General features: G+C 40.5%; 1 protein-coding gene across 8 annotated transcripts; it reads left to right on the top strand.

The window, feature by feature from the left end:
* Nucleotides 1-10,552: 10,552 nt before the first annotated feature.
* On the top strand, nucleotides 10,553-56,734 carry LOC143037759 (RNA-binding protein 1-like). 8 transcript variants are annotated; one of them, XR_012967509.1, is made up of 8 exons: nucleotides 10,553-10,642; nucleotides 13,375-13,428; nucleotides 28,262-28,498; nucleotides 28,607-28,711; nucleotides 29,565-29,633; nucleotides 38,955-39,063; nucleotides 42,890-42,975; nucleotides 54,816-56,734. XR_012967509.1 is itself a non-coding variant. In XM_076206319.1 (6 exons), the coding sequence occupies exons 1-5, from the start codon at nucleotides 13,382-13,384 to the stop codon at nucleotides 42,951-42,953; spliced, it is 522 nt and encodes a 173-aa protein (XP_076062434.1). In that variant the 5' UTR covers nucleotides 13,375-13,381; the 3' UTR covers nucleotides 42,954-42,975; nucleotides 54,816-56,734. The 8 variants fall into 8 exon arrangements, 1 of the variants encoding a protein (XP_076062434.1); XR_012967508.1 differs by lacking the exon at nucleotides 10,553-10,642 and adding an exon at nucleotides 10,877-10,895; XR_012967511.1 differs by lacking the exon at nucleotides 13,375-13,428 and having other exon boundaries at nucleotides 10,558-10,642.
* Nucleotides 56,735-67,500: the final 10,766 nt, after the last annotated feature.

The following is a 67,500-nucleotide window of genomic DNA, read 5'->3' as shown; positions in this document are numbered from 1 at the left end:
ATTTAACTTCATAATTGGGATGGTGGCAGCGAAGCACGATAAACATATTGTATTACTAATCAAAACATTCTGAATTAACGTAGGATTTCCCAATCAGCATTGTATAGATATATCTAAATAATTGTTATTCTCGTCCGTCGTGTTTGAGATTGGACACGATTTTATGAAAGCATACTACATCTCGCTCTTTCGTTCATTAATAATATAATCAAACGCAGTTGCCTAATATGATCAATACCCATATGGCACTACACCAGACATAATAATCTAGGGACAATCGGTTACCAAAATTTAAATGGAAAAGAATTAATTTGTATTTTGGAATCACCAGATAATGCACTGGTACTAGGGGAAGGTAAACCAACCATTGTGAAAGGGGGTAGAATAGACTATGCAATACTTTTCAATATGCAGGACACACAAGCAACAGCTGATAATGTACACAATCCAAGGAAAACAAAATGTGACGCAGTATTCATGAAGATTATTTCACACTATTGTATCCAACTAAACGAAGAAGCCTTAGATAAGCAAGCTATACACAAGGATACAGTTGATGCTGAACAATATATAAACATAAGGAAGATTAGAACACAAATGAGAAAAATTAGAAGACAGTGAGAGACTGAAAAAGCTCATGGCACATTATGTAACAGTATTAGAAAATACAAATGTATGGGAAAGCTTTCGTCAAAAGAGATTCCCTGATCATGTGTATGAGAATAAGGTACAAATACTATTTGGAACACAGTCAAGGACGTGATGGTATCGTCGGCAAATTATGCTATGGGGGAACCTCATACGTTACAGCATTATGTAATGAAAATGTACACAGCAGAATACAGAAATATGAACATACACAACTACACGGAACTATGTTACGTGATAAACAATGACGTAGTAAAGACAATTGTAAACGAATAATATGTCGACAATGTTATATGAAACTGTAAAAGAACAATGATATATGACATCAAATGTGAATAAAACTGTAAGCCTTTGAGGCAGCCATGAAAGGACATGCTAGCATGCTAGCATGACCCTTTTGATGTAAAAGTAAATAAACATTTGATAATAATGATAATAACTAACCTCTTTTTCTTTTCTTTGTAGCCCCCGAACTACACAACCTTGCCTCTCGCTCCCCCAAAAAATTATATATATATATATATATATATATATATATATATATATATTGTACACACACACACACTTATTATACTGCGACTCTCCCTCCGTTATGCTATCCCCCCACCCCTTGTTACTGTCCTGTACCATTTCTCTGAATATTCATGCCCTTTTTTCGCCTAACCTTGTGGTGGGGGGAAAAGAATACTGCCACTAAGTACTCCCACTTGAGTCGCACAAGGCGACAAAGAAAAAAAAATAGACGGAGTGATTGGAAAGTGTGGAGTTCCAGGAAAAAATCGTAGTGGAGACTTGATTGTGGAGATGTGTCTAGAGAGTTGATAGCAAATACAGTGTTTCAGAAGAAAGTCAAGCATAAGTAAACATGGGAGAGGGTTGTGGATGGAAGGGTGGTAGATAGAGCGTTAATGGAATATATAGTGGTAACCAGGAATATAGTAGGAATAGTTAAGGATGTACATGTTCTGAAGGGAGAGAGTGGGGGGAATATCAGATAATTTTTTGGTGGAAGATAAGTTGAGAGTGGAATATAGATGGAGAGAGAGGAAAAGAGCAGAATGTAGGGAGGTGCTTAGAGTGAACTGCTTAAATTAGAACGAAAAGGAGAAGGAGTATAAGAAGAAGCTGAGAGAGGAGTAGAAGGTAGTGAAGGATAGAGTAGAATAGGAGTGGAGGAGGAATGGGGATGGTTCAAGGAGGGAGTCATAAGGTGTGCAATGATGGAGTGTGGAACAAGTAGGATGGGAGGAAATAGAAGGAAGGGTAGTGAGTGGTACGATGAGGAAGCAAAGAAGGGTGTAGAAGAGAAGAAGCAAGCTTTCATTGATTGATTGCAAATTAGGACGAGGGAATCATATGAGAGGTACAAAGTAGTAAGAGAAGTAAAGCATAAGAGAAAGGAGGCAAAGAGGAGAGCAGATGTGAAATAGGGTAAGGGTATGACAGAAATTTTTTAAAGTAATAAAAAACTTGAAAGAAATTAAGAGAGGAAGAGGAGGCGAATCAAATAGAGAAGAAAAGGGAAAAGGTGCAGATGGAGAGATGATAATGGAAGAGAAGGCAATGAGAGGAAGATGGGCAGAGTATTTTAGGGAGTTGCTAAATGTGAAGGAGGATAGGGAGGGAAAGGTAGTTGCAGTGGGAAGTGCTAAGAAAATGACCGTGGTGAGTGAGGAAAATGGAAGAGAAATAATGAAAAATGAAGTGAAGGGAGCCGTAAAGCTGATTAGAGCAGGTAAGACACCTGGATTGGATGGGTGCCATGCAGAATGTCTGAAGAAAGGAGGTACAGTGATGGTGGACTGAGTGGTAAGGTTGTTTAATGTTTGTTTAAAAGAGGGTAGAGTGCTGGAGGAGTGCCTGTATAGTTCCACTTTACAAGGGAAAAGGGGACAAGTGTGAGTGTAGTAGTTTCAGAGGGATCAGCTTGTTAAGTGTAGTTGGGAAGACTTATGGGGGGGGGTCTTGATTAAGAGGATTAGGAGAGGAACAGAGGGAGTAATTGGTGAGGAACAGTGTGGGTTTAGGATAGGTAGGGGTTGCGTCGATCAGATTTTTATGATAAGACAGATATGTGAGAAAGCTGTGTGAAAAGGTAAGGGTGTATTTTGGGCTTTTATGGATCTGGAAAAGACTTATGACAGGGTAGACAGGAAGGCACTGTGGGAGGTATTGCAAATATATGGGGTAGGACGAAAGCTGTTAAGAGCAGTCAAGAGTTTTTGCAAGAGTAGTAGAGCTTGTGTTAGGATTAGAAATGGAGAGTGTGAATGGTTTGAGGTAAAGGTGGGACTTTGTCAGGGATGTGTTATGTCGCTCTGGCTGTTCAATTTATACATGGATGGGGTGGTGCGAGATGTAAATGCAAGGGTAGTGGGTCAGGGATTGAAGATGGTTAAAGAAAATGGAGAAAAGTGGGAGATAAGCCAGTTGTTTGCTGACGACACTGCGTTTGTAGCAGGATCAGAGAGGGATTGGGGAAGTTAGTAACAGAGTTTGGGAAAGTGTGCGAAAGAAGGAAGTTGAATATATATGTGGGTAAAAGTAAGATGATGATATGTACAAGGGGATAGAGTGGCAGCAGATTGGAAGTGAATGTTAAGGGAAAGAGACTGGAGGAAGTGAATAGCTTTGGATACTTGGATGCGAACGTGGCAAGAAAGGGAGGAGTGGGGGTGGAGGTAGAATGTAGATTGAGAGAAGCGAGTAAATGCCTTGGTTGATTAAAAAGTGTAATGAGAAATGGACAGTTGGGAATGGATGTCAAGAGGAGATTGTATGAAGGAATGATTGTGCCAACAGCACTGTACGGGGCAGAAATATGGAACATAAGAGAGGAAAAGAGGAGTTTGAATATGTTTGAGATGAGGTGCCTGAGAAGTATGATAGGGGTTACAAGGCTGGATAGTCAGAAATGAGGAGATGAGGAGAAGAACAGGGGTGGAAAGGGAGCTGGGAGATAGGGTTGATGAAAGAGTATTGGGATGGTTTGGACACATGGAAAGAATGAGTGAAGAAAGATCAGTAAAAGAACTGTGGAAGGCAGATATGGAAGGAGTGAACATGAGGGGTCGACCTAGGATGGGGTGGATGGATGGGGTAAAAGTGGCATTGGGAAAGAGGTGAATGTCTGTTGAGTGAATGGAGCATGGTTGTGTATGGGTGATGCTGTGATGCATGAGGGGGAGTGGGTGGGGGATGGGAGAAATGAGGGAGTATGTATGAGAAATAAATTGACACAGCCCGAGTGGACTTCTCCTCATCTTCTCCTTTTCTACACGAGGGGACGGAGAGGGGGGTCGCCGAATTAATGAAGCGGCCTTGCTGTGGAATGTGCTGTGTCTTGCGACACTGTGTTGTATCGGTCTTGTCCAACATATGGTTTGGGTTCAGATAAGAGTGATGGTAACGTGGTTGGTAGTTTGAGCGGTGTTTCGGAGGCTAAGATAAACGCGGCGGAGCAGCGTAGCTCTGTCTCTCTATGGTCTTCCTTCGTCTTTATTTTGTGACAGGTGTTTATATACATGGCTCGTGGCTAGGTTGCCGACGAGATATTATTTATTTACAAAATGCTGTTTTAGCAAATATTAGAGATCAGGATAGGGTTTGAATACTTTACAATTTGCATATACGTATATACAATGTATTACAGTTGTCCGAGGTTTGGACAGGATGGACATATCCCGTAGGAATATATAATTTGGATCAAATGGTAATTGCTTGGCTTGGTGGCAATCCTTTGGGTTGGTGAGGCGTTGATATCGGCCTCCAGCTGCGGTGAGGTCCTGTCCTAGACAATAGCGACTTGACCCGGGACGACCAGGTGCGTGGAAACGTCAGGTCGAGTACCAGTCTACTCCGCTGTGCACCAGATGCATCTTATGCGTGCTGGTAGAGTAAGCAGAGGTGGTAGATGAAGATCTAGGAGATTTTGGTGGTAGATTACGTCTTCTAGGAGGTCTAGACGTTAACAACTGCTTCTGACCCAGAGAAGTGGGCGAGATGCAGGGATGACCCCATCATCCAGGAAATGCCAAGATAAGAGGAAGGGAAGAGGGTTGATCGAAGTGGTGTATGTAGGGGATAGAGTGGGTGGGAGTGTTTTTTTTTTTTTTTTTTTTTGCTACCTCCCGTGTAAGGGAAAAACCTCTGGTATATGTTGTGATGCACGAGGGCGAGTGGATTGGGGGTGGGGTAGGTGAGGAATTTCTTCCTGTTTTCTCCATTTCTGCACGAGAGGAAGGAGAGGAGGGGTCGCCCATTTAATGAAGCGGCCTTGCTGTAAATGTGCTGTCTCTTGCGACACTGCTTCTGACCCAGTGCAATGGGCGAGATGCAGGGATGACCCGTCATCCAGGAGGAGCCAAGATAAGAGCGAGGGGAGGGGGTGGATGGGAGTGGAATATGTGGGGATGGAATGGGTGGGAGTGGTTTCTATGCCTTTTTTTTCGCTATCTCCCTTGTAAGGAGAAAAACCTTTGGTATATATATATATATATGTATGTGTGTGTGTATATATATATTTTTTTCTTGGGATACCTGTTATGGAGGGCGTTGGGGCATTAGACTGATTCAAGCCACACACATAATACACAGCATGGCTAGCAAACGTGTCCGTATCTATGTATAAAACTACCGACTACCACTTCATACTATCACTCATGACTTTGTTATCTCGTTTTTTGATATAATATCTAGATCTCATAAATCCCCTAAATTATTCCTCTAATGGAATCCTTTGTGACAACCGCCTGCGGCTGCAATGGCAAAAGCGGCGGTGGCTGCGGCTGCAATGGCAAAAGCGGAGGTGGATGCGGCTGCAATGACAACAGCGGAGGTGGATGGGCTGCAATGGCAACAGCGGAGGTGGATGCGGCTGCAATGACGACAGCGGAGGTGGCTACGGCGGAGAGGGCTGCAGTGGCGGCAGCGGAGATGACTACAGAGGCGGCAGCGGCGATGACAGCAGTGGCGGCTGGTGATAGCAGTCCGGGGCTGGGCATGCCTGGGCGTGAAGTTTAATCTGTGAACCTGCCATCTTCCTGGCTGTCCTCACTCCGGGTCACCACTTGTCGTTTTTGGTTCGGTATGGACAAGCCAGGGAAAATGAGACTCACAATAACACTAAAACTAAGGTTTAATGGTTAATAGGCTCGGAGGTCACGGACGAGGTCTCGTTGGGAGAAGGTCTGGAGTGAAGGCCTCATCAAGCGTAGTGGCTGTGGGCAGAGGGCCACAGGAGGGAATGGGGCGACTTGCTGGATGAAACTGGTCCCGAGGCGGCTTGTTGGAGAGAATTGGTCCCGAGGCGGTTTGCTGAAGAGAATTGGTCCCGAGGCGGCTTGCTGGAGAGAACTGCTGCTTGGAGTTGTGCCCGGAAGAGAAATGCTGCTTGGAGTTGAAGCCGGGAGAGAAATCGGTAGAGAACTTGTCGACTTGCCAGGTAAGACCACCCGCTCTTGCGGGATCGGTTTTTGTGGGAGGGGAAGAATGTCTGTAAGAAAATGAAAAGATAGTAGTGTATAAAAGAGGGCTTTTGCCACCGGGCGATTGAGCGAGCGATTAGGGACGGTTGGTGGTCGTGGCTCAGGAGAAACGGGCAGGGAACTCGGACGGTGGCGCCAACGGCAGGGATTAGAATCACCAAAAGCTGAGAAAATGGTAGGAGACGTAGTAATAAGGGTGGAAAAACGGAAAAAATCTTTAGTGGGAGGTAAACTGAAATGAGAAGATGTAGTATAAGAGAAAGTTAGAAAGGAAGCGAATTTTAGTCGAAGAAAAAGTACGTGCAGATGTTTGTGCGTGGGGTGTGGTTATGTTCGTGAGAGGTGTGTGTATGTATCTTACGGGAAGTGAGTAGAGTTCACTACCCTCGTGTAGAGAGCGCGTTCCTGATTATCCCCAGGTTAAGACATGATCGTTCCTGTTTAGCCCCAGGTTGGGCTTGAGCGATGAGCGAGCTATGTCCGAAGCGTAGTCAGGAGAGTGGATCCATTGGCGGTGCGAGGGTGGGTGGGTGGGCAGGCGGGCGGTTGTTGTTTTATCTTTCTCCTTCCCAGCACAACTCTGAAAGCAGAGAATTACGTGACTTGGGAATTGTGTATAAATGTCAAAGTATAAACCCGCTCGCAGGGTCAGCGAAAAGGGGCTTGGGTGCGGCCGGACGACAAGAGAGGCTCCCCAATTCCTCTCCCGCGACCAGCTGGCGAAGAGTTAAGGGCTCTGAATCAGAGTTGAGTTGTGGGCCTCTACTAAGCCAGCGAGCAGGTGTGCGTGTATCTCTTTTCATCCAAGCACAACTCTGAAAACAGAGGATTACGTGACTTGGAAAATGTGTGTATTTGTATTTGGTGTAAACTCGCCTGCCGTCGCCAACAAAGAGGTCAGCCTTGGGCCAGACCGGCAGCAGCAAAGGAGACAAGTCTCCTCGCCACCACCGGCCGGCGAAGATTGCTGGACGCTTGTCGAGAGAGCTGGAGTGGAGACCGACGTCGAATTGCGACTGGGCGATTAGGGATATTTAGTTCGCGGCGCCGTGGCTTTGGAGGTATGGGCAGGAGACTTGGGGTTGGAGACTGCGATTGCGTGAGGTACACGGAATATCTATTCTTATCCTCATCCAACAAAGTTAGAAAATGAGTAGGAGGCTTAATCTTAGGGAAAGATAGAGAAATTGGAAATAATTTTAGTGGTAGGTAAACTGAAATGAGAAGATGTAGTAGGAGAGAAAGTTAGAAATGAAAATATTTTCAGTAGAAGAGAAATTTTATGTAGTTGTTTGTGAATGCAGTTGTGTTAGTTTTGTTTGCGGTATGGTTTTGTGTGTATTCTACACATAGAGGGTTGATGCCTCCAACGTGTATGCTTATAGCCTGTCAATTAATGGGCTACATGCAATATTATTATTATTATCATTATTGGTGAAGGGGTGCATTATTGATAAGTACGGTTATACACGTCTTACCGTGTACACCGCACGTGGGACGGGCGCAGCTGACAGATAGTCTGTACGGTGTGGTCTAGGTGTAATGTGTTGTATCAGGTGTTTGTGTCTGTCGTGCAGTTTTTCTAGGTGTCTTGTGTGAAGTTTGTGTTTGTGTTGGTTGAGTGGACGGATGTTGGAAATTCGGTGTAGAGACTCAGCGGTTCTGAAGTCGCTCCATCGCGAACCCGTGAACTGGACAGCGGCATTCTGAACCTTCTGATGGTCGTAGTTGTTAGTGGGAAATGTCAGCTGGCTTAGTCCCGGGGATTGGCGAATCGGTCTGACAAGGGCTAGGTACATTCGACGTTTGCTGGTCAGTGTTGCAGTTTTGAAGCGTCTTAGCCTTCCCAGCACAGCCCTCGCCTTCGCTCCCTGTTTGCGGAAGTGTGGGGTCCAGGTAAGGCCACTATCCAATGTGCTACCCAGCACACAGGTATGGTCTTTCACTGGGACGTTTGTGTTGTTTACTTTAAGAGGAGTGTTGGTGATTGTTCTGTTGGTTCGCTTGCAGCAGAAGTATACAGCTTTGCATTTCGACGCGTTGGTCTTAATGCGCCACTGTTGCTCCCACGCGTGTGCCCCGTCTAGGATGTTTTACATCACGTGTAACGCTCCCTGCAGCGCTTTGTGTCTACTAATGTGGTTGGTGTCGTCCGCATACGAAAGAGTAAGAGCTCGGTCGCGTGGGTAAGCCGGCTCTGGTATATCATTCGTTTATAGATTGTACAGAGTGGGGAGGGGGCAAGGACTGACCCTTGCGGTATTCCAGCCTTCGGCACAAAAGGTCGGGACAGACAGCTCCGCCACTTTATTCTTATTGTCCTGTCGTCCAGGTAGCTGCAGAGCAACCTTGTGAACTGCAGGGCAAAGTCGCATTCGTGGTACAATTTGTACTCAAGGCATTATGCCAGACAGTATTGAATGCCTTCTCCACATCCTTACAAACCAAAATGGCCTTACCAGGGCGACCGTCTGGCGATCTTTGAACCCGTTGAGTGATCATGGAAATGACGTCGTCTGAATCGTGCCTCGGCCGAAAACCAAACTGGCAATCCCTTAGCACATTCTCCGTCTCTAGGTACACGGTCAGGCGGCGGCAGAGGACGTCCGACCTCTGGGCTAGGCGTCGAACTTTTAAAGGAGGCTGATAAGAACTCTGGGAGCTTTCCGAGTTTCTGCTTGGCTCCCGGCTGACTGGCCAGGACGTCTTTGCGAACTATGCTTGTCAACTACAGCGAGTATAAAAACCATTCTCAAGTTGTGTGACGGCCAGTCTGGTTTTGACCAGCGGCGCGTCACTACACCTGAACTGGAAGTTGGGATTGTTTCTCATTCTCTTAAATTTAAGGTTCTTAGTCTATGCTTACATACGAATGCGTTCTAATGACGTCACAGAAGGGTGGAGTTACAGTTCACCCACAATGCCTAGCGATCTGGAAAATAGAATTAAACGAAAGTAATATTAAATTAAATTTTCTGACCTTACAAGAGCAGGACATTCTCATATCACATATGACCACGTCATGGCGGGAAACAACTCTTCTACCTGTCAATGCGAAGCTTTCCTCACGGTACAAATAGAATAACCAATTTACACAACACTGTACAACAGCCACGTAATCTTCGGCAAACGAAAGCGCCTTGGGCGACAAACACCTATATCTACTCCCCACCTCTTCCAATGCCACAGTGATCACCATGCAGGCTGTATAACCGTCCTAACGCGAACACTCTTGTACATTATTCTTTCCAATGACCCATAGTGACAGACAATATTCCCCAGAGACAAGGCATGATGATTGTATGTAACACTTACATTAGTACCACTATCTCGCCATCCCCATTTTGGGGGATTTTGAATGATTATTACATTATGTCTCCCTTTTAAGAATATATGTAATAGATGGCATGTCCTCTAATACAATACTGTAATTAATGTACTATTGCCTGCAGGCCACGGGCGTAATAAATTTATTAAAACCAAAACAGCCTTCCAAGAACAAAGGGGGTTCTTAACCATATTATGAACACCCTTGAGTAACTAGACCAATACCTGAAATATGATGTGCAAGGACAGCGCTTGATCGCCCACAGGGATAGAAGTGCAAATAAATAATTCACAAACCATAATTCACAAACTAATTATTTGATTATAGCCCAGCCAGCTGTTGCAGATATGTTTACAACTTAGGCCATAAAAGAAATTTGCTAACTACTTTCGCTATTTCTGGTATATTATTGCACATGCATTTTATATACTACAAATGAGACCAAACGCAGTTTTGTATAACCATTGTTCAGGTAGAATCATGTAACGGTGTCAACACAGATTCACCAACTAGTTTACTGAAGTGGTTTATTGTGTAACAAGATATTCACTCAACAGTGTGCAATAGCTGCTTTGTCTACATTGTATTTAATTACTGTACCGTTATCTATTCTAAGGCATTTGTTTGGTTGTGTTCTTGTATGATGCCGTGGGTATTACGGTCTGATATTTTATATTAGCAAATGACAAAGATTTGCAGGCGGAGTGCGTTATTCTTCCTGTCGCCCGCCAGATTTCAAGCTGGGAAGGTATGATGTATTACAAAATTTAAATTCCAAAGTATGCATAGATGTTGCCGGTGGCAATGTTCAGATTTATGGGCAATGTTATATTTTTTAATCTTATGCTGAATAGAAACATGAAAAAGGAAAATTGAGTCCAATGCTTACCACTTTCGATTTTTCAAGTTACTATGCGGGGATTCACCTAGTCGTCGTCGTAACACCCTGTTCAAGTCATAAACGAATCCATTCATTGTTTTTTAGAATTCAAACAATATGCATAGGGTCTATTTATATAAAACAATCTATTGAATACTTTAGGGAAAATGCAAATACTCCGTATAAACGTAGAACATCCTATGGTTTTACATTCAGTTGAATTTCCCGGTTGTTTTAGAAACAGCGAATGTAAACAACGCATCGTGAGCCGAAGGTGGACGGGCACGCTAAGCAACGGATGTAAGCATACTTACAATATTTGAACGATGAAGCATCTCAATTGAACATATTTGCATGTTAAAGTAGCAGGAAAGTACACTCATCATCAAAAGGGTGCCAAATCGTTATTTTGCCCTCGTACAGCTTAAAATAGCTTTCGGCGTGGTGACGTGTGTAAGCCGTGTGTGATGCTGAGGCTAGCTACAGCTTCTGCTACGAGCAACCGTCGATATTTGCACAAGGCCCGTTGACTTGGCCAGTTGCATGTGATGATGTGAGGTTATATGGATTCACATTGGTATTCTACACCTGTCGTTTTAAAAAATTGGGAAATAAATTAATTTCACAACGTTGTTTTACGATTTCTCATACCATGCCTACGTTTGGCAGGGATGCAAAGGTTTCTTCGCAGTGATACATTGATTATTGTCTTATTTCATACACAAGATTATAGGATTCATCATGAAGATTAGCATGGAATTGTGATGGAGTATTTATTAGATACGGGATTATTAGGTGTGTTACAAATATTTACGAGGTGACTTTATGTAGACGCCGATTGCCACCAAAATTCCAAATCAGTGCTAATTACTCGAAGGCTTTCAAAATATAATTATTAATGATTTGTACTCCACACATTCATTTATTTAGGAAGCATTGTGCATGGGAGAAATTATATCAGTTAAATTGTGATTGTGGTTTCAGTAATATTTAGATTGAACAAGACTGCATATTATTGTGGAATGTTAGGTACTGGTAGTAGACAAATTCAGAAGAAAAACACTTGACTTGGGGTAGAATTCCAGAAGCACAATATTTAAAATGAAATTTACAATGTCCAGTAGCTCCTCACTTAACCTAACCTAACCATTCTATAGACAAAAAAATCTTTCAAATGCAAAAAAGAAAATGAAAAATGTGTGTGTTACCATAAAACTAGGTAGATTAAAATAATACAACCATCATTATTTATATATGTATTCACGTAGTCTTAGAGCTCAAGTCTTGCAAATCCCAACCAATGTGAATATATGCTACTACCTGTCTTACCTTAACATTGAATAAGTTAATAATTTACCCAACCCAGTTTAAAGTGGATTGTTGTAACAATGTGACACTACTGTCTTGTTTCTACCAGGCCAGAAACAGCCAAACTACTTTTTGCCATCTTTTGGTAAATATATACAGGATATATATATAGATATATATATTTTTATTTATATAAATTTTTATATGTAGCTATTGTTGATTGGAGACCTTGAATCCAGGAAATGATGCAGAACTAATGTGCTGATCATAATTATGTGGAAGGCTATCACAGGCTTGTTTATTGGTATGCAAGCTAGGCAGGTATATGGCCAGAGAAATGATACAACATAAGCTAAGGGCATTTCTGTATCTATCATAAAGTGATTTTGTCAGGCAATCTTGGTAACCTTGCCTCAATTTTAACCTGAAAACTGATTATTCCTTTTGAACCATTGGTGGTGTGGAATGGTTGTTTTCAGCCAGAACTAAGTGGTGATGCTGTCATTTGGTAATTTCTGGTGAAGAATCCACAAGAAATGCAAATATATACCTTTTTTTCCATCACCATGGGCATAGATTAGTGGTCATGGATCAGTGTAGCTGTTGGTAAAAATGTTGAAGTTTGGAACATACCAGTATGATGAGAATAGGATGCAGTGTTATGGTTGCCACACAATTTTTTTTTTTACTTGAACGAGTAATGGTGAAGTTGTTAGATATTGCATAATTAGCCATGAAGGCATGAATATCTGACTTGCATTAAAAAAAAAAAAAAAAAGAGTTCCACACCAGCAATATTGTTTTGTCTGCTTGTGACATGATGGAAGCCATGCCACATGTTTGTAGATGAAGTAAAGCTCATGAGAAGGATAAAAAATAAGGACTTGGCTGTTGTAAAAAGATCAAAATGCTGTATTTGCATTGAGGCAAAGATGGGAAATTAGATTTAATAAAAATGCAAATTATTGGAAATAGGTAAAAAGAAAATGTCTTGGAACTATTCCCTGGGGAGCAAATATATTACAAAGTCAGAGGAGAAAGAATTGGGAGTGTTGACAAAGGCAATATATCACCTGATAGGAATATCAATAAGATTGTAGGAGAATTGGGTGGATTACTGTAGATAATTAAAATGGCTTTTCAGTATATGGATGAAGAGATGAACAAAACTTGTAGAAACTCTGATCTGTCCAAGGCTAGAATATGTCAGTAGTAATGGCCCCTACACATAATGAAAGATTCAAAATCAAGAGGGTACAAAGGGTAGCAACCAAGCTAGTTCCTAGGCTGGCAGATAAGCATATAAGGAGACACAAAAAGTATTGGTTCTGCCACTATTGAAAGATAGGAAAGAAAAAGGTAATTTGATTACAGTATTTGAGTTGCTAAAGGGAATAGACTACATTGACAGAAAATATTTCATGATTAGGGATGGGAGGGTTTTAAGATGTCATGAGAACAAATTGAGAAAGACTTGTCCAAAGGATTTGAAGAAATACAACTTTCCATACAAATGCTTTAATACTTGGGATAACTCAAAAGGAGATATACCCCAGGCTGGAATAATACATAAATTCAAATCTGTGATAACTGAAAAAAAAAAAAAAAAAGGCTATGGCCCAAGTTGGAACCATAAATGAATTTGAACCCATGTATGATAATTGGAGAGTAGGAGATGACCTTGCAGACATTGCTCCTTTCAGTCAACCCAGTTTCTCTTGCAGAATACCCATGGCGTCCAGGAAACCAATAACATCACCCAGACAAGACCAAATAACGTAAATATTGTATCCTGTATACAACATTTAAGTAAATACTAGAATGAAGAGAAATACCAGCTGAGTACACTGGGGTGGGTGGAAGTGGAACACCACTATTTAGGGTCATTGTCGAAGCCTAGAATTCATAATTCCAACTAGGAAAAAACCTGGAACAGTAAATATATATGTATATAGATTTTCTTCCTTGGGTGTTGCTCAGGGTAGGAAATGGTTGAAGTAAGAATTCATTTAAGTTTGTTTACATTACAGTGTTGATTTTTACACTATAAATGGCACATGTTGAAGATTTTCCTCAAAGGTTAGTAATATTGATAGGGACATTGATCAGGATGATACTAAATCCAAAAGAAAAGAAAGGGATAGCTTCTAATGTAATATTTTGACACTGGTGGTAAGTCGGTTTGCAGTTGATTTGAAATGATTGAGAAAATTACTTTCTTCCCACAAGTCAAAATTTCATAACCTAGTGAGAAAGTTTAAAACTGAGCCACAGGTCTGGCTTAGGAAGCAGAAGTTGATTGACTTCAGTGGGAAAATGAGACTGACAAGCAAGATAATCTTGGTATGAGTAAAAGCAGCAACGACTGCAACAGCACTGTAGGAGAGAGGCCAAATGCAGAGTATGGGATCCAATGTATTTAACGTTTCACCCAGCAGGGCTTCTTCAGAAATAACATAGTGGACAAACATCAGACTCCTTATATAACCCAAGCTTGGGGGGAGAAATGAACATGAAACTGGTGTAAACACAATGTGCTTAAAACAAAGTAACAAACAACGCAACTTGTGTTTACACCAGTTTCGTTTCTCCCCACAAGCTTGGGTTATATAATCAGTCAGATGTTTGTCCACTATGTTATTTCTGAAGCCCTGGTGGGCAAAACGTTAAATATATTGGATCCCATACTCTACGTTTAGCCTCTCTCCATACTCTCGATATTCAGAGCTGGGCTCATTACCGCCAGACAGGGAATGCATTACCAAAAAATCAGGGGTGCATTCCCATCTATGCGTTACTGATTTTAATTTCCATAGTTTATACAGTGTATACATATATGCAGTAACATGGACTCCCCTAAGGAAATTAAAATCGATAACGCATTGACGGAAATGCACCCCAGATTTTTCAGTAACACACTACCTGTCTGGTAGCAATGTGCCCAGTTCTATTAATATCAAATGAAAGCAAATTGGACAAAATCAAATCAAGACAAGATCAGTGAGCAGTTGAAGATATGAAAAGGCTGGTTATCGGGTTAACAGAAGGATACAGTAAACTTGAAAAGAGTTCATGGAATGGCAGAGAAGAGAAATGGTCTAGGAGGAAGATTAGTTAAGGTTACTAAAGTAGATAGCAACCCATAGGAAATGAAGTAATTAGCAAGTCTTGTAAATGAGCAGGAGATAAGTTTAGAAATATTTGGATTGGGAAAGAAATAACTGAAGGTGAATGTGCAAAGGGAGAGGAGTACTTAAAGGAATATAAGGATGAAAATTAAATCAGGATGATAGAAAATGTTTTTTTGGAGATTTCTCAAAAAGTGTGAGGAAATGTTTTTGAAAAGGACAGGAGGGCAGTGTTGCAAAGAAAAATTACAAGAAAACTAAAAGTAGCCTATGCTAATGAAGATGATTTTCTATTGGTCACATTGGAAATAAGTTACGACTTGATGGTGAACAAACCTGATATTTGAGAGACCAAACTCCCAAAACTTTTTATCTACAGCTTGGGAATGATATCTTACCTGGATAAGAGAAAAGATGAAGTGGGTAGTGGAGTGATGGTTGTTGTGAGGAGTGACAATGGTACATACATACATACATACATATACCAAAGGCTTTTTCCACCTTACACAGGGGATAGCCAAAAAGAAAAAGGCATAGAAATCACTCCCACCCATTTCATTTCCCACATATTCCACTCCCCTCCACCCTTCTCCCTCCCTCCTATCATGGCACCTCCTGGATGACGAGTCATCCCTGCATCCTGTCCACTGCCCTGGGTCAGAAGCAGTGTCACAAGACGGCACATCCACAATGACAATGGTGGAAGATGCAAATCTTAGTGAAGGGCAGTTCCTCCAAGGCATAAGCTTAAAATAAAGGTGAATATCAAGAAATGTTGGGCACAACTCTTCTAGAAAAGAATTAACAAAGTAACAATGTCCTGCTTAGAGATTTTAATAGCTGTGTGGTGAACTAGGAATGAGGAATAAAAGGTAAGGCAGATTTCTTGGGAGATATCCTGTTCATTAATATGTCTTGTCATACCACTGACAGAGCAAAGTAAGGGTTGATTCAGTCAGTTATCTCAGGTTGTTCTAGGGGCACCTTGGTCCTAGTGGGCACTGTGTCAGAAGATGGTCCCTGGTTTGTATCTCACCATGTGGTAGGGGTCCTTTGTATATCCCCATCTCATCTCATGAGCTCAGGTACACATGACCTTGCATTGCGCTGTATTGAGTGAGCACCATTGCTTTCTACTCTGTGATATGTTGTTAGGAATGGATTCCCTTCCTGGTGGTACTGCTAGGTACTGGTCTGATGCTAATGTTTCAGACCATTGTTGGTGTTCTTTTGAGATTTTCCACAAATTCCTCAATTGTGACAATTTATTTCTAGATTTTAGATGCCTTATGACCTTGTGATGGTTATGGAGGTGATGTCTTGGCTGTGTTTGTTGTTGTTTTCTCTTTTTTTTATATATAGCAGCAATAGTCCTAATTGCAATAGTAGCCAGACAGTAGAATGCAGGAAATGATGTCACTGGTTGTACAGTACCTGTATTGAGTCAGCTGGCATAGTTTAGTTTTGGATCAGTTTTACTCTTATGACAAGAACTTGTCCATACTGGGGAGCTGCTGCATATTTAATACAAATTTCCAAAAACAATATCTATTGTTTGTTTTGCATGTGCTTTAAAATAGGCCATTTAGTATGATTGTAAGAAAATCTAACTCCATCATTTAGCTTTCCTGTTCCATCAGTCTTCCTAATTAATCTAACTTAGGTAAATTTTGTTGTGCACACCTGGATGATATAGCAATAGAAAATTAATTATTAATTTTGTAAATTATAATAGATCAATGTAATATGTAATTTCTAGGCAGAAATCAATATAAAAAAAGTTGCTAAAATCTATTTACTAACGAACGAAGTCCTGGCAGTTGAATGATATGCCATGTTTGTTTTGATAGATGCCAAGGTCGAAGAAATGAAACAATAAATTACTCTATTCTAACCTAACCTGACTAACTTACGTAATCTAACCAATATTTAGTAATTTGGTACCTCAAATTCTAAGGATCATCCTGGGGGGCACATACAATACTACAAAATTTTTACTTTTCATGTAACTGCTTTCAGCTTTTTTCATAATTGATTCTTCATTGTTTTTTCCTTCTGTTATCTTTGTCACATTTAAGTCTTTCCTAGTCAAAAGTAATACTCCCCCACTCTGTTTTTCCTTTCTATTTTTCGTCCAATAATTGTATAGATCTTGTCCCACAGTATTTGGTGGTAGAGGACTTTTTAATTTTGGGTAAAAGTAAGGTGATGAGATGTACAAGGGGTGACAGTGGCAGTAGTCTGGAAGTGAGCATTAAGGGAGAGCGACTGGAGGAAGTGGATAGTTTTAGGTACTTGGGTGCAAATGTGGCAGGAAAAGGTGGAGGTAGAATGTAGATTGAGAGAAGCGAGTAAATGCCTTGGTGGATTAAAAAGTGTAATGAGGAATAGACATTTGGGAATGGATGCTAAGAGGAGACTATATGAAGGAGTGATTGTGCCAACAGCACTGTATGGAGCAGAAACATGGAACATAAGAGAGGAAGAGAGAAGGAGTTTGAATGTGTTTGAGATGAGGTGTCTGAGAAGTATGATGGGGGTTACTAGGCTAGATAGTGTGAGAAATGAGGAGGTGAGGAGGAGAACAGGGGTGGAAAAGGGGGTTGGGAGATAGGGTTGATGAAAAAGTATTAGGATGGTTTGGACACATGGAAAGAATGAGTGAAGAAAGACTAGTAAAAGAGGTATGGAAGGCAGATGTGGAGGGAGTGAACATGAGGGGACGTCCTAGGATGAGGTGGATGGATGGGGTGAAGGGGGCTTTGGGGAAAAGGGGAATGTCTGTTGAGGAATGATGGGAAAGGACAGAAGACGGGTGAATGGAGAATGGTTGTATATGGATGATGTTGTGATGCATGAGGTGGGATGGGGGGTGAGGTAGTATGTGTGAGTAAATTTTGACGCAGCCCGAAGGGATTTCTTCCCTTCTTATCCTTTATGCAATGGGGGGACGGAGAGGGGGGGGTCGCTGATTCAATGAAGCGGCCTTGCTGTGGATGTGCTGTCTTGCGACACTGCTTCTGACCCAGGGCAGTGGACAAGGTGCAGGGATGACCTGTCATCCGGGAGGTGTTGAGATGTGAGGGAGGGTGGAGGGGTGTGGAGTGTATTCAGGGATGGAATGGGTGGAAATTATTTTTATGCCTTTTCCTTTTTTGGCTACCTCCCTTGTAAGGGGGAAAGAGCCTTGGTATATGTATGTAATTCCCATTATGTCTATTTTTTCTAATGCTAGATAATCATTTATTTCATTCAGTCCTGAAAACATTCCGTCTATGTTGGTATAGGCTATCTTTATTTTTTCCTTTCTTGTCCTTTTCTGTCTACTTTGTATCCTTTTTCTTGATATACCATTTTCTCGGCCTCAGGTCCACCACTCTCCAAAAAAAAAAAAAAGATAGTTCTTTTCAGTCTCAGTACTCTTTTTATTTGCTTCATTTCTAAGTTCCTTTTCTCTCTTCATCACTCATTTCTTTTTTCTATCCATACATTTTTGTAATGTTCACCATTTGCTAGTTTTGTTACTCTAGATCAGGATCGCCCCCTTAATTGGAAAATAATAATAAAAAATTTTGCAACAATGATAAACAAATAATTTAAAATGTTTTACTCACGTTGTGTTTTAATGAGATCCTTGGGCCCAGCTGGTGCTTCACTGCTAGATCTTTTATATTAGGCCTAAAATTTGTCAGTTAGAAGCAATACCTGTGATGTTTTTTGCCCCCCTGAGCTCAAAAATCGCCCCCATTGAGAATGACTGCTCTAGATAGTACTTTCTGTGCTATCATTTAAGACCTGAGTTTTACTTTTAGTGGCTTTTTTTTTTCCTATTCTATACGTTTTCTGAATTTCTTGATATTTTGCCCTTCCTCTTGAATCTTTCAGAATTTCTTTAGCGAACTCTTTCTCCTCTTTTTCTCTCTGATATCTAGGAACATCGTTTTTCTCTTTAATACCATAGATTACAATGCATTTTTTTTTTATCCATATCCCTGACCAAATTTCCTTTCTCCTTAATTACTTAAATGCTGTTTCCTTAGCATTTTCCTTTACTTGTTGCTCCACTATTTCTTTAAAAGATATATTTTTTTTATTTACCTGTCCTACTTTCCATTGTTTCTTTATTTCTTGGAAATAATTTTCTTTGATCTTCTCTTCCCTTTTTCTTGGTCACTGCCTGTATTTGATCCTTCATTTCTTTTTTAATGCCTTGTTTTTATTTATATCTTCATTTTTCAATCTTTCATTTTCTCCCTTGATCCTATTCAGTTCCTTTTGAGTTTGATTATTTCATCTAATAAGTCATTGATCTCTCTATTTCTCATATTTTTAAACCTGGGTTATCTATCTATTTCTATCCTTCTATACATAATTCCACCCTCTCTGTCAAAACTGGAAAATATATATATATATATATATATTTTTTTCAAACCTTTGGTACGTCTTCAGGGATTCATTCAGGCATGTCCTTTTGGGGATCACCCCCAATGGTGATTCCACCCAACATACATCCAGGCATCTCATCGTTGGTTCCTTATTCTTTAAATTGCAGTTATTTTCTTCTATTTTTAGAGTAACTGATACCCCCCCAAAAAAAAGTAATAATAAAAAATAAATAAATAAATAAATAAAGACATAAAGACCGTTGCATTTTTTGTCACTTGGAGTACACTTCTCCCTTCTCGCTATTTAGTAAACACAACTAGTGCCAGTTTCAAATTTGTCTGTCAATGAAGTGCTGCTTAGCACTTCAGAGCTTCTTTTCTTATGTCCCACTTCAACTGCTGCTGGTGTGTGTGAGTGTATTTACATAGTTGTATTTTGTGGGAGAAGAGCTATGCTCGTAGTGACCTGCAATTGTATCTTTCCGCATCCAGTTCTTTCTTAAAATCATATAAAGTTTTAACACTCACTGTTTTCTCTTTCAATTTATTCCATGAATCTATTACTCTGTGTGGAAAGGTGTTCTTTTTCAAATCTCTTTTGTAACTGTCCTAAAGTTTCTTCTCATGTCCTCTTGTGTTTCTTCTATCCCATTTAAGTAGATCATCCCTATCAAGGATTTCCATCCCTTTCATAATTCTGTAGATGGTTATCAAATCGCCTTTTCCTCTTCTTAGGTTCAGTTTGTCCAATCTTTGTATGTCAACTTGCTAAGTGTTAGTGTCATTATTGTCAATGCTCTTTGAATTCTTTCTAGTTTCTTTATGTTTTTTATTGTACTGGGTGTCCATAGTGATGCTGCATATTCTAATTTTGGTGTTGTCAGTGTAACTAGTATTCTCTTTACCATTTTCTCGTCCATGTAGTCAAAGGCCACTTTCATTGATTTGATTGAATTGTAGGTTTCTCTAACTATTTTGTATACATGTTTATCTGGTGACATGTTGTTTGAGATAATTACTCCTAGGTCTTTTTCTGAGTTTACTTTTGTGTATTACCTAGTTGTATTTACCTAGTTGTAATTTACGGGAAGGGGAGCTATGCTCGTGGGGTCCCGTCTTCATATCTCATTTTATCTAAACTATTTTTAAATTCATGTATTGTTTTTGCACACACCACTTTCTCATCTAACTTGTTCCAACTGTCTATTACTCTGTGAGGAAAGCTGTTCTTTTTCAAATCTCTTCTATAGCTGTCTTTTTTTATTTTCTTTCCGTGTCCTCTAGTATTTCTGTCATCCCATTTTATCAGATTCTCTCTATCAGTAATTTCTATGCCTTTCATGATTCTGTAAATAGCTATCAAATCTCCTCTCTCTCTTCTTTGCTCTAGTGTCTGTAGTTCAAGTTCTAGTCTCTCTTCATATGATAGTTTTGAGAGTGTTGGTGCAAATTTTGTAATTGCTCTTTGTATTCTTTCAAGTTTTTTTATACATTTTTTTGTACTTGGTGACCATATCGTTGCTGCATATTCCAATCTTGGTCTTATCAGGGTGATTAGGATTTTCTTCACCATTTCTTCATCCAGGTATGTAAATGCAACTTTGATTGTTCTTATTAAATTATAAGTTTCTCCAAAAATCTTATTTATATGTTTCTCAGGTGACATATTATTCATAACAATGACTCCCAGGTCCTTCTCATTTTCTACTTTTTTTATTCCTTCTTCTCCCAATTTATATGCTCTTGTTATTCTGTTTTTGCTTTTTCCAAATTCCATTATACTACACTTTTGTATTGAACTCCATCTCCCACTTCCTACTCCATTCCTGTACTTTATTTAGATCTCTCTGTAGTGATTCACAATCTTCTTCAGTTTTCACTCTTTTCAGTAGTTTTGCATCATCTGCAAAGAAGCTCATATAGCTTTCAATTCCTTCATCCATATCATTAATATATATAGCAAACATTATTGGGGCCAGAACTGTTCCCTGCGGAACACCGCTTATTACTTCATCCCATTTTGAGTGCTGGTTTCTTATCACTACTCTCATTTTTCTTTCTTGCAAAAAGTCTTCCATCCAATTTAGTAGTTTGCCCTGTATTCCTCCTTGAGTTTCTAATTTCTTAAGCAACTTCTTATGTGGTACTTTGTCGAAAGCTTTCTTTAGGTCTAAAAATGCACAGTCCGCCCATCCATCTCTTTCTTGTATTATATCTATTAGCCTTGAATAGAAACATATTAAATTGGTGACGCATGATCGTCCTTGTCTGAATCCAAATTGCCTTGGATTTAACACTTTGTTTTTTTCTAAATATTTTACCCATCTACTTTTGATAATTCTTTCACAAATTTTTGCTATTGTACTTGTTAGAGAGACTGGTCTATAGTTGGTAGGTTCTTCTTTATTTCCTCCTTTATATATAGGTACTATATTTGCTTTTTTCCAATCTTCTGGAACTTTTCCTTCTTTCAAGGAACTATTTAGTATGCTATGTATTTTGTCTGCCAGTTCATTCCTGCATTCTTTCAGTATCCAGTTTGCTATTTCATCTGGTCCATGCGATTTTCTGACATCAAGATTACTCAAGTGTGTTAATATTTCATTCTTTGTTACTTCTATTTCTTCCATAGGGGGGACTTTCTCTTTCCATTCGTTCTCTTCAGGTTGTATGTTCTCCCTTGTAAACACTGATTTAAAATGTTTGTTCATAATTTCCGCCATTTCCATTTCCTCTGTGTATTCAACTCCCTCTTGTCTTAATTTCTCCAAGTCTTGTTTGTTTTTCAGTTTATTGTTTACAAATCTGTAGAATAGTTTTGGTTGATCTTTACACTTTTCTATGATATCTTTTTCATATTTTCTCTTTTCCTCTCTGCACGTTTGTACATATTCATTTCTATAACAGGTATATATTTTCCATTTTTCAGGTCTTTTGTCTTTTTTCCATCTGGTCCAGGCTTTGTCTCTTTTGTCTTTTAACTCCCTACAACTTTTGTTGTACCAGCATTTTACATATTCTTTTTCTTGTTTTTGTCTTGGGACATACTTTTCCACTCCTTTTTTGTAAATTTTTGTCAAAATATTCCATTTCTCTTCTACTGTTGTTTCTTCTTTGTATATTTCTTCCCAGTTTTCCTTTTGAAAGAATTCTCTTATTTTATCAAAGTTTGTTTTTTCATACATCATTCTTCCTTTTCTATATTGTTCATTTCTTTTGATATATTTTTCTTCATTAAGTTCCAGTTCAATCAATATGTGGTCACTTTTACTTATTGGTGTTTTATATTCAATCTTGTCCACTATTCTAGGTTCGGATGTAATTATTAGGTCTAGTCTCGATGGCTCTTCTTCATTTCTATACCTAGTGTTCTCCTGTATCCATTGTGTCATTGTATGGTCAGTAACCATCTCAAGTAGACCGTTTCCCCATGAGCCGTCTCCACCCTTTACTGTCATTTCTTCCCAGCAGATTTCTTTGCAATTAAAGTCGCCCATCATAACTATTTTTCCTCCCTCTTCCATTATCTTGTTTAATGTTATCTTTGTGTCCTCTAACATACTTTTATGTTCACTCTCTTCCCATGAGGCTGTTTTCGGGGGCACATGATTTATCACAAACTTTCTGCTCTTCTTATCTCTGTCTTCTACTTCCATCATTATCATCTCTACTGTATTCTTTCCATATGTGACACCCTTCACGTTTATATCCTTCTTAGTCAGGAACATAACTCCACCCCCTTCCTTTTTCACTCTGTTTCTAATCCAATAATTATATGCATCATGTCCTACACTGTTGGGTGGTAGTGGACCTTTTAATTTTGTTTCTACAATTCCCATTATGTCTGGTTCTTTTTCTTTCAAATAATCATTCAGCTCATTCAATCCTGTTATTAATCCATCTATATTTGTGTAAGACACTCTTAGTTTTCTGCCACTTCCATTGTGTTCTCTGTTTCCCTTTTGTTTTTCTCTTGTAAGTCTACTTTCTTTAGTTTCAAATTCACTACTCTCCAATAGAATCTCTCTTTTTCTGACTCCGTTCTTATCTCGTTTTTTTCCTTAGCTTCAAGTCTTTTCTGTTTTTCGTCCTCTTTCCTCTTTATTCATTTCCCTTTTTATCCATACCTTTTTATATTGTTCACTTGTTGTTAGTTTCCCTGTTTTGGATAAGATATTCTCAGCCGTAGTTTGTGACCTGAATTTAATCTTAAGGGGACCCCCCCACCCAAAATTTTTTTTTCTGAAGGATCTTGCTGATTTTTTCTGTGCGATATCTAGGTCTGAGGAAACCTTCACAGCATGAGTTTTATTCAGATCTGACGAGTAGTTTTTTATTTTTTAATAAAAAACCTAAAAAATGCCATATTTTTGGGCTTCTTCAAATCCTATCTCCTCTTACAATTTTTATTCGATGTCTTTCATTTTACGGCAAAAGAATCTTCTACATATATAAAAAAACAAAATAGAAAGCTTTTTTTAATATCTTTGTTTAACGCCAAGAAAAAAAAAATAAAAATGTTATCGAAAAAAAAGCAAAATTTTGACTTTGACACATTATTAAAAAAAATTATTTAACATATGCAAAAAAACTCTATTTTATTTTTTGTCATTTATCTGGCTATTAATAGAGACCTCATATGCAAAAATCGGTTGAAAATTGAGGGAGGAGATAGATTTTGAGTATCAAAAACTTACATTTTTCAGAAATGAGTGTTAAAGTTTTTGTTTTCCCTTAGTTTGACTAAATTTTACATTGGACCTCCTAAGACCCATTGAAAACAGGTTCCATTGTATTTTCATGATGATTTTGCATCTTTCAAGTAACTCAGGCACTTTGTACCTTCCTACAGTGTAGGATATTATTCACTCAAAGTGAGGGTCTCATAAGCCGCCACCTCACTCTTTGTCGCAAAGTTTGAGTTCTTGGTCTAGAATGACCCAGCAAGGTAGTCTGATTGCTGGGATTCAGCTCTCTCTCTTTTCTTGGGTTTCCTTTCTGGTGTTGGAACAGGCTCTTGCTGCATCAGGGACATCACTGAGGTTTGAGGCTCTAAACCCAAGGTGTTGCAACAAGGAGGCATCCTTGTAGCCACTTGTTAGCAAACAGTTGTTTGCATAGAGACAACTTGTCTGATATAGGTGTAGAGGACAGAGGATCAGGTGCTGAGGATGTGGATGTAGATGGAAGGGAGAGAGCTGCTGGAGGGAGTACTAGTGGTGGTGGCGGAGGTGGTAATAACAAAGTTGATGCTGGGGTTCTTTCTTTCTCCCCTTGAGTTGCTAATGTAGACGTTCTTATCTTCTGCAAGTGTGCCTTTTGTTTGGATAGCTTAGGCATGGCTAATATCTTCAAATATCTCTTCACTGAAAAATAGATGCGAATTTCACACGACAAATTAGTGAATGCGGCAAGCTAACGTGTACATGTCCTTTACTTTGTAAGGCTCAGGCCACTGCCAGTCGTGCAGGCTGAACTTCCTCACACCACATACTCACGTGCATGCAGGACATAAGAGAAAACTTTATGAGTGTATCAAACGCAAAAAAGTAGGGTAAAATATGGTCAAAACGTATGTAAACAATAGTCGTGCGCAGCATGTGGCTGCCGGGGGGAGGGAGGGTAGGCCCTTTAAACCCTTTAAAAATGGCGGTACGATAAAAACATTTTACCAGCATCTAGAGCAAGATCCCTACTATGTATTTATGCAATAAAAAAAAAATTGAATTTTTCTTAAATCTGGTCTTGTCTGTACTATATTTTCCGAACCTGAATTTCTCTTCGATTTGTTTCATTATTTCTGGTTCATCTTCATTTTCCTCTTTGATTCTTGTGGTTCTATCTGGGTTATGTTTCTCTTCCATTCCTAATATAATTATACATTTTTTCTGTCTGCTAAGTCTCTTACTATATTCTCCTGTCCACTTTAATAACTGAGTTTTCAGTTTGTTCACTCATTTGCTGTCTGATTATGTCAGTGAATGCAACTTTGCTATTTTCTTGGATTTTTTTCCAACCCTCCTTGTTCTCCTTATTATTCTCCTTTAAGACTTTATTCTCTTCTTTTACTTCTTTTAACTGATTTTTTGATTCTTCAATTTCCTTAGTTAAGTTTTTGTTCGCCTTCTCTAGTTCTTCCAATTTTTCAACCCTCCGTATAATGTTGTTAACATGACCGAACCTACACTCCAAGTCCTCGATCATCTTATCGACCTTCTCTTCTAGTCTTGTCAGTCGGGGGGGGTTTGTGTCCCCCCCACCCTCTTTAAATCCCTGGAAAATATTCTCATCACTTTCTACTGTATTGCTCTTATCTATACTTCTAATCTTTACATTTTTATTAGACATTTCATCGTCGCTCAGCTGGTCGGGGGGCCGTTTGTTTACCTTTCGCCTGTCTGCCTGGGCCAAGTCCTCTCCTTCCTCATTTCCTTCCATTTCCCTCAGCAATCCCTCCCCTTCTCCTCTTTCCCTACTTTCCTACTACCCCACGAGCAATTTCCCCCACCCTCTAAATACAATAGGCACTTCTCTTTGCGTTGGGATCCATGAAACTTCAATTTTTTTCATAACGTCTTCTAAGCCGTCCGTTCGTTGAAGTGTGTGTGTATGTGTTTACCCAGTTGTATCTTATGGGAAAGGGGAGCTAAGCTTGTGGTGTTGTCTTTGAAAGACTTAAAGTTACAAAATCCCCGGGTGAAGATGAAATTTTTCTGAGAGTGCTTAAGGAGTGTAAATTTGAAATCTGCGACCAGTTAACTGAAATATTTAATGATTCAGTAGACACTGGTTTTGTGCCTACTGCTTGGGGGCAGGCAAACGTTGCTCCTGTTTTTAAGAAGGGAGATAAATTGTCTATATGCAACTACAGGTCAATCAGTTTGACATTGGTTATAGGTAAAATGCTTGAATCAATAATAAATAGGCTCAGAGAACACATCGAGAGACATAATTTAATTCGAAACACACAGCATGGTTTCTCCAAAGGTAAGTCATGTTTGACTAATCTTCTATCTTTTTACACTAAAGTATATAAGGCGTCGGATAATAATGATAATCACAATGTTATTTACCTTGACTTTAGCAAAGCGTTCGGCAAGGTGCCACGCCAGAGACTACTAAATAAAATCAAAGCCTATGGCATAGGAGGAAATGTGTTAGAAAGGATTAAAGCTTGGATCAGTAACAGAAAACAGTGGGCCACCATAAATGGAGTAAAATCTAGGTGGGGCAATGGTACTAGTGGGGTTCCCCAGGACTTGGTTTTGGGTCCCTAGTTGTTCATTATGTACATAAATGACTTAGGCGATGGGATAAATAGTGATGTTAGCAAGTTTGCAGACGACACTAAAATAGGATGCCTAATTAGGTCAGGAGACGCAGAGATTCTGCAGGATGATCTTAATAAATTGTTCATGTGATCAGTGAAATGGCAAATGAACTTTAATATCTTTAAATGTAGTGTGTTAAATGTAGGGCTACACAACCCTGAAAATAGATACAGCTTAGATAACATGCTTATAGAGAAAACTGAGTGAGAGAGAGACTTGGGAGTTCTAGTGAGTCCTGACCTTAAAACCAGGAAACAATGCATGAGTGCCAGGAATAAAGCTAACAGAGCATTAGGTCTCATTGCTAGGACAGTAACGAATAAAAGTGCAGAGGTAATTATCACACTCTAGTGATAGACCCATCTTTGACTATGCGGGACAGTTCTAGTCTCTGTCCTATAGAATGGACATCAATTCACTAGAATCAGTAGAGAGAAGAATGACCAAAATGATGTATGGACTCAGAATTTTGCCGTATGAAGAGAGGCTTAGACCCCTTAACTTACTCTCTGGAAAGACGCAGAGTGCGGGGGTGATGTGATAGAGGTGTTCAAGTGGATCAAAGACTAATAAGGGTGATGCAAACAATGTCATCATATTAAAACAACAGGGCAGGACTTGCAGTAATGGATTTAAACTGGACAAATTTAGATTTAAGAAGGAAATAGGCAAAAATTGGTTTATTGATAGGATGGTCAATAAATGGAATAGATTTAGTAACCATGTAGAGAGTGCTGAAATTATCATTTGTTTTAAGAAACGGTTAGACAACTTTATGGATGGGGATGTCAGGTGGTGATGGATATGGAGCCGCCAAGTGTAAGCCTTATGGTCTCTTACAATCTCCTTCATTCTTATGTTCTCCATATCCAGTTTGCTCTTAAATTCTTGTTTTGTTTTTGCACACTTTTTCCATCCAATGTGTTCCAGACATCTACCACTGTGGGGAATGCTGTTCTTTTTCAGGTCTTTTCTATAAATGTCAACTGGCCATCGCATTCCCTAGACTTGACTAGCTCAGACTTCTTGTAGGGGTCTCTCAAAGATAAGGTGTATGTCAACAAACCTCAAATCCTGGAACAATTGAAGGAGATAATCATAAGGAAAATCAGGGAATTGAACTAGGAATCCCTTGAAGCCGTCATGGAGCACGTTTTGGAAAGGGCATGGATGTGCGAAGCTGAAAATGGACGCCATTTAAAAGATGTCATTTTTCATACACGAGGCTTAGGGGTAGGAATGGTGTCACCTCTTCTGTCTCAAAATTTCTTGGTCCACTTTTGCACTTAATGCACTCCCATTCCCATATCTTTACAATTATAACCCTACTTATAGAGGGTGATAATAGTAACAATTGTATCTCTTGCCAACTCTTTACAACTTCCCACAGACCACCAAAAAAAAAAAATTTGATTAGACACCACATGGTCCTGGGAGCAACTAAACTGAGTTGGCAAGTGGTGCATATTGTCTCATCTAAATAACGGTACAGATGCTAGCATTGAGAAATAGCGAAGAGTTTGGTTGGAAATGGGTATTTTTAATGTGTTTTGAGTTTAGCAAAATGTTAGGGTGCCTGTAATTTTGTGCCCAAACTTTCCACTTCCACTGATATATATATATATATATATATATATATATATATATATATATATATATATATATATATATATATATATATATATATATATATATATATCTGAAATTTTAAAGCTAGAAAATACTTTTGGAAAGAAAACTTACTGATTATTGATATTTTTTCTTCAGAGATCCTGACGAAGTTGACCTGGGGACCATGTCACGTCATCGGGAGTGGTCATTAGACTGCAAGGTGTACGTGGGCAACCTAGGGAACAATGCAGCTAGGAATGAATTAGAGGCAGCTTTCATTAAATATGGTCCAGTACGCAATGTCTGGGTGGCACGCAATCCACCAGGCTTCGCATTTGTTGAGTTTGAGGATCCCCGTGATGCTGAAGATGCTGTCAAGTGTTTAGATGGCGCGTAAGTAAGAATTAAATTTAAAGAAGTCTGTACTTGCAATATTTGTTGGAACACAATGAATTTTTTTTTTGTAATGTGCGGGGCCTAATTGTATTTCTACCTTTGAAGGAGGATTTGTGGTGCAAGGGTCCGCGTGGAGATGTCAACAGGGAAGTCGCGTAGAAACTCCTCAAGTCGACGCGGCCCCCGGCGACACTCTCCACCTCGGCGAAGGTTCTGTACTTTCTCTTGATGGGCCGTGTCTGTAGATGCAAGGTACCATTCACATGCCACACTAGATTTGGAGGCCCACTTCCACTAGCGGCCAGGTACAGAGCACAGCTGATACCCAAACGATGCAGACTTAGGCAATAAGTGATGTCAGTATTTGGCTGACAGGCAGTGATATTTTAACTAGTCTAGAACTATGATGGAAAGTCTCACTACCTTTCCCAATGAAGAAAATGGGATGGGATGATGAAGCTGGGGTTCATAAATTTCTTTGGGATTTTAACACTAGGAAGTCAAGGTCGCAGTGCGCTCCATTTCTTTAGCTTGGTAGTAATCAAGAAAATAGGATTTTTCAAAGACTGAAAAAGATTTGTTGGGATCATAATATAGACACTGGCCCTAGATTCCACTTAGTCAGTCGTTGGAAAGAGAATTGGAAAAGTAGGATTGTAATATTCAGAAGGGGGTCATGTGTAACATTTCGTGAAGACAGCCTTATCACAGATAGTGCATATATTATATACATATCCAGTCAAGTGATTTAGAAGGGTAGTACAGACAGTTGAAAGGAATTGTACTATGAGAAAACTTCTATTATTATCCCAATGTCTGCTAATGTGTTCTTGCACTTGACTAGGTCACATTTTTCTTTTTATTCAATTTCTCAGTGTTAGGAAGATTTGTCATTGTCTGATGTAGTTAGTAAATTGGTATGTGATATATGAAGTCAGTGAAATGTAATTTTGACATTCAGGGGGCTATTGCAAAGAAAGTAGTTTGATGAATTAAACTGAATTAGCAAGGAAAGGGAGAGCCTTTTTACCAATTAAGTGATATAGATCTTGATTTATTTCAGGTCACCAACGCGACAAGACATGAGGAGGCGATCAGATTCCCACTCACAGTCACGATCCAGGTCTCCCAGGTATGTTTGATCATGTTTGTTAATACTCAAAATTGGTTACATCAGCCAGATGCCTCATGTGTTGTATACAGAGCTTTACTTTCGTGGTAGGAAAACTGAATATATACAGTAATGGAGTGATTGAAGTAGGACAAGGTCATATGTGATGTGAGTTTATGCAGAAGAATGAAGTATACAGGATATGATATGATGGTAGTAGGTTGAAAGTGCGTGTGTGTATTTACCTAATTGTAGTACACAGGAAAAAGATAAATGCTCATTGGTCCCTGTCTCCTATTCTCTAATAATTTATCCTACCTAGCCTCAAATTCATGTATAGTTCTAACTTAATCTATATTCTTGATTTCTAATATTCATATTTAGATTTGAACTCATGTATTGTTTGAGCTTAGGCTATATCACTTCATAAGTTATTCCAGGTAATGATAGATCTCTATGTAAAACTGTATTTCTTCACATCCTTTAGACATGTGGCCTTTTGTAATTTGCTACCATGACCTTTCAAAGCCCTCTCATCTGTAATCAGGAGGTCTCTTCTGTTACTGCAATTTATCCTCTTTAGTGACTTGAATACTGTGATCACATCACCTCTTTCTCTTCAATCTTTCAAAGTTGGCAGACCCAGTGCTTTTAGTCTTTTCTCATATGGTTTATCTTCCAGGCTGGAGACCAATTTGGTCACTGCCCTTTGTATTCTGTCGGTCTTGCTTATATCCTTCACTGTGTGGGGACCATACTACAAATACATATTCCAGTCTTGGATGGATCAGGGTTTCTACGAGTTTTTTCATGTACTTTTCATCTATATGGTGAAACACCATTTTGATCTTCTGGAGTAGTCTGTATGTCGCTCCCACAATTATGCTAATATGTCTGTCAGGTGACAGGTTGTCTTCTATCAACACTCTTAATCTTTCTCCTCTTTTGCTCTTGTATTAGGTTCAATTCCCAAGGAGTAGTTTAAGGATGGTCTTTTGCCACTACTGCCCATTTCCAGTACTTTGCATTTTTTTGTATTAAACTTAATTTCTCATTCATGGATTCATGTCAAAATAAGTGTCTAGATATATTTGCAATAGTCTATTGTCCTCCTCATTTTTCACTCCTCTCATGATTTTTCCATCATCTGCAAACATATTGGCATAGCTTGTTCCTTCCATCATGTTATTGACATAGACATACATACATACATATACCAAGGCTTTTTCCCCCTTATAAGGGAGGTAGCCAAAAAGGAAAAGGCATAAAATCATTCCCACCCATTCCATCCCTGAATACACTCCACACCCCTCCACCCTCCCTCTTATCTTAGCACCTTCTGGATGACGGGTCATCCCTGCACCTTGTCCACTGCCCTGGGTCAGAAGCAGTGTCGCCAGACACAGTACATCCACAGCAAGGCCCCTTCATTAAATCGGCGACCCCCCCCCTCTCCGTCCCCCGACATAGACAAGAAACGTTATTGGTGCAAGCACTGAACCGTGTGGTACTCCGCTCTTTACTGCTCTCCATCTTGATATTTTATCCTTTACTCCTGTCCTCATGTATCTTTCCTTGAAAAAAATATTTCCAGTCTTGTAGTTTGGCTCTTGGTCGTCAGACATGCTTCAATTTCCATATAAGTTGACCGTGAGGTACTTTGTCAAGTGCCTTCTTCAGGTTGAGGTACACACAGTCCACCCATCCCTCTCTCTTGCATTGCATCAATCGCTGTTGAGTAAAAGCTTAAAGATTGAGCACACACAACCTTCCAGATCAGAAGCCAAACTAATTCTGTCAGAATGTTCATCTTTTCAAGCTATTTGGTCCATCAATCTATCACAATCCTTTCACATAATTTCACCATTGTGCTGGTCTCTGGTACCAGCCTAATAATTTAGTGGTGTCTTCTCATCTCCACCTTTGTTAATTGACACCACATTTGCCCTTTTCCAATCAGGTGGCACAATGCCCTCTTTCAATGAACATGTAATAAGACTGAATCTTGTCCACTAGGTGTTCCCGACATTCTTTAAGTATCCAGTTTGAGATCATGTCAGGCCCTGAAGCTTTTGTCACATCCAATGATCTCAAGAGATTAACCACTTCCCTCACTTCCATATTTATGTCTTCTAAACCTGGTTTTTTGCTCTTGGGAAGGGCGGGGTTGTCAATTAAATGAAATGGCCTTGCTGTGGATGTGCTTCTTGCTACATTGTTTCTGACCCAGGGCAGTGGGTGAGATGGAGGGATGACCCATTATCCAGGATGAGCCAAGAAAAGAGGAAGGGATGGGTGGTGAATGGGGGGTGGATTATGCCTTTGACTTTGGCTACCTCCCTTGTAAGGGGGAAAAAGCCACTGGTACATGTACAAGTATGTATATATTTACCTAATTGTAGTATACAGGAAAGGAGCAATGCTTATTGGGGCCAGTCTCCTTTTCTCTAAATTTCTAACATACCTAGGCTCATATTCGGTTCCAACTTAATCTTTGTAAACTATTCCACATATTTATATATCTGTATGGAAAACTGTATTTCTTCACATCCTTTCGACATGAGAGAGGAGTGGGAGGGAGTGAAGGATAGAGTAGAACTAGGAGTGGAGGAGGAATGGGGATGGTTCAAGGAGGGAGTCATAAGGTGCGAAAAGATGGTGTGTGGAACAAGAAGGATGGGAGGAAATAGAAGGAATGGTAGTGAGTGGTGGGATGAGGAAACAAAATATGTTGTAGAAGAGAAGAAGCAGGCTTTCATAGATTGGTTACAAATTAGGATGAGGGAATCATATGAGGGGTACAAAGTAAAGAGAAGAGAAGTAAAGCATAAGATAAAGGAGGTAAAAGGGAGAGCAGATGTGAAATGGGGTAAGAGTATGACGGAAAATTTTGAAAAATAAAAAAAAAATTGGGAAGAAATTAAGACAGGAAGAGGCGAATCAAGTAGAGAAGAAAAGGTAAAAGGTGCAGATGGAGAGATGATAATGGAAGAGAAGGCAATGAGAGGAAGATAGGCAGAGTATTTTAGGGAGTTTGTTTAAGAGAGGGTAGAGTGCCGGAGGACTGGAAGAGTGCCTGTATAGTTCCATTTTACAAGGGAAAGGGAGACAAGTGTGAGTGTAGTAGTTTCAGAGGGATCAGCTTGTTGAGTGTAGTTGGGAAGGCTTATGGGAGGGTCTTGATTGTGAGGATTAGGAGAGGAACAGAGGGAGTAATTGGTGAGGAACAGTGTGGGTTTAGGACAGGTAGGGGTTGTGTAGATCAGATTTTTGTGGTAATACAAATATGTGAGAAAGCTATAGGAAAAGGTAAGGATGTTTTTTTGGCTTTTATGGATCTGGAAAAGGCTTACGACAGGGTAGACAGGAAGGCACTGTGGGAGGTACTGCAAATATATGGGATAGGAGGAAAGCTGTTAAGAGCAGTCAAGAGTTTTTACAAGAGTAGTAGAGCTTGTGATAGGATTTGAAATGGAGAGAGTGAGTGGTTTGAGGTAAAGGTGGGACTTTGACAGGGATGTGTTATGTCACCCTGGCTGTTCAATGTTTACATGGATGGGGTGGTGCGAGAGGTGAATGCAAGGGTAGTGGGTCAGGGGTTGGAGGTGATTAAAGAAAATGGAGAAAAGTGGGAGGTGAGCCAGTTGTTGTTTGCTGATGACACTGTGCTTGTAGCAGGATCAGAGGAGGGATTGAGGAAGTTAGTGACAGAGTTTGAGAAGGTGTGTGAAAGAAGGAAGGTGAAGATAAATGTGGGCTAAAGTAAGGTGATGAGATGTACAAGGGGAGAGAGTGAGAGCAGGCTGGAAATGAGCATTAAGGGTGAAAGACTGGAGGAAGTGGATAGTTTTAGACACTTGGGTGCAAATGTGGCAGGAAAGGGAGGAGTGGGGATGGAGGTAGAATGTAGATTGAGAGAAGTGAGTAAATGCCTTGGTAGATTAAAAAGTGTAATGAGAAATAGACATTTGGGAATGGATGCTAAGAGGAGGTTATATGAAGGAGTGATTGTGCCAACAGCACTGTATGGGGCAGAAATATGGAACATGAGAGAAGAGAGGAGGAGTTTGAATGTGTTTGAGATGAAATGTCTGAGAAGTATGATGGGGGTTACTAGGCTAGATAGAGTGAGAAATGAGGAGGTGAGGAGGAGAACAGGGGTGGAAAGGGAGCTGGGAGATAGGGTTGATGAAAGAGTATTAGGATGGTTTGGACACATGGAAAGAATGAGTGAAGAAAGATCAGTAAAAGAAGTGTGAAAGGCAGAGGTGGAAGGAGTGAATATGAGGGGGCATCCTAGGATGAGATGGATGGATGGGGTGAAAGGGGCATTACAAAAGAGAGGAATGTCTGTGGAGGAAGGATATAGATGATGTTGTGATGCATGAGGGGGAATGGGTGGGGGGATGGGGGGTGAGGAAGTATGTATGAGAAAAAATTTGACGCAGCACGAAGGGATTTCTCCGTCTTCTCCATTTCTGCATGGGGGGACGGAGAGGGTGTGGAGGAGAGTGGAGTATGTAGGGGATGGAATGGGTGGGAGTGGTTGCTATGCCTTTTTTTTTTTTTTTTCTTCCTACCTCCCGTGTAAGTGGGGAAAAAGCCTTTGGTATATGTGTGTACGTACATTTGAATTCGTGTATTGATCAGCTTGGTCTGTATCTCCTAAGGTATTCCAAGTATTTGTGTGTGTGTGTGTGTGTGTGTGTATATATATATATATATATATATATATATATATATATATATATATATATATAATTGTATTTCTTCACATGCTTCACATTCCTTAATTTGTTCTCATGACCTTAAAGCCCTCCTATCCATAATTAATCAATAAGTCTGTCAATGAATTTTATCCCTTTTAGTGACCTGAATACTGTAATCATATCATCTCTTTCTCTTCAATTCTTCAAAGTTGGCAGACCCAGTGCTTTAAGTCTTTCCTCATGTGGTTTATCTGCCAGGCTGGGGATCAGTCTTGCTTATAACTTTCACTTCGTGTGGGGACCATAATATTGGTGTATGTTCCAGTCCTGGATGGATCTGGGTTTTAATGATTTTTTTTTGTCATCTCTTCATCTATATAGTGAAACTCCACCTTAACCCCTTCCATACGGTGCCGCACACGTAGGCGTCATGGGAAGTGAGTGTATTCGCGAGGCTGCCATATCGGCGTCTTGATTATATTTATTGTAGTCGCCCCTCCATAATGACATTCTTTCTAATTCTTTTGTAATCGCATTTTCTATGGTTATCAAAATTCACGGGTGAAGAGAGAACGATCGATATAAGCGGTGACTATATTTTATGATGCGAGTATTATTACGACACGTCGTACGGCTGGCATTGGCTGCTGCCACCGAGATCTAAGTCCATGACGCCTACGTGTGCGGCACCGTATGGAAGGGGTTAATCTTTTGCAGCAGTGCGTATGTCTATCCCACAATCCTGCTGATATGTCTGTCAGGTGACAGGTTGCTTTTATCAGCACTTACAAATCTTGTTCCTATTTTGGTTGTGTAATGGGTTCACTTTTCAAGTTGTAGCTAATGCCCATTTCCAGTATTTTGCATTTTTTTTGTGTTTGTGTGTGCATACTGTGTATTTACCTAATTGTATTATACAGGAAGGGGAGCTATACTTGTAGTGACCCATCTTTGTATCTCCTAGCATCTAGTTTGTTCTTAAATTCTTGTATGGTTTTTGCACATACTATAGTTTTATCCAATTTATTCCAGATATCCACCACTCCGCGTGGAAAACTTTTTTTTTTCTCCAGATCTCTTCTACAACTATCCTTTTTGAGTTTCTTTTCATGTCCTCTTGTTTTTCTTTAATCCCACTTTAATAAGTCTTCTCTGTCAAGGACTTCCATGTCTTTCATGATTCTGTAAATGGCCAATAGATCTCCTCTTTCTCTTCTTTGTTCCAGGGTTGTTAGTTCCAGTTTGGACAATCTTTCTTCATATGTCAATTTTGAAAGTATTGAGGCCGTCTTTGTCGTTGCTCTTTTGATTCTCTTCTTATTTTTTTATATTCTTTTTTGTTGTGGGTGTCCATAGTGTACTCCAATCTTGGTCTTTCAATAAGACTAATATTTTCTCTACCATTTCTTCATCCAAGTAGTCAAAGACCATTTTTATTGATCTTAGTAAATTGAAAGTTTCTCCAACTATTTTGTTAATATGCTTGTCTGGTGACATGTATTTGTTAATAATTACTCCTAGGTCAGATGCTTGAGGAAGTAAAGTTTTATGTATGTGTTGGTAAATTGAGTAAGTCTGGAGATGAATTATACATATACCAAAGGCTTTTTCCCCCCTTACAAAGGAGGTATCCAAAAAACAAATTGGTACCCCCCCCTCTGCCCCCTCATGCAGAAAAGGAGAAGATGGGAAGAAATCCCTTTGGGCTGTGTCAATTTATTTCTCGCACATATTCCCTCATCCCCCATCCCCACCCACTCCCCCTCATGCATCACAACATCATACACGACCATTCTCCACTTGCCCACAGATTCTAGGTCCAGTGTATACAGTGCTATGGGTACAATCACTCTTTCATTCAGCCTTTTCATTGCATTCAACCACAGATGTCTCTTCATAACATTTTATTGTAGAAGATATATCATAACACTGGCTGAAAAGGAGGTTCTTGACTTGTCTATAAATGTTGTAATAGAAGAGGGGCAAAGCAGTTCTGGCTGTTGGGCTCTAATGTGGAGGTACTGCGTGCTTTTCGCCCAAGTGATGTGGTGGGGTAGACAAATGGCCCTTCTTCCGTAAATTGCTAAGATTGGATGGGTGATGAATTGGTTTTGTTTGGGTGTGAGGTAGGTGTACACTTTGACTTAGCCACCTCCCCATATAAGGGGAAAAGGCCATTTGGTATGTTTGTATATTTAACCCCTTCACTCCGGGCCAAAATCTCGCGGGCAGTATTAGCTGCCAGACGTGCGATGTTGCATCATAATACTCGCATTATAAAAGATAAAGTAACCCCTGTAATGCTTGTTCTCTTTTCCCGTGAATTTTGATAACCATAGAAAATATGATGAAGCCAGTTTACAGAGTATGGGGATCACGCAGATACAACTACAATAAATATAATCAAGATGCCGATATGGCAGCCTCGCGTACCCACTTGCTCCTCATGACGCCTACGTAGGCGTCACTGTGTGGAAGGGGTTAAACATTATATACTCTTAGTTTGGAATTCTACTACATGCACATACATACATACATATATATACTAAGGCTTTTTCCCCCTTCCAAGGGAGGTAGCCAAAAAGGGAAAGGCATAAAAACACTCCCACCCATTTCATCCCTAAATACACTCCACACCCCTCCCACCCTTCCTCTCATCTGAGCACCTCCTGGATGACGGGTCATCCCTGCACCCTGCCCACCGCCCTGGGTCAGAAGCAGTGTCGCAAGACACAGTACATCCACAGCGAGGCCGCTTCATTTAATCGGCGACCCCCCCTCTCCGTCCCCCTTTGCATATAAGGCAAGGACGGGGAGAAATCCCTTCGGGCTGCGTCAAAATTTACTCACACATACTACCCCACCCCCCACTTCCCCGCCCATTCCTCCTCATGCAGTCACAACATCATCCATATACAACCATTCTCCACTCACCTCTGTCTTCCGTCCTCTCCCTTCCTTCCTCAACAGGCATTCCCCTCTTCCCCAAAGCCCCTTTCACCCCATCCATCCACCTCATCCTAGGACGTCCCCTCATGTTCACTCCCTCCACATCTGCCTTCCATACCTCTTTTACTAGTCTTTCTTCACTCATTCTTTCCATGTGTCCAAACCATCCTAATATTCTTTCATCAACCCTATCTCCCAAATCCTTTTTCACCCCTGTTCTCCTCCTCACCTCCTCATTTCTCACTCTATCTAGCCTAGTAACCCCCACCATACTTCTCAGACACCTCATCTCAAACACATTCAAACTCCTTCTCTCTTCTTCTCTTATGTTCCACGTTTCTGCCCCATACAGTGCTGTTGGCACAATCACTCCTTCATACAGTCTCCTCTTCGCATCCATTCCCAAATGTCTATTCCTCATTACACTCTTTAAACCACCAAGGCATTTACTCGCTTCTCTCAATCTACATTCTACCTCCACCTTCACTCCACCTTTTCCTGCTACACTTGCACCCAAGTATCTAAAACTATCCACTTCCTCCAGTCGCTCTCCCTTAATGTTCACTTCCAGTCTACTGCCACTTTCACCCCTTGTACATCTCATCACCTTACTTTTACCCACATTTATCTTTAGCTTTCTTCTATCACATACTCTCCCAAACTCTACCACCAGCTTCCTCAATCCCTCCTCTGACCCTGCCACAAGCGCAGTGTCGTCCGCAAACAACAGCTGGCTCACCTCCCACTTTTCTCCATTTTCTTTAACCATCTCCAATCCCTGACTCACTACCCTAGCATTCACCTCTCGCACCACCCCATCCATGTATAAGTTGAACAGCCAGGGCGACATAACGCATCCTTGACGAAGTCCCACCTTTACTTCAAACCACTCACTCTCTCCATTTCTAATCCTAACACATGCTCTACTACTCTCATAAAAACTCTTGACAGCTCCCAAAAGCTTTCCTCCTATCCCATAAATCTGCATAACCTCCCACAGTGCCTTTCTGTCTACCCTATCATAAGCCTTTTCCAGATCCATGAAAGCCCAAAAAACATCCTTCCCCTTTCCTATAGCTTTCTCACATATCTGTCTTACCACAAAGATCTGATCTACACAACCTCTACCCGTCCTAAATCCACACTGTTCCTCACCAATTACTCCCTCTGTTCCTCTCCTAATCCTCTCAATTAAGATCCTCCCATAAGTCTTCCCTACTACACTCAACAGGCTAATCCCTCTGAAATTACTACATTCACACTTGTCCCCTTTTCCCTTGTAAAGAGGAACTATACAGGCACTACTCCAGTCCTCCGGTACTCTACCCTCTCTCCAGCAAACATTAAATAACCTCACCAACCAGTCCACCATCACTGCACCTCCCTTTTTCAGACATTCTGCATGACATCCATCCAGACCAGGTGCCTTACCTGCTTTCATCATCTTTACAGCTGCCTTCACCTCATCCTTCCTTATTTCTCCTCCATTCTCCTCACTCATCACTCATGCACATGAAAACCTATTTAACACCCTTCCCATCTCAGCACCTTGTAGTCATTCCAGCTCTGCCACACTGTTCAAATCAGGAGTAATGCAGTTGTGCATAGCATTTCCACAGCTGTGGTAGTGGTGAAGTACATTCATACTTTGAATGGATTGGAGTTTTGAAATGTTTATTTTAAGGAACCATGCCCTTGGTTCAACTTCGCTGGTGGCAGGATTCGAACCGCCCTCACCTCAACCTTCGCCGCAAGTAACGGCGCCCTAACCTGCTCAGCCAGTGAGCTTCCTAGTGAGTGGTAGGATGGTGAAATGAAGATGGTAGTACAGTGAGTCCTCCTTATAAGGTAATTCTTTATCCGGTAAATTCACAGTTACAGTATTTGGTAATTGCTACCCTTGATTCTATTTACGGGAAGAAAAATTCACATATACGGTATCCGCTCGATATTTTGAAGAGGAAAGAGCAGGGAGAAAGTACGTCTGCCATATCCTATTATTACATGTTATAATGGGTTCAGTATACGGTAATTTCAATCTGCGGTAAGGTTTTCAGGAACGAATATGTACCATATAACGAAGACTTACTGTAAAAGAGAAGCAGGCATTCAGGTACTGGTTGCAAAGTAGGACAAGAGAAATCTGAGAGGCACAAAGAAAAAAGAAGAGAAGCAAAACATAAGATAAAGGAAGCAAAGAGGAGAGCAGATGTAAAATGGGGTAGGAGTATGAAAGAAAATTTGAAAATGATAAAAAGATGTTTTTGATGGAAGTTAAAAAAGGAAGAGGAGGTGAAAGGAAAAGGTACAAGGTGCATTTGGGCAGATGTTAATGGAATTGAAGACAGTAAGGGGAAGATGGGTAGAGTATTTTAGAGAGCTGTTAAATATGGCGGAGGATAAGGGGGCTTGTCTAGTGAGGTCTGAGGTGTGTGTAAGCGAGGAGAGAGTTCTGGAGGAGTGCCTTTATAGTTATGCTCTACAAGAGAAAAAGGGAGAAATGTGATTGTAATAGTTTTAGAGGGATCACTTTGAGTCATTACTCTCAAAGTGCTAAGATAAGAGGGAGGGTGGAGGGGTGTGAAGTGTATTCAGGGATGGAATGGGTGGGAATGATTTTATGCCTTTTCCTTTTTGGCTACCTCCCTTGTAAGGGGGAAAAAGCCTTGGTATATGTATGTATGTACTTTGTTGAGTGCAGTTGGAAAGGCTAATGGGAGCGTTTTAATTAAGAGGATTAGGAGAGGAATATAGGGAGTAATTAGTGAGGAGCAGGGATTATCCTTCATCCACAAGGAGCCAAGATAAGAGGGAAGTAAAGGTGGTGGATGGGAGTGGATGCATATTTTTGATATGGTTTCGCCCCTTATATAGAGGAAGAAGCCCTTGGCAAATAGATTTTTCAATGTTCTTGCATGTCAAATGTATTCACTAGATATTGTGTTCAGATGCTGAAGTCACTATGAATTGGTAAAGATTAGTCGGCTTGGGCTGTTGGGTCCTGTTATAGAAGAGCTATGTCTTGCTGCACTGCTTTTTATTGAAATAAATGTTGCAAGGGACAGTGCTTCCCATGATCTATATGGGACTGAGAAGGGTAATTGAATGAATATTTATTTGTTTCTGAAGTAGGTATGTGGTTTGTCTCTGCCTGTCTCTTTGTATACTAAGGGCCTGTCCCCCCTTTTAAAGGAAATAGCTAGCAAAGACATGCCTCCTCCCACCCATTCCACTCCCCTTCACCACCCAGTTGTTTCTCGCTCATCTTAGCTCCTTGTGGATGAAGGGTCATCTCTTGTTCCTACCCACTTCCTGGGTCAGAAGCAGTGCAGGAAGGCACAGCACATACCAGGGTTTCATCATTTACATGGCAACCCTCCCTCTTTGTCCTTTTTTTGTGAAAAATAGAGAAGACTGGAAGAAGTCTCTTCAGGCTGTGTCGAAATATCTCAGCCACACAACACATACATTCATACACCCTAAAAGAAAGATCTATTACATCGTTACCAAAGGCTTCTTCCCCCTTATAAGGGAGGTAGCCAAGTCAGAGGCATGCATCCATTCCCATCGATTCCACTCCCATCTGCCTCCCTTGTTTCCCTCTTGTCTTGCTCATCGTGGATGAAGGGTCATCACTGTCTTCTAACCACAGTGTAGCCATGGCAGGGCCACTTCACTTACATGGTTAATCCCCCTCACCTCTCTCTCTGTCTCCTCATGTAGAAGGTAGAGAAGATGGGGAGAAATCCCTCCGGGCTGTGTCAAAATATCATCTATACACAATCATTATCCACTCACCCCTATCCCTACCTTCTCTCTTTGCTTAACAGACATTTCCTCTTGCTCAAAGCCCCCCTCACCCCCATCCATCCATCTCATCTTTGGTTGTCCCCTCAAGTTCACTCCATCTACCTCTGCCTTCCACACCTCTTTGGATAATCTTTCTTCACTCTTTCCATGTGTTCAGACCATCCCAATAATCTTTCATCAGCCTTATCTACCAGCTTGTTTTATACCCTCAAGTTTCACTACCTTGAAACCTTCAGCCCCACAACAGTTGCCAGTAGTCCTTTGGCCCTTCCACAGATCTGTCTGGAATGAAACTGGACTGTTGTCTATTGCATTGGTGTGGGGACTGTTGGTATCACTGGATGAAAAAAGCAGGTGATCAGTTGTAGACTGCCAGCTCTACATGTAAGAAAAAGTGTGAGACGTACAGTTAAAGTTGAAAGAGTTCTTGGGCCCAATCTGGAAAGTGAGTGTCATCCTCTCAGGGTTACATCCCCTGTTTGAGGTGGGGTGGTTGACATGTTTTGAAAACAGGGAACACTGAAGTCCATCTTGCAGGACCATCTCAAGCAGGTACCTTCATTGGTCCCAAAAAAGAAATAGAATGCAGAGACCAGCAACCAAAATGGTTCCAAGCCAACAGAAGGAAGAAGAATAATGATATGGTAGCAGTATTCAGAAATATAAAAAGAATGGACAGGACAAGGAAAAATTCATAGTGTGATGGAAGGAGAATCTGAGGATATAAAACTGAAGACAGGGTGTTTGAAGGAGGTGGAAGAGATGATAGATAGGATTGATCAAAGAACACTGGGATGGTTTGGTGATATGGAAAAAAGAATGAAAAAGACTAGTAATAAGAGTGGAAGGCAGAAGTGGATGACGTGAGCTTGATTGTTGAGCATAGAAGGGAGAAGGCAAGAGATAGGTGCAAATGGAGAATGGTTGTGAATGGCCGATAAATTGACATGATCTTTCTAACTACTTGCAAGTGGATGAAGAGGTAGGGTCTCCATGTAATGAAGCTGTGGGGAGGTAAATCAGCTTTAGCTGTAAGGTCCTGCTGTGTCTTGCTGTATTACTTTCGACCCAAGCAGTGGAAGTAGGGTAAGGATGGTTTTTCATCAACAAGCTAAGATAAAAGTGAAAAATAGGAGTTAGACAGGTGAAATGTGGGTGCATATTTTGGCTGTGACCTCCCTTATAAGTGGGAAGAGGCCTTTTAGCATATAGATAGTTTGAGGAACATTAATAGATACAGCATTCCATACAGATGCATTTATTTGTGGTGAGACATAAAGAAAAGACAATCTGGTGATGTAAGTGAATAAGCTATGTTTGACTAATAGGAGCACAGATGAGACTAGTGTTTTGGAGGACAGGAATGGTTCAAGTGGTGTGAGATGGGAGGGGGGATTTATTTGGTTTTCATATCTAAGCACTGTTTAAGTGTTGTGATTTAAAAAAGCTGGGGGCATGAAAGAGACTCACACTAATAAAACATAGACAGTAATTCAGTGGAGGGGGTCCAACTACTGTTTCTGGTTTATGCAGCTGTGGGTTTCCCGTTTCTGAAAGTTATTCAGCATTTGTTTAACTTTCAGAAGTTAAATTTCTTGCGTCTGTTGACTGACATTCAACTGTGGATGCCCAGTGTGTAAAAATTATTCAACAGTTAACTTTCTTGAGTTCTTAGGAATGTACATTGAAATTTATAGTGACTTTAGCATTAGTAATGCCCTTGTTTAGTTTTCCAATTGTCTGATGCTTTCTGTTGCTTTCATATGAGTAAGAACTGTTTATTTATAATATTTTCATCATCATTTGCAGATATGAGGACTACAGGAGGCGAAGTGAATCACCAGACTACAGCCACAAACGCTCCAAGTCCTAAAACTTGCTGGTTACATGCAATGGTAAATTTTATGTATATTTTCCTGTTTTTCATATAATGTATTATTTTGGTACCATAAATAGAGGTGTGTGTTTCATAGTATTTACTACTGTATTAAATTCTTTTTGTCATATTACTTTGTTAGAGCTAGGAAATTATGTAATGTTTTGCAATTATTATGTTGAGTGGGTTAGGGCGTTGTTATGTGCGGTGAAGGTCGAGGGGATGGAGGTTTGAACCCTGCCACCAGCGAAGTTGAACCAAAGGCATGGTTCATTAAATTCCACACTACAAAGCACTCTGTGAGGGGTACCATCCTAGCCTTCTGATGGGGGGTGGGTTGTGACATTAAACCATATTATATTTCACTTTGTCACTACTTTGTAGGTCCCATAAGGGTAATGCTGCATTGTTTTACAGTGTTCTAGTATTATGTTCTGCCTAGAAAAGAAGAAGAAGAAGAATTTTTTTTTTTATTATTTTCTCCTATAGCTTGCAATACAGGATTATATTGTGCTTTAGTCTTCATTTAATTAATTTCTGTATTTTTCTTCATTCTCTCCTCTATTTTCCTATCCCTCCTTTCTCCGTACTCAAAATCTTTCTATTCTCTTGGTTTCCATGAGTAATATTTGCATTTGTATAGTTCCAATGAATTGTATTTTGTCTTCTTCAAAATACAAGTCTTCTCTATACATTGCCATGGTCATTGAGATGCCGTAGTGCTTTTTAGCATTGCCACTATCATCACTAGCTTTACACTTATCACCAGGCTTGATGAATAAGGTATGCACATAATACAGTATTCCAAGATAAAATAACTTCTATGGCACAGAGTGCAGCATGTCTGATCATGTTTGCAATTAAAGAGATGGTGCCTGGTTTGCACCGTAAACATGAATTAGTGGGGGACACTCTCCTCAAATTTTCAGCTTGTATCCTAAAAAAAAAAAAGAAGAAATTAACTTGGGGACAATTTTATTCACATCTTAATGTTTGTAATATGAATATTCGTAAGTTGGGTGGTGTCTGTAGTTGCCATCTACTTTCTTGGCTGAGACTGTTATATATTCAAGAGGGATGTTCTTGTCTGCTCTGTAAATTGCTTGAGAAGATGATGTGGAAGGTGTCTTCACATGATGAAGTGGTTGGGGGTAGACCAGCTTCAGCTGTCAAGCTCTGCTATGGAAGTGCTGTGTCTTGCTGTATTGCCTCCGACTCTAGCAGTGCTGGGAGATAGGGAAGACCTTTCATCCATAAGGTGCTAAGATGAAATAACAAATGAATGGATTTTGGGTTGTATGAAAGATAGTTGCAGTGGGAAGCGCTAAGAAAGTGAGAGTGATAAGTGAGGAAAATGGAGGAGAAATAGGGAAAGATGAAGTGAAAGCAGCTGTTAAGATGATGAGAGCAGGTAAGGCACCTGGGTTAGATGGATGCCATGCAGTGTCTGAAAAAAGGAGGTACAGTTATGGTGGACTGGAGGAGTGCCTGTATAGTTCCACTTTACAAGGGAAAGAGGGACAAGTGTGAGTGTAGTAGTTTCAGAGTGATCAGTTTGTTGAGTGTAGTTGGGAAGGTCTTGATTGGAAAGATTAGGAGAGAAACAGAGGGAGTAATTGGTGAGGAACAGTGTGGTTTTAGGACAGGTAGGGGTTGTGTAGATCAAATTGTTGTGGTAAGACAGATATATGAAAAGGTAAGGATGTTTTTTTTGGCTTTTATGGATTTGGAAAAGGCTTGTGACAGGGTAGACAGGAAGGCACTGTGGGAGGTACTGCAGATATATGGGATAGGAGGAAAGCTGTTTAACCACTTCACTCCGGGCCAAAATCTCGCAGGCAGCATTAGCTGCCAGACATACGATGTTGCGTCATAATACTCGCATCATAAAAAATAGTCACCGCTTATATCGATTGTTCTCTCTTTCACCCGTGAATTTTGATAACCATAGAAAATGTGATGAAGCCAGTTTAGAGAGTATGTCAGTTACGCAGGGACAACTACAATAAATATAATCAAGACGCCGATATGGCAGCCTCGCGTATCCACTTGCTCCCCATGCCGCCTACGTAGGCGGCACCGTATGGAATGTGGTTAAGAGCAGTCAAGAGTTTTTATGAGAGTAGTAGTAGAGCTTGTGTTAGGATTAGAAATGGAGAGAGTGAATGGTTTGAGGTAAAGGTGGGACTTCATCAGGGATGTATTATGTCGGCCTGGCTGTTCAATCTATACATGGATGGTGTGGTGCAAGAGGTGAATGCAAGGGTAGTGGGTCAGGGGTTGGAGATGGTTAAAGAAAATGGAGAAAAGTGGGAAATAAGCCATTTGTTATTTGCTGACGACACTGTGCTTGTAGCAGGATTGGAGGAGGGATTGAGAAAGTTGGTGACAGTTTGAGAAGGTGTGTGAAAGAAGGAAACTGAAGATAAATGTGGGCAAAAGTAAGATGATGAGGTGTCCAAGGGGAGAGAGTGACAGCAGGCTGGAAGTGAGTATTAAGGGAGAGAGACTGGAGGAAGTGGATAGTTTCAGATACTTGGGTGCGAATGTGGCAGGAAAGGGAGGAGTGGGGATGGAGGTAGAATGTAGATTGAGAGAAACGAGTAAATGCCTTGTTGGATTAAGGGGACCCCGGACACCCGTACTCTTGTGCGGTACGACCGAATTAGTTATTCAGACAAACAAAATTTATAAATCATTTCCTTTTCTGATTACCTATTAATACATGTAGTATCACTTCCTTTCACTTAAAAATACCATATTATCTAAGAGTTAATAGGCAAAATATTCAGTAATTTCAAAAACTCATACCATGGAAAAGGTCCTACCAAATATTTTTTGCTTAAGGTCCATTTGAAGAGTGGCCCTATCTGAACATTTTGGCGAGTCGATTTTTTTTATTTACCTCTTATGAGAATAGCAATTATTTTTTTTATTTCTATGTGTACATATTGTTAAAAAGATTAAATTTCTGAGGAAAAATACTGCTAAAGAATTTGCTTTATTTTGACTCATAGATATTTACGTCTTACAATTCTCTATTAAATGAAAAAAAAAATTGTGAAAATTGGTACATAAATGGGCGAGTTGTAGCTTGATGAATGGAAAGAAAACAAACTTTTCAGTAGCGCCATTTAAATGCCGCACGGACAGTTAAAGGGATGCACGGACATTAAATTATATTTTCCTTTATTTTATTTTATTACCAAATTAAAGTTACTATTTCTCTTCACCCCTCCCACAGTTATTGTTGGTAGAATAATGAATATTGGTTATTGGTAGAATAAATGAAAGATTTATTTGACATGCAAGAGATACTTGCCAGATGTCGCCAATAATTTATCTTTTATTTTATATATACGAACAAAAACGGAAATGAGATGTAATTTTTGGTCGAAGTGTTACCATAATTATAGAAAATCTTTTGAAATGCTTATCTGTCGGAATATTAAAAAAATATATATACGATCGCGTGCATGAATAGCATGAGAAAATGATATCCTCCTGCGCTCACTCTTCCACAGCTACTAAAGTCTCTCCTTTTAGCATCGTTCTCTGGGTTTAGTCAAATTGCCAGATACCTCCATATCAAGCTGCCAGATATCTCCATAGATATTAATTGCAGTAAAAAAACAACAACTGGCTATCGAAATTTTGACTTATTTCAAATGTTTTTTATGCAATGGGTTGCCAGAGGTTACCAGAGGTCGCCAAAAATTCATCTATTTTATCTTATATATAAGAAAAGAAACGGAACTAAGCTCTAATATTTAGTTTGAGTGTTACCACCATCATGGAGAACATTTTGAAATGTTTACCTAAAATTCGTTCATTTTCCAAAAAATTTCGAGTTTTCGTGGCCGGGGTTCCCTTAAAAAGTGTAATGAAAAGAAGACATTTGGGAATGGATACTAAGAGGAGGTTAAAGGAGTGATTGTGCCAACAGCACTGTACGGGGCAGAAACATGGAACGTAAGAGAGGAAGAGAGGAGTTTGAATATGTTTGAGATGAAATGTCTGAGAAGTATGATAGGGGTTACTAGGCTAGATAGAGTGAGAAATGAGGAGGTGAGGAGGAGAACACGGGTGGAAAGGGAGTTGGAAGATAGGATTGATGAAATAGTATTAGGATGGTTTGGACACATGGAAAGAATGCTTGAAGAAAGATTAGTAAAAGAGGTGTGGAAGGAGTGAATATGAAGGGGCATCCTAGGATGAGATGGATGGATGAGGTAAAAGGGGCATTACAAAAGAGAGGAATGTCTATTGAGGAAGGTTGGGAGAGGAGAGAAGATAAGGGTGAATGGAGAAGGGTTGTGTATGGATGATGCTGTGATGCATGAGGGGATGGGGGGTGAGGGAGTATGTATGAGAAATAAATTGACACAAAATAAAGGTATTTCTCCCCGTCCTCTCCTTTTTCTGCATGAGGGGGTGGAGAGGGTGGGGGGGGGTCACTGAATTAATGAAGTGGCTTTGCTGTGGATGTGCTGTGTCTTCCGACACTGCTCCTGACCCAGGGCAGTGGACAGGATGCAGGGATGACCCATCATCCAGGAGGTGCCAAGATGAGAGGGAGGGAAGAGAGTGGAGGGGAGTGGAGTATGTAGGAGTGGAGTTGTGAGAGTGGTTTCTATGCCTTTTTCTTTTTGGCTGCCCCCATGTAAGGGGAAGCCTTTGGTATATGTATGATTTGGCTTGTTCACCCCCCATATATGTGGTAAAAGGTTTTTTGGGGGTATGTAAAAAATACATTCAGTATTTCTATGTGATATGCATCGCTAAAATGAAGATTTTTTCATGTAAATTTTGGTAATAAACATGTGGAATGTCTATATATCATAGGCTTTCCCTCCTTAGAAGGAAGGTAGCCAAGTCATAAGGCATGTAACCAGTCCCATCCACCACCCTTTCCTCCTCCCTCTCATGGATGATGGGTCATATCTGTATCCCACCCACTGCCGTAAAAAAAAAAAAAAACAACAGCACGACACAGAATGTAACTTATCAATTATTACTGTTGTACTTTCTTTGGGATTCCCACTGAAACAAATGGGAGTGGGATGGGTGGGGTAAGATGCAAGCCTGGGCTGGCTACCTCTCTTATAAGGTTAAGAAGCCTTTTGGTATATAGATAAATCCCTTGGGAATGTTATATTTAATTGGACAAATGACTTGTCATTCAGGAAGAGCCAAGATGAGAGGGAGGTAGGAAGTGGTGGTGGAATGGGTGGGAGTGGAACTGTGCAGGGATAAAATAGGTGGGAGTGGATCTGTGCCTCTTGACTTTGGCTGCTTCCTTTGTAAAGCTACCTCCCTTTGGTATATGTATGTATATTTAATTGGGACCAATGTCTGGTATCTGCATCAGATAGTCCCACAAAATGGACAGTGATGCTGCCTACTTTCAGAACCTGTCCACCCACTTGCCTCCATCAGGGGATGCAGCCCTGAGTGAGGCCACTCAGTCTCTGGCCAAGGCTCAGGATTTCTGTCAGCTTTAACTATTTCTTACATATTTTCACATGAGGAGAGCTGGCAATTGGTGACTGCTTCCTTTCCCTTACTACTATTGTGGAAATAGTCCTGTACAAATACAACACAGACAACAATCTGAAGTTTCTTCCCAGAGAGATCAATGCAAAGGCCCAAGGACTGTTGCCAGCCACTGTGAGGCTGCAGGTTTTCCATTTAGTGAAATTTAAGGCAATAATTAATTAATTGTGTTTAACCCCTACAGCATCAGCAGCATACATTGTATGCCACAATTGTTTTATGGATTGAGCGTCAGCGGCATACATCGTATACTGCAATTTAAAAAATTTGCCAAAAATGGGCATTACGTCCATGATCAAATCTGTGGTAATGACCAAGTAGCCCTATCCATTGGCTATAAAAGGCACCTAAATTTTTTTTATTCATTGACAAAACTGGCAACCCTGGCAGCAATTTTATGGGGGTAACTTGTGGTATAAAATCGGCCTAGGATGTAGTTTAGGCAATTCTGGTGTATGAAGCGAAGTTTGGGGGGTGAAGTTGTATTCAGATGTATAGAACTAGCAATTTCGTACTGCCAATTTTCGTAATAAAAGTGTAATACAAAATGTGGCCAGGCCATAATGTTATGATGGATGCTTACTAAAACATTTACCAAAACACAATAACACCACAATCACCTATCCTCCATGAAATTTTATATATATAGAAAGAAAAAAAAAAAAAAAAAAAAATAATAATAATGATAATAATAATACCGAAGAATCAATTTATCACATAACAAAGAGATATTTGCCAAAAAAACCACAAAACCTATTTATAAACATTTTCTGTAAGTGTCAGACTACTATGGGAGACTGTACATTGATTTCAAACATAAATGTCAAATTCCTTCACACTGAAATTCTAATGAAGCTTCCCTGAAAAAATAAGACTTCGTTCAACCCACTTGAGGAGCGAAAGAAAGTCTATGGATGTTCTACCAAACTTTCGCTGGCATATCTTGACAAAATTGACCCAGTTTCTCCAGTTCTAGGCTAAGGTGAATCAAAATAAGCAAGATTTGTTGGTTTTACATAATTTTGAGTTGATTTGAGTTGGAGAGAAATGTGGAATTCAAACCCATAACTAGGAAGATGCTAGACTAATATATGAATGCTCTATCTTAATCTTATAAAGGAGGTGGGTGAGTCAAGGCATGAACCCACTCTCACCCATTCCACTTCCATCCACCACCCTTGTTTCCTGCTTTTCTTAGCTCCCCATGGATGAAGGGTCATCCCTGTCTCTTGTCCACTGCTTGGGCAAGAAGTAGTGCAGCAAGACACAGTACATCCATAGCAGGGCTGATTCACTTATATGGCAACCCTCCTGCCTTAACCCTTACATTGTCAGCCCAGTGTATATCTCAGATACATGCTGGTGTCAGCAGATTTTCTTTTATGTATTATTACCATGATTATGGCCTTTATCTTTCATAATATGCATGGAAAATATGAATGAGAGATAAAGAATGCACAAAATTTAAAACCTTAAACTGTCAGCTTGTTTACTGTAGGCCTGTACATCTTCCTGATCTTGTGCTGACAGTGGTCTGAGATGCAGATATATTCAATTGTGACTACATCTTTCATATTCTACCTTCCTTTCATGTTATCTTAATACAAATTATGCAAAAAAAAAAAAAAAAAAAAAAAAAGATAATAATAATAATACATTTACCAAAGGCTTTTCCCCCCTTACAAGTGAGGTAGCCAAAAAACAAAGGCACAAGATCCACTTCCACACATGCCATCCCCACATACTCCACTCCCATTCACCCCCTCCGTCCCTTATCTTGGCTCCTCCTGGATGATGGGTCATCCCTGCATCTCGCCCAATGCCCTGGGTCAGAAGCAGTGTTGCAAGACACAGAACATCCACAGCAAGGCCATTTCATTAAATCAGTGACCCCCGTCTCCGTCCCCTCATACAGAAAAAGAGAAGATGGGGAGAAATCCCTTTGGGCTGCATCAATTTATTTTTCACTCATACTTTCTCACTCCCCATCCCCCACCCACTCCCTGTCATGCATCACAGCATCATCCATACACTACCATTCTCCATTCACCCTTATCTTCTGTCTTCTCCCATCCTTCCTCAACAGACATTCCCCTCTTTCCCAATGCTCCTTTTACCCCATCCATCCATCTCATTCTTAATTGTCCCCTCATGTTCACTCTTCTGCATTTCACTCCTCTTTTACTAATCTTTCTTCACTCATTCTTTCCATTAGTTCAAACTGTCCCAATACTCATTCTTCAACCCTGTCTCCCAACTCCCTTTCCACCCCCAATCTCCTTCTCACCTCCTCGTTTCTCTATCTAGCCTAGTAACCCCTGTCATGCTTCTCAGGCACCTCATCTCAAACACATTCAAACTCTCTCCCATACAGTGCTGTCAGCACAATCACTCCATACAGTCTCCTCTTAGCATCCATTCCCAAATGTCTATTTCTCTTTACATTTTTAATCCCCCAAGGCATTTACTTGCTTCCCTTATCTACATTCTATCTCCACCTCCACTCCCTTTCCCACCTCATTCGCACCCAAGTATCTGAAACTATCCACTTTCTCCAGTCTCTCTCCTTTAATACTCACTTCTAGTCTACTGCCACTTGTACTTCTCATCACTTTTTACCCACATTTATCTTAAACTTCCTTCCTTTGCACACCTTCCCAAACTCTGTCACTAACTTTCTCAATACTCCTCTTTTTATTACTTTCAAAATTTTCTGTCATATTCTTACCCCATTTCACATCTGGTCTCCTCTTAGCCTCCTTTATCGTATGCTTTATTTCTCTTTTCTTTGTACCTCTCATATGATTCTCTCATCCTATTTTGTAACCAATCTGTGAATGCTTGGTTCTCTTCTACAACCTTTGCTTCCTCATCCCACCACTCACTACCGCTCCTTCTATTTCCTCCCATCCTTCTTGTTCCACACACCATCTTTGTACACCTTGTGACTCCCTCCTTGGAACATCCCCATTCCTCCTCCACTCCTAGTTCTACTCTCCTTCACTCCCTCCCATTCCTCTCTCAGCTTCTTATACTCCTTTCTCATTTAAGCAGTTCACTTTAAGCACCTCCCTACCATCTGTCCTTTCTCCATCTATCCTCCACTCTTAACTTACCTTCCACCAAAAAAGTATCTGATATTCCCCCACATTCTCCCCATAGAACATGTACAGTCTTAACTCTTCCTACTATACTCCTGGTTACCACTATATAGTCCATTAATGCTCTGTCTACCACCCTTCCATCCACCACCCTCCCCCATGTGTACTGATACTTGACTTTCTTCCTAAACACTGTATTTGCTATTGTCAACTCTCAAGGCACATCAACTCTCCATACAATTCTTTCCTGGAACTCCACACTTCCCAAGCACTCCATCTATTGGTTCATTTCCTACCCTAGCATTAAGGTCTCTCAATACCACTACATTGTCATTTCTCCCTAAACCCTCTATGTATTCAGTTAACTCTATCCAAAAACCCTCCCTTTCCTCTACACTCTTCTCACTACCAGGCCCATTTGCACTTACAAAAATCCACATCTCCCTTGTTTCACCTTCATCCACATTAACCTTGAAGAAACCTCCTTCCACTCCACCACACACTTACTTATCTCTTCACTTACTAGTATAGCCACCCCTTCTCTCCCTTGTCCTCTCTTCACTCCTGAGATCCTCCCAACTACACTCCCAAACTCAAACTCACCCCTCCCTTTCAACTTAGTTTCACTCATTGCCAACACATCCATCTTTCTTCTCACAAACATACTGTCTATCTCTTCCCTTTTACTCTCATCTGTACTGCATTCACACACATTAAAAGACACAAACCATAAGTTACTGGTTGGAAAACTCCCAGAACCTCATGTGCCTTTAATTTTACCCACATTTATCTTCAATTTCCTTCTTTTGCACACCTTCCCAAACTGTCACTAACTTTCTCAATCCCTCCTCTGATCCTGCTACAAGTGCAGTGTTGTCAGCAAACAACAACTGGCTTATCTCCCACTTTTCTCCATTTCCTTTAACCATCTCCAATCCCTGACCCATTACCCTTGCATTTACCTCTCACACCACCCCATCCTTGTATAAATTGGACAGCCAGGGCAACATAACACATCCCTGGTAAAGCCCCACCTTTACCTCAAACCACTCGCTCACCATTTCTGATTCTAACACAAAACACAAGCTCTACTACTCTAGTAAAAATTTGACTGCTCTCAACAGCCTTCCTCCTCTCCCATATATCTGCAATACCTCCCACAGTGCCCTCCTGTCTACCCTGTCATAAGCCTTTTCCAAACCCATAAAGGCCCAAAAAACATCCTTACCTTTTCCTAAAGTTTTCTCACATATGTCTTATCACAAAAATCAGATCCACGCAACCCCTACTTGTCCTAAACCTTCACTGTTCCTCACCAATTACTCCCTCTGTTCATCTCCTAATCCACTCAATCAAAACCCTCCCATAAGCCTTCCCAACTACACTTAACAAACTGATCCCTTTGAAACTACTGCACTCACACTTGTCCCCTTTTTCCTTGTAAATTGGAACTATACAGGCACTCCTCCAGCTCTGCAGCTGGCTGGAGGAGTGTGTGTAAGACTCACAACAGTCCATACTAACCATCTCAGGCAGGATACAAAGATGGCAACTGCTGATAGTTTTGGCAGAGGAAACACCATTTGAGGATTAAGCCTTAATTACGTGTATAATGTTTTGCACAGATTTTTTTCAAGTAGATAAATGAAAAATATAAAATTATTATGTAAAAGCCTCAGAGGGGTTAGGGATGAGTTGGGAAAGAATTGGAGAAGGTTTACATGGCTATGGCAAATCATGGATGGCCTTGTGGTTCACAGTATTGTTGACAATTTACATAATTTTTTCTTCCTTTGTCTTGCACCATTTTATGACAAACTGAGGATTTCAGTTTTGTAAGTGCTTCCTGGATGTATTGGAATTCTTTGTCTCATGCTGATATCCTTTGAAATTACTTAACTTGTTTGTAATATGTGGACAACAGCCTTGTAATAGTACCGAAGTTATTCAACCTATGAGGAATTTTAGAAAATACTCTGTGGCAAGGAAACATCAGTTTAGTTTACTCAGGAAGAAAATGGTAACTATTTCTAGACACTCCTCATCAGAATAACTATCTGAAATTAAAAATGTATGGGAAACCTACCTGTAAAGATAATTTACATATCTACTCCTGCCATGATCTAAAAATTGAGAGAGGCATCAGTCATTCAATCGATTGTTGCCTTGAGTTTTGCAAGGTAGAAATAGAAGATGTGTAGCCCCATAGTGGCTGGTAATGGTCCTTGGAACCTCTTTCAGAACTCTTTGGAAAGAAACGGGACTTGTATGTGTCATATCAGCGTGGGACTTTTTCCATTTCATTGGCTTTTAAGTTGCAAGGGGAGGAGAGCAGTCACTAGTTGTCAACTCGGCATTTGTGAAAAAAAGTACAGTAGAACCTCTACATATGAATTTAATTCGTTCCAGGACCTACTTCGTATGTTGAAATGGTAGTATGTTAAATCACCATAAGAATACAGCCGAAAAACCTATGGTAACTCCTTAATAAATACTGTACTGCAGATAATTACACATAGCAATAAAACAAATGCATTACTGTATATAAGATGTAATTTTTTCTTTTCTTTTTATAAGGATCACTTGTATGAACTCCGCTCTCATGCTTTTCTATGATTTCTTGCTTTACTTCTAAGGAAAGCATTACTCTCTTCCTTTTTTCACCACGGGTACCACTCGCACTAGCCTTCATGGTACCCATGATGATAAAATAAAAAAGGAAGGTATTAAGCACTGTTATTTACGATCAGAACAAGGAGAACCACGCGACACAAAGAAGAGCTGTGAACTGACTGCCGTCTAGCGGGCTAACCATGAAACTGCGACGCTACGAGAAACTTTGACGCTGTATATATGCGAAACTTCGACGACTTCATATGTTGGAAATTACTTCGGGTGTAGAGTCAAATATTAGATCGAATTTCACATCGTATGTTTGAAAATTCGAATGTTTAGGCAATCATAAGTAGAGGTTCTACTGTATAAGAAATTATATTGAAGCTGAAACCAAGTGCCAGCACCTCTTGATGGAGGTGAGGAGTTGACAAGTTTTGAAAGTGGACAGCTTTGCTGTCCATCTTGCAGGTATATCAATTGCATGTACCATCATTGATCCCTATTGTTCACTCTACATAATGAAGAATGGGTGCAATTGATTGATCTATTTCTCCATTTTGATTAAAATTTTCTTTTGCCATTACAGACCTTACCTGGAAGAAGAGTGAGGTGAAATAGGTGGACGCACCCAGGGAAAGTTTTTGAAGAAGTGATGAGAAAGAGAGTATTGGAACAAGGTCTTCAAACCACAGTATACCCCCTTCCTTATTGCCTGAGTTCCCACTTGACATCATGTTCAATTCCCTCTTCCATCCCACAACTCCTGCCTTTCACTGAGTTGTATGAGGTTGCTAATGATGCTTGTGCCTCAAGTTTGAGTCCTGTGGCTCATCCCAGAGTCATGTTAGGCTTATGCTGGAATCACAAGATTCATAGCTTGTTGCTGGAAATTGCAGCTTCCTGTCCAGGTAGTGTGCTGTAGCTGTCAGCAAGGAGATGGGTAACCATGATATAGTTTGGACAGCAATTTTTTTAATAATAAAGTTATTGATATTATATCAACTTTTATTTTGGTTTTAATGTCTTTAGTAAAGTGGGTGGAATATTTTTATTTTCACCAGTTCACGCTAAAACAAAACATTCACAATATTACTAAATGTTATATGATAATCCATGTACCAACTTTGCTTTCTCATTGTCTTCCGTGCACAGAACACTTTTGTTCCATTTTCAGAAACAGGTTGTTTAAATGAGTGATTAATAAACTTCAATTGAATACTATGGGTCCTGTAAATGTACTACTTTTTTTTTTTTTTTCTCTCTTCTACTTCTTCTTCCTCCTCTTCTCCCCCAATGTGTGGGATATTTTGTGCTGCTTAGGTTTCCCTATCCTATTTTTGGCCCCCCTGCCCCCCCCCCCCCCTTTTTTTTTTTTTTTTTTTTTTTTTTCTCCTTCTTCTTCTTCCTCCCAACTCATTAAGATAAAGAAGATTCCATGTCGAGTCTTTCTGTATTTGGTCTCAATCTATTTGAGGTTAAGAGGATTCCTAGTCGAGTCTCTTAGAGCTAAGATGTGCAATAGGCAGTGAACTAATATTCAAAGTAGTGATAGGTTTAAATCTTGTCTGAAAGGTGTGCCATTTCATAGATGCATGAAAGGTTGCAGGCTTTTTTCCTCAGCAAGGATCATGTCCCTTGTGTCTGCAAATAAGATTAGATCAAATTAACTTTAACCTTTTTGTATTTGGACTTAGTGTGTGCAGGGCAGAATAATAGAGTAACTGATTTTGTTTTTTTGTGTTTTTTTTCATTAATGTTACCATTTCTGTTATTTCTTCATGAATATACAGGGATGAGTAGCAACTACTTAAGCTCTGTTTCTCCGTGGACTGCTAATGATAGGTTCCTCTGCTAATGTGTTGCATGAGCAATGAATGTTTTTGGGCTACTTAAATGAACATTTGATTAACTGTTTTCTATTGACAAGGATGTACAAAAGAAGTATGAGAGGCATAATTATTATATGACTTTGGGCCAGTTCCACTACAGCCATTCTAAACTTGAATGAGCATCAAGAGGAGTCGCCCAATTATGACATATGGCACAGTGGTTTCACAACTGGCAATTAGTCCTTATTCATGGAGCTGAATTTAGATTAATTCAAGAAATTGGGTGCCTGATCTTCAGGATGCCTGTAAAACTAATGCCCGTGTGTCAGTTTTGGGTTATCATTTTCGATGCTGGTTTTGAATTTGGAATAGCTTCTGTGGAACAGGTTCATAATGACTGGTAGTTTGAAGGCACTGGGTAGGACTGCAGGGATTTCATAAGAAGCAAACATGTAGTCAAGTTTATATGGATCTGCTGTGTATAATAACAGTGTACAGTAGTGTCCTCTTATAAACATTTTCATCTAGAAGTTGTGGTCTCTCCCTCATATTATTTCCCATGATTGTCAGGGCCACCTAAGACAAACTGAAATTTTTTATTATGTGTCCAAAATGAAAATATACCAGAAAATATTGTCATTTGTAAATTAGATAATACTGTAACATTAAAGAGAAATTAGGTTTTTCATTATCCTTTGCTGTGTTGTTTGTTGCCCTTCAGAATGTAAAAATGTAAAATTAACACACTCGCAGTATATACAGTGCTCGTCACGGCTTTATACCGGCTGCCCCCCCCCACACACTTACCAAAACACAAACACATAACATAAAAATATATTTGCACATTTGCTGAGGTTCTAATACTTGGTGCTGCTTCCCTTACGCTTCACCACATCCTGCAGCCATTTAGGAAGATTTGCACAAATTCCTGAGGGTCTGGGGAGGTATATTAATCCATGCCTCACTTACAGCAGACTCGAGCTTTGGAGTAGAACTAATATCCTTGCCCAACAAACTTTGCTTCACTATTGACCACAGGTTTTCAGTGGGGTTTAGGTCAGGGGAATTGCCTGGCCAGTCATTAAAGAAGCCCTACTGGCTCAGGCACTTGGCCTTCAAGCCAAAAATTTCATAAAACAATCATTCATTAAAGAAGCTCACATCACAGTCCTTAAGCCACCCAACTACAGATCCGGCAGTGTGACACTGCACCATCTTGCATAAATACTGTAGCTCCACACTTGTCAAACATGTCAGGTAAATTGTCACACAACACCTCCGGATATATTGTAAAAAAAAAAAAAAAAAAAAAAAATTGACACTGCCCAAAGGGATTTCTCCCCGTCTTCTCCTTTTCTGCATGGGGGGACGGAGAGGAGAGGGTCGCTGAATTTAAAGTGGCCTTGCTGTGGATGTGCTGTGTCTTGTGACACTGCTTCTGCCCCAGGGCAGTGGACAGGATGCAGGGATGACCTGTCATCCAGGAGGTGCCAAGATAAGAGGGAGGGAGGAGGGTGGAATATAGGAAATGGAATGGGTGGGAGTGGTTTCTATGCCTTTTCTTTTTGGCTACCCCCTGTGTAGGGGGAAAAAGCCTTTGGTATATGTATGTATGTATAATGGTTTTTGGGGAGCACCATCAGTTCACCAACACTGAGCAGTGAAATGCCCCCCAAACCATGAGCGAGTCTGAGTGTTTGGTGATCCTACAGGTGTATCATGGGTCAAGTGCAGTGTTTCTCAACCTTTTTACCCTTGTATAACCTTTAAAATAAATTGTATGTCTTAAGGAACCCTTGTGCCAAAAAAAAAAGCACATACCATATCTTTCTCATTTATTTTCATCATAATAATAAGTTCGATAGGATGATGTCTATATTACATTATTACAATAACCAAGAATATGTCGTGTATGTTTATATTACATATATACATACATATACCAAAGGCCTTTTCCCCCTTACAAGGGAGGTAGCCAAAAAACAAAGGCATAAAAACCATTCCCACCTATTCCATCCCCATTACACTCCCCTCCACCCTCCCTTTTATCTTGGCACCTCCGGGATGATGGGTCATCCCTGTATCCTGTCCACTGCCCTGGGTCAGAAGCAGTGTTGCAAGACAGCACATCCATAGCAGGGCCACTTCATTAAATCTCTGTCCCCTCATGCAGAAAGGAGAAGACGGGGAAAATCCCTTCGGGCTGTGTCAAATTTTTCTCGCACATACTACCTCATCCCCCATTCCCCCACCCATTCCACCTCATGCATTGCAAAATCATCCGTATATATGAAATTAAATAAAAAACTCAAAAGTGCATTAGCTTATCTCACTTGTTCTCTTAGGAACCTTTTACGGAACCTTAGGGTTCCGGGGAACCCTGGTTGAGAAACGCTGGTCTAGTGGGTTGCTACTTCTGGCCTGGTACACATGTCCACCACAGTTATTGGTGACAGGGAAGATGGCTTCGTCACTCCAAAGTACCTCTGACCACTATTGAGGATTCCAATTATGATATTTAAGCATAAAATCCAGCCTATGTTTCTTCTGCTGCTTGGTAGGATGGGTTTCCTAACCTCCTGGTGGCTACTGTAGTCCAGCTTGGCCATGCCTGTTGACTGTTCTTAAGGACACCTCTCTCTCTTTTTTTTTTTCAATTCTCTAGCAATTATGGTGGACGATCTCTAGCTATTTTTAGAGCACAAAGTACTTCTTCAAACAAAGTCAAAGTTCTTTGAGGGACCAGGCTGAGGTGAAAACAGACTGTAACTTGACACCGCTATTGGCCTTGAAATGCTTCACCCAGTTGCTCACAGATCACTCACTCACACCAACATTTACCACTATTACTCTTGTCTGGAGCCCAGCTTTGTGAAGCCCTATGATAGGAGCTATAGTTACAGGTGTTAACGACTTCTTTTCACCAAGGTATAGCCCAAAAACCAAAGAAAACCCAGACAAAAGATGGGGTGAATGGGAGATCAAAGGTGCAACTCTCACCACGGCAGCCACGTGGGCACTGAGTCAATATGTGGTGTTTGCTGGGAGGCAGTGACGTCATTCTGGTACCCAGCAAATACTATGATGGAAAAAGAACACCCTGTATGGTAGGCCATTATTTTTCCTCAGCATTATGTTGGGGCACTCCCCTGACTGCTGTAACGAGCACTGTAGTGATGGGGTTTGGGAAGGTGTGAGTGGAGTAAGTTGAAAGTAAATGTGTGTAAAAGCAAGGGTATGAGTTGTACATGGGAAAGTGGATAGTTTTTAGTACCCTAGTTAGGGTCAGATGTTGCATGAAATGGAGGAGTAGGGGTGTAGGTAAACTGTAGTAAGGGAAGCAAGTAAATATGGGGGGGGGAATGAAAAGTGTCATGAGAAATAGGTAACTGGAAATAGATATGAAGAGGTGGTTGTGCCCACAGTATGGGGTGTAGACTTGCAATGTAAGGGAGGACAAAATAAATATGTTGGGGGTTGTGAGGATTGATAGGGTGAGAAATGAGGTGAGGAGAGCAGGGGTGGAAAGAGCTGGCAGATAGACCTGATGAAAGAGAAATACTGGGACAGTTTGGGCACCTGGAAAGAATGAGTGAGGAAAGGTATGCAAAAAAGTATGGAAGGCAGAGTAAACTTGAGGGAAAGACAAAGAAGATGGATTGGGTGGAGGGGGCTTTCAGTGAAAGGAAAATGTCTTGAACAAGGAAGGGAGAAGGCAAAGAATAAGTGTGAAATGGCTGTAAATAGACTAAACTGGTATGGCCTAAAGGGACTACACAATCTTCTCTAATTTCACATGAGGGGACAAGGAGGTTTGTTGTGTTAATGAAGTGGCTGGCTCTGGTGTGTGGATGTACTGTGTCTTGCTGCATTGCTTATAACCAAGGCAGTGTAGCTGACCTTAAAAGTGTGCTGATGAATTGAGCTGTTTTGTGGAGATGAATTCTTTCAATGAGCTGGGAAATAGAGACATACTGAAGATAGTTGAAAAGTTACCCTATTACATCCAGACTTGATGGGCAAAAACCAACCATGAGATTTACTCAAGAGTGCTGGAGAGGAGTGGAGATCATAGAAAATATGAAGTTTGTATGTGATGCTGTGGATCAAGCTTCAGGCCCTGTTTTTGGAAAATTGGTAAACAAGAACTAGAAGAGGGAGAGAGGCAAGAGTCATCAGAGCAACTTCAAGAAAGGCTGGAAATTTTACTACAAATGCTGCTCTTACAAAGAATAAAGTAACTGCAATGGAGAAACAAAAATAAGAAAAAAACCAAGACAAGTGGAAGGTGCTTATGTTGTGGGCAAGGATGTTATATAATACAATGTTAACAGGGCTAAGAAGATCAAGGACTGCTAAAGCTTCGTAATGCCCAAGGTTGTGTGAACTTTTGATAAGGGACACCTAGGAAAATATTTCTCCAGAAACTTCATCTATACTTTGGAAAGCTGTGGGACAGCATGAGTATCTTTATCCGCCAACCAGGAGAACAAATGGATATGATTCTACATGAGCAGTAGCACCACAATCTCCTGCAGCCCTGTCACCGGGGACACGACTTGAAACACAGTTGTCACCTCCCTCGCCATCTCATTCCTCATCCCCCTCTCCACAGGTGCCCAACATTCATTGTTAAATAAAACCAACTCTCCACCAGAGTTTGCTTTCAACCAGCCTATGTTGTTCTAGTGGATAAGTTAATGCTACTGTTATATCTTACCAACATAATTGGATTTGATATGCTGTTTTCGTTCACTTCTTTTTCAACTTCACATGCTTGAAAACACTGCAGAGTTGGCATTATATTACAAGACAAGGGCAATATCTACCATAAAAAGGGCATCCTAAAGCCTAAGCACATTAGGGAAGGAATGACACCTGAATATTTCGGCTAAGATATTGATAACAGATACCCTGGACGCGGGAACGCTGCAGTCTAAAACCACACAGCGGAGCTGTGGCGGCAAGGCCGGGGCTTGTACTGTATATAGTTAAAATAGTAATCGAAAGGAACCTCTCTCCTGTCTATTGTATATTCTCATTCACCTGCCATTAACATATACTGTGCACAGGCGCCTCTCTAGTTGTGGAGTGGGTTATGCAACAGTAGCTCCCTCAGGCATAGAATCCGGATGCTTTCCGCACTTTGTCTCAATTTTTATCATTGAACTTTCTTCCATTCTCACCATTTTATACATAAGAATGAAGGAGACTACAAGTGACCATAAGGCCTACACTAGGCAGTTCCATGTCCCTTACCATCTGTCATCCCCATCCATAAAGTTGTCTAACAGTTTCTTAAAACAACTGATAGTTTTAGCGCTCACTACATGGTTACTAAGTCTGTTCCATTTGTTGACCACCCTATTAGTGAACCAATTCTTGCCTATTTCCTTCTTAAATCTAAATTTGTCCAGTTTAAATGCATTATTGCGAGTCTTGCCCTGTTGTCTTAATATGATGACCTTGCTTGTGTTACCCTTCTAAAGCCCTTGATCCACTTAAACACCTCTATTGGATCACCCCGCATTCTCCGTCTTTCCAGAGAGTGTAAGTTAAGGAGCCTAAGCCTCTCTTTGTAAGATAAATTTCTGATCCCATCTATTATTTTGGTCATTCTCCTCTGTACTGATTCTAGTGAATTAATGCCCATTCTATAAGAGGGAGACCAAAACTGTACTGCATAGATACATTTTTATTATCACCTCTGGTCTTCTATTCGTAACCGTCCTAGCAGTGAAACCTAATGCTCTGTTTACTTTATTCCTGGCACTAATGCACTGTTTCCTGGATTTAAGGTCCGGACTCACTAGAGCTCCCAAGTGTCTCTCGCACTCAGTTTTCTTAAAAAAAAAAAAAAAAAAGTGTTATCTAAGCTATATCTATTTTCGGGGTTATGTAGCCCCACGTTTAAAACACTGCACTTTGAAATATTGAAGTTCATTTGCTATTTCACCGACCATGTGAACAATTTGTTAAGATCATCCTGCAGAATCTCAGCGTCGTCTCCTGACCTAATTTGGCGTCCTATTTTAGTGTCGTCCGCAAACTAACATCACTATTAGGGTTGATTCACACTATCGGTCCGGTCGCGCTCCAGTCTCGCTACGCTCCGGTTCTGAGGTATTCAGGGTTGATTCACACTATCGGTCCGGTCACGCTCCACTCCCGGTTCTGAGGTATTTATCGGTCCGCTCTCGTTCCCGTCATCCCCCCTCCCTCGACACCAGTAGAAGTCTTACCATCAGTTACGAAGGATGTGTGACTGTAGTACAGCGAAGTTAGGTCATAGAGCTCTGGTTTACCTTTGACTAATTCTATTAGCATTTCATCTGAAACCACAAAATTAAAGTAAGTTTTGTAGGTTATATTTTATTCAGTTGGTGCTTATGTATATCCTAGCTGTGCGCATTGCCATTGTATCAGTGATAAATAAAAAGAAAACGTATTTTTATCATTTATCTACCTTTCGCATGATTCCATTGTGGTGTTTTCTTTGGATTATCCATGGTTTGGTAGGACAGAAGGAAACACTATTTGCTTAATTAAACGAAGACTGAATCTCGACTGGAGTGGAGCAGTAGGCAGGGCTGCAGCGTTTTCTACACTGCCGTGTAGAATGGGAGTGTTGCCATACCGGGGTATACATTTTTCTCGGGCGTGTGCAGACTTTCATAGCAAGATATACTTGTCAAACTTTGACAAAATGTTGGTTCTAGTTTTTTTATTCTTGAATGTATATAAGGCCCCATGCCCTAACATATTCATTAAGATATGAACATTTTTTTTTTTATATATTATTATCGCTTAAAGAAAGCTGAAACTTTAGCGTAGATTTTTTTTCTACACGGTAAAAACGTATCTAGGAGGTGCTAAGATGGGAGGGAGGGTGGAGGGGTGTGGAGTGTTTTCGGGGATGGAATGGGTGGGAAGGATTTTATGCCTTGTCCTTTTTTGGCTACCTCCCTGGTAAGGGGGAAAAAGCCTTGGTATATGTATGTATGTAAAAACGTATCTTTTGGGGTACAATATTTTATAAGTAACACAATTACCAATTAAGTCATATTTTGATGTACCATTTATTATTTGATAACAGTTCTATGATTTTTAAACAAAAGTTTGAGTTTTTAAATGTTATGAACAGCCCGCTGATATGTAGAAAAAATTTCCTCATATCCTTGTGCAGTTGCCACATGCCGCTATTTGGTACAAAATTCTACGAAACGGCAGCCCTGGCAGGTGCAGGACCGTGGCAACTGAGTTCACACTGGCGCTCACGGTTCGGTCACGGTCCAGTCTCGCTCCAGTAAAAATATCTTTTGACGGAACCGTGACCGGAGCGAGACCGGAGCGAGACTGGAGCGAGAGCGCCAGTGTGAATGCTTCCATTGAAATTAATGAGACAATATTGGACCGGACCGAGAGCGTAGCGAGACTGGAGCGCGACCGGACCGATAGTGTGAATCAACCCTTAATCCCATTGCCCAAGTTGTTTATGTACATAATAATCAATAAGGGACCCAAAACTGAGCCCTGGGGGACCCTGCTAGAAACACTCTCCTACCTGGATTTTATACCATTTATGGTGACCCGTTGTTTTCTATAACTGATTCAAGCTCGATTTTATTTAGTAGTCTTTGGTGTGGCACCTTGTCGAACGCTTTGCTAAAACCAAGGTAAATAATATCGTATCTATCATTGTTATCTGACGCCTTATATACAGTACTTTAGTGTAAAAGGATTAGTCACACATGACTTACCCTTGGAGAAACCATGTAGTGTGTCACGAATAAAATTATGTCTCTCGATGTGTTCTCCGAGTCTTAATTATTATTGATTCAAGCATTTTACCTATAACTGATGTCAAACTGATTGGCCTGGAGTTGCGTTTAGACGATTTATCTCTTTTTGAAAACAGGAACAACATTTGCCTGCCCCCAAGCAACAGACACAAAACCAGTGTCTACCGAATTATTAAATATTTCTCTTAACTCATCGCAGATTTCAAAGTTACATTAGCCCCCCCAACTGAAATGAGAAAATTGAAGATTTAAAACACTCATTGAAATAATTTTATTAAGTGGAATTTTTAATTGCCAGGGCTAAAGATTTGTCAGCCATCAGTGCTAGCCCTACCATTAACCCCCTCCCCTTCTGAAATGAGGATAATATATGTGTATTATCATATTACTATTACCCCCCCAAAAAAATTTGCTCAGCCCCCCCTTAGCCTCCCCAACTAAAAATTCCTGGCGCCGCCGCTGTTCTTTAACCCATTAAACTCCAATGACAAGATGTCTTGTCATTTGGTCAAATAAAACAAAAAATCATAAAACACCAAAATGTTTGATCAAACACCAGAAAAATATGACGTCAGTCCTCGCTTCGCTCGCAGCGAAGCGAGGACTGACGTCATATTTTTCTGGTGTTTGATCAAACATTTTGGTGTTTTATGATTTTTTGTTTTATTTGACCAAATGACAAGACATCTTGTCATCGGAGTTGAATGGGTTAAGCACGCTCGGAAAAAATTTCGTCTTGACCCGGAGATTTTGTAGCTTTAAATCTCAATCTGCTTGACTACTTCTACCTTACTAATGCTGATATTAGTCTACTTTCTTCATCCCCACTGAAAATCGGATCGCCTCACTCATTTTTTCCTCCGGTTCTATCATGACATTTTCATTATTTTGAATTGGGCCCATCCTTTCCTTATTTTTTTGTTCTGTAGAGATGAAAGAAGCCTTTTGGGTTGGATCTCGCATGTCTGGCAACCTTAATTTTTTAATTACGTTTCGTTATGCGCGTATTCTTTTTAACCAGTTTTGCCATATCGTTATATTTGGATCTAAGGTGTGTTTCCCCGTTTTTTATTCTTACATAAAGTCCTCTTTTCATTCCGATCTCATGTTTCAGTCTGTCCTTCATTTATTTGGGAGTATTACTATTCTTCCGTACTGATTTGAGGGGAATAATTTAATTTTGTGCATTTAGAATTAAATCCGTTAGGTTACTATACATTTCGTCCAAATCGCTGACCTGGCTGTTGACCCCACGACCGCAAGTGACCAGACCCAAGGTACGCGTACCCTCCGTGTCCCGACACTGTCCGCGCTAATGACCTCCGGACTGACCGTATATCTGACCCCGTCACAGCCCTCTGGGTCCCGTAAGTGATCAAATGTCTCAAATAGTTTCTCATCTTGTCAAAATTGACTCTCCTGAAGTCTGGTACTTGAACGTTCCCGTACTTTTTTATTCTTCCCAAATAATAAATCTTATTTCTTGGTGATCGCTAGAACCTAGACTTTCTCCCACTTTTACGTTACTCGTTAGGTGCTCATTATTAGTTAAGACTAAGTCCAGAGTATTCTTTCCCCTTGTAGGATCGGTAATAATTTATTTTAGGAAATCCTGCACCACATCTAAGAAAAATTCGCTTCCTGTTTTCCTACTAAAATTTCCCAGTCAATGTTCCTATAATTAAAATCACCCATGATCACAACGTTTTTGTACTGGGACATGCTGCGAATTTCATGAATCAGGGGAACAGTGCTCAATACTGAGGTTAGGAGGTTTATATAGGACGCCAATAATGAGTTTGTTATTCTTGCCTATAATCTCCACCCAAATAGATTCCGTACAATCCTCTTCCTTAATCAAATTGTTAATAATACAGTTTATTGTATTTTTAACGAAAAGTGCTACTCCCCCACTCCTGCCAACCCTGTCCTTGTGAAAAAACTTATATCCTTCTATCTCGATTTCCGGAAGGAAATGTCTATCAGCCATATTGATCCAGGATTCAGTAATAGCTATAATATCAAATCTCTCTACGCATGCTTTACCTCGCAGTAAATAGATTTTATTTGTTACGCTTCTGCTGTTTGCATAGTAAACTTTTAGTTTAACCTCCCTCTACCTGATTAGGTGATTCTTTACACAGTCCCTCACAGAGCTGTTTGTATTGCCTAAACTATATTCCGATACTCCCCCCCCCCCGACTCCCATGTAATCTACTCGAAAAAAATCTGCAGGGTGCCTACTTTTCACTCAAGGGATTCAGCAAGGAGCCGAAATCCTCTGGGCAACAAGAGCACCCCGTCCTTTGTATATAGATGATTCTTACCGTAAAAGCGATCCCAATTGTCGACAAATGCCCATCCATTGGCCTTACAATATTTTGCCAGTCTGCAATTCATTGCAATAGCCCTGGAATGCCACATGCCTTCAACTCTACGCCTCGGAAGGATTCCACATACAACAGAAACCCCTCCCTTATTCCTAATCTTATCTGACGCATCCCGAAACCGCGCAAACAATTCCTCACTCCCTATGTCATTCCCACCAGCACTCAAACAAACAATGGGTTCCATTCCTTCTCCGACTACACACTCTTCAATCCTGTCTCTAACATCACTTATCCCTGCCCCAGGGAAACACACCTGGGTTCTATGCTTCCTATATTTGTCGCAGAAGGCCCTATCTAAATACCGCATCTGCCCTATCCTTCTTTTCTTGTATTTTCTTCGTTTCTTCTTGTAAACCCACGAGAGCTTGGAAAGAGTTTCTGCATTCAAACGGGTCTGTTGAGGGTTTTTAACCCTCTCTCCGTGTTTTATTTGTCACCTTTTTCCACCTAGGTTCCAAACATGGTTTGTCGTCCGTGTGTTGGGTGTTCGAGCGAAGAATTTGATTCTCCTCTTTAAGGCCTTCAACAGTCTTCTCCAAGGTAACAATTCTACTACGAAGATTGTACCTCTTTGGCGCTGATCACTGAAACGCAACCACTCGCCATCTCACTGTTTGAAGCAGCTACCCCAGTTAACCTGACCTGAGTGACGCCTACTGCCTACAACCCCTCCCCCCCACACACTCCAACCTCCACCTCTACCACTCATTGATCCATAAGGTCCATTCGTAGATCACGTGAGTCTTCTCCCGCTTTATACGAATGTCCTGTTGTTGGGTGCCATCTCATGTTGACATCCCTTGCAACGGAAGGCCCGACAAGGCAGCTCGAGATGCGGCATCACTCCTCCTCGATGTTTCCACCCGAATGTCTAGAAAAAGACTATTATCCTACGTTTCGGTTCACGCGTGGAAAAGAAAAAAAAAAAAGAAAAAAAAAAAGATTTCAGGAACATTCGAGAAATCACTTGAAGATAATCAACCCTCACATATACCCATGGTCTTCCTACCAACACAACTGACGCTTTGAAACAACTATAATAAGCTTAAGAACAGTGTATTCTTATCTCATCTGTCGTCATTTCATGACTGCAGACGACCCTTCCACCTGCCGATGTGGTATCCCCTTGCTATACTGCACATACTATAAGAATGTCCTTCCTGGGCATGTTACAATGTTTGCACGCACTGGATGGATTTATGCGCTCTCTCTCTCTCTCTCTCTCTCTCTCTCTCTCTCTCTCACTCACT

This window comes from Oratosquilla oratoria, chromosome 2 (genome assembly GCF_046742065.1).
Source record: "Oratosquilla oratoria isolate Oo_2021 chromosome 2, ASM4674206v1, whole genome shotgun sequence".
Lineage (NCBI taxonomy): Eukaryota > Metazoa > Arthropoda > Malacostraca > Stomatopoda > Squillidae > Oratosquilla > Oratosquilla oratoria.
The sequence above is the reverse complement of the archived record's forward strand: the minus strand, read 5'-3'. Positions and strand labels throughout refer to the sequence as shown.

What these genes read in the sequence shown, in the direction of transcription:
- LOC143037759 (XM_076206319.1), top strand. Translation starts at nt 13,382, where the DNA reads ATGGCGTCCAGGAAACCAATAACATCACCCAGACAAGACCAAATAAC. An exon ending in CACTCTCCACCTCGGCGAAG is followed by an intron (nt 28,712 to 29,564) that starts GTTCTGTACTTT and finishes GATTTATTTCAG; the next exon opens with GTCACCAACGCGACAAGACA. An exon ending in TCACGATCCAGGTCTCCCAG is followed by an intron (nt 29,634 to 42,889) that starts GTATGTTTGATC and finishes CATCATTTGCAG; the next exon opens with ATATGAGGACTACAGGAGGC.